The sequence below is a fragment of the Zingiber officinale genome, unplaced genomic scaffold (genome assembly GCF_018446385.1).
Source record: "Zingiber officinale cultivar Zhangliang unplaced genomic scaffold, Zo_v1.1 ctg127, whole genome shotgun sequence".
Taxonomy (NCBI): domain Eukaryota; kingdom Viridiplantae; phylum Streptophyta; class Magnoliopsida; order Zingiberales; family Zingiberaceae; genus Zingiber; species Zingiber officinale.
Genome location: NW_024589823.1, coordinates 84,511 through 156,253, shown reverse-complemented (window position 1 = coordinate 156,253; position 71,743 = coordinate 84,511). Strand labels below are relative to the sequence as shown.

The 71,743-nt window shown below is 41.2% G+C and overlaps 4 protein-coding genes across 6 annotated transcripts in view; all 4 read right to left on the bottom strand.

The window, feature by feature from the left end:
* LOC122035972 (protein NSP-INTERACTING KINASE 1-like) overlaps positions 1–2,748 on the bottom strand; it is a 3,195-nt gene extending 447 nt beyond the window's left edge. Inside the window, exons 1-10 of the mRNA XM_042595132.1 lie at positions 2,436–2,748; positions 2,216–2,348; positions 2,022–2,093; positions 1,770–1,913; positions 1,594–1,665; positions 1,464–1,523; positions 1,233–1,333; positions 1,018–1,167; positions 575–913; positions 58–425 (exon numbers count right to left, since the gene is read on the bottom strand). Coding sequence (XP_042451066.1) covers positions 58–425; positions 575–913; positions 1,018–1,167; positions 1,233–1,333; positions 1,464–1,523; positions 1,594–1,665; positions 1,770–1,913; positions 2,022–2,093; positions 2,216–2,348; positions 2,436–2,547 — 1,551 coding nt within the window. The 5' untranslated portion in view covers positions 2,548–2,748. The remainder of the gene's footprint in view (positions 1–57; positions 426–574; positions 914–1,017; positions 1,168–1,232; positions 1,334–1,463; positions 1,524–1,593; positions 1,666–1,769; positions 1,914–2,021; positions 2,094–2,215; positions 2,349–2,435) is intronic.
* A 23,651-nt stretch (positions 2,749–26,399) lies between these two features.
* On the bottom strand, positions 26,400–36,366 carry LOC122035970 (outer envelope protein 80, chloroplastic-like). The gene is made up of 16 exons (XM_042595128.1): positions 35,781–36,366; positions 35,337–35,430; positions 34,182–34,264; positions 33,957–34,054; positions 33,777–33,846; positions 32,753–32,846; positions 28,969–29,050; positions 28,836–28,871; positions 28,474–28,627; positions 28,251–28,394; positions 27,890–27,960; positions 27,693–27,771; positions 27,471–27,586; positions 27,003–27,150; positions 26,807–26,876; positions 26,400–26,629 (listed from the first exon to the last, which is right to left on the bottom strand). The coding sequence occupies exons 1-16, from the start codon at positions 36,270–36,272 to the stop codon at positions 26,475–26,477; spliced, it is 1,986 nt and encodes a 661-aa protein (XP_042451062.1). The 5' UTR covers positions 36,273–36,366; the 3' UTR covers positions 26,400–26,474.
* A 316-nt stretch (positions 36,367–36,682) lies between these two features.
* LOC122035971 (protein FLUORESCENT IN BLUE LIGHT, chloroplastic-like) lies at positions 36,683–41,618 on the bottom strand. 3 transcript variants are annotated; one of them, XM_042595129.1, is made up of 5 exons: positions 41,463–41,618; positions 40,580–40,791; positions 39,060–39,252; positions 38,032–38,352; positions 36,683–37,045 (listed from the first exon to the last, which is right to left on the bottom strand). In XM_042595129.1, the coding sequence occupies exons 1-5, from the start codon at positions 41,551–41,553 to the stop codon at positions 36,843–36,845; spliced, it is 1,020 nt and encodes a 339-aa protein (XP_042451063.1). In that variant the 5' UTR covers positions 41,554–41,618; the 3' UTR covers positions 36,683–36,842. The 3 variants fall into 3 exon arrangements, with proteins under 3 accessions (XP_042451063.1, XP_042451064.1, XP_042451065.1); XM_042595130.1 differs by having other exon boundaries at positions 39,060–39,249; XM_042595131.1 differs by lacking the exon at positions 41,463–41,618 and having other exon boundaries at positions 39,060–39,249; positions 40,572–40,711.
* A 1,119-nt stretch (positions 41,619–42,737) lies between these two features.
* Positions 42,738–47,492, bottom strand: LOC122035976 (protein-tyrosine-phosphatase IBR5-like). The gene is made up of 5 exons (XM_042595138.1): positions 47,074–47,492; positions 44,484–44,583; positions 43,620–43,677; positions 43,436–43,542; positions 42,738–43,253 (listed from the first exon to the last, which is right to left on the bottom strand). The coding sequence occupies exons 1-5, from the start codon at positions 47,308–47,310 to the stop codon at positions 42,943–42,945; spliced, it is 813 nt and encodes a 270-aa protein (XP_042451072.1). The 5' UTR covers positions 47,311–47,492; the 3' UTR covers positions 42,738–42,942.
* Between the last annotated feature and the right edge of the window lie 24,251 nt (positions 47,493–71,743).

Genomic DNA, 71,743 nt, shown 5'->3' with positions numbered 1-71,743 from the left:
GGTTTAGGAAAGAAATTTTAGTTGCATGATAAGAGCAAGTCATTTATGCATGCATACCCAATCTAGCATGGTGCTCTTTTTCCCAAATTCTAGAGCTCTCGAGCCGGTGATCAGCTCGAGAAGCAGAATGCCAAATCCAAAGACATCAGTTTTCTCCGAAGATTGTCCGGTAGAGAGGTACTCCGGAGCAATATGCCCCACGGTTCCCCGCACAGCTGTTGTTACGTGTGTGTCCCTGTGATCTAGCAGTTTAGCGAGTCCAAAGTCTCCTACAACTGCTTCACAGTCATCGTCGAGTAATATGTTTGCAGCCTTCACGTCTCTGTGAATGATCTTTGGATCACACTGTTCGTGCAAGTACATTAAACCCCTTGCAGCTCCCAAAGCTATCCTTTTCCTGGTACTCCAGTCTAGAGCTGGCCTTGCTACACAAGTTAGAAAAGAAGAGGAATGAAAGCTGTCAGTGTTTTCCTAGCTAGGAAATGGGAATTAAATGGCCAAATGGAAAATAAAACACATTGGTATTTTCTGATTTCTGAAAGAACATTCGAGAATATATATACATAATAGTTACCTTTGAGCCGAGAAGCAACACTTCCATTTGACATGTAAGGATACACTAGTAGCTTTTCAGTAGCAGTCATGCAGAATCCACAAAGCCTAATGAGGTGTCTGTGAATTGCTAGGCTGATCATTTCCACTTCAGTTTTAAATTGTATCTCTCCACCTGCCGCATTACCGTCATTGAGCCTTTTAACAGCGACTAAAGTTCTGTCTTGTAGCTTCCCTTTGTAGACATTTCCAAAGCCACCTTTGCCAAGTAAGTTTTTGCTGCTGAAACCATTTGTTGCTATTTGAAGCTCCCTGAACTGAAACCTTTTCAAATTGCCAAGGCAGATTACTTTGTGTTGATCTGAGCAAATGAGTTAGTAGTCGTCACTACGTACAATTAGATTATCAATATAATTAATGGTGTTAAAATTAGGGATGATACAGTTATCTATTTCAAAATATTACCATTTGCATCGAAGAATACTTGTTGGCTACGCCTTTTATTGCACCAAATAAGTAGACCAAGTGCAAGACTAATGAAACAGATGCATGCGAGACCGTAAGCTACTGGGCGAATTATTGTATGTCTTTTCAGCTTTTGTATAGTTTGATCACCTTCAAGAGTAAGAAAATTGTTCAGGCGAGATTACATGGCATAGATTTGCAAAACAAGATAGTACCGGGAGAATCATTATTTATGTTGAAGGACATAGGTATAGGAATTGCCCCATAGCATTCTTTCTCATCGCCAGTTGGACAAATTAGGGCATTTCCGACGACACTGCAAGTGAAGTAAAATATTGCAAGATCTTACTCAAGTAGCGATAAAGCTCTAACATAGTAAGTCATCTTCTCCTTGAACATTAATTATATAAAATCTTAAGCTTACATTAAGGCAATTAAGGACTTACTTAAATGTTCTTCCAGGAAATCTTGGCACAGGACCACTCAAATTATTGTATGACAGATCCCTAAAGTATGAACACCATTAAAAATACTTTGCTTACATGCTGACATTATTTGTGAAATTAATCAACTTACATGAAATCAAGTTGAGTTATATTCAACAATGACCCGGGCAATTCCCCAGAAAGACTGTTATTGTTCAGCCTCCTGCTCATGCATCAGATCCAATGAAAAGGAAGATGAGTGCCCACAATGATCTAAACTCATGCTAATTTTTCAAATTTCTGTTGTTTTTAGCTCTTCAGACTCACAGGTACTTGAGGCCTTTCAGATTCCCCAATGATGAAGGTATTTCACCATATAATTTGTTGTTAGAGAGATCAAGTGTGTGAAGCTTGGAAAGCTTCCCAATCTCCGAAGGTATTGTTCCTGAGATTTTGTTGTTTTGCAGCAGCCTGCACATGCATAGGAACATTACTCGAGAAATCAAAGTAGGAGGAAAAAAAAAGAAGAATTTTGCATATATTTGATCAGTTGTAAGTTGTAACCATATCAAAACATACACAATTTCTAGATTTGTCAAGTTTCCAATGCTCGCGGAAAGTGCACCAGATAGATTCTGGCTTGGAGTGCCTCTGCAGGAAACATCATAATAAATGCTTAAAAGTTTAGAACACAAAGAACAAGCTATAAACTTCATATATGCATTGAGAAATAAGAAAGAAATGCAAAAAGTAAAATAAATCATGATGCTTACAGCCCAATCACCAAGTTTTGAGATGAGCAAGTAATCATGGTCCAGCTGCACGGATCAACAGAGGTCTGGTCCCAGTTCTCCAGAACTTTATGAGGATCCTCTATAGAAGCTTTGAATCCCATCAGAGCTTGCACTACAAGCAGAAACCAAATAAATACATCGAGAATAGGAGAAAGAAGAAGCTTTAAGCAAATTAAATCATTTGTGCTTGTTCTTTTACCTTCAAAGTTAACACCTTCAGGGGATAACACAGCAGTTGAGGTTACCCAGGACCAGTGGAAGTGCACCCAAAAAACCAAAAACTTGTAGTTTTTCCCTTCCATTGATCTCATAGGCTAAGAACAGGTGCACTAGAACAAATAGAGAGTGGAGTTTCAAGGTTTGCAGGAACAGCTTAAAAGGTTCTAGGACAGGGAATCATTGGTGGGTTTACTTTCCTTTCCTTTGCTTTCCATTGGTAGGCTTCTCTTTTGAAATGCCTCGCTATAATGTGTAACAATAAGCTATCATGAAGACTTGAAAGCAGGTGGCAGAACAAACATATCTACCTCTTGGTTTTGGTAAAAAGAGGAGGGAAGCTAAAGAAATAGAGAAATATACGCGCAGAAAGAAGAATTATTTTTTCAGAAGAATCAAGCCAAAAGTTTGGTGGGTCACATGGAGCAAGTGGTTAGGTTTGGGGGAAATTCTCTTCCAAAGATTAAAGAATAAGAACATTAGAATTTTTAGGGATTCGTTGTGTAGAAGCATTAGTGAACATAAAAGTAATCTGATATAGACATACAAGGGGGAGATTATTAAGACACATTTAACCAAGTAAATAAGGGCTTCGATGCGAGACAGTTTGAAACTTTGAAGAAATGGAGGCTTCACTGGAATATATGAATACATAAATACATGTATATTCCACTGAAGTGTGACCACGAAGAAGGCAAATGGAAATCCTTCTCTCATTTGCACCCATTTTTTTTTTTCTTCCATGCATACGGAGATAAATAATGGCACATCGATTTCACAGTCCATAAGGGGTCCATGGAGCAAGAAAGCTTGGAACTTTTACTAAAGCAGGAAAAAATCCATCACGAAGAATCAGATATTAATTAATGTGAAGAGTGAAAGTAATGAGGAAACATGAATTTATTAATTGGCACATTGGTAGCACAAGAATCCAACATGCCAAGGGCTTTGGCCATTCATAAAAGTCAGGAATGGGCATGGAAGAGAGAGCTGATCCAATGAGCAAGTGGCAGTGTTGAGATGCGTGTTTGGAGCATATCTTTGTTATGTTGTGCCTTTTAAATGGCAGTCAGTGCTGTTACGAGTACTACCACAGACATAGGGAGTAGCACTGGCAATCAGCTGCCTGCAACTGCAAGGATGTGAAGCATCAGCTCGAGCTTTTCCATGTCCATTGATTTTAGAAATGAATGCTTCGAGCTGCTGTTTTGGCTTGCTTTGCTTCTCAGTTCTCCCTCTGTTTGTTTCAGTTCAGTTTATCATCTTAAGGACAGAAGCTAGAGGCCGAGGGTGAAGTCGTCAGCAATAAATATACAGATTGAGAAGGGTTGGGAATAAGCTTCAAAAGCAAAGACTGCCATCGCTGCCTTATTTGTTACACAAAACATTTGATTGTAGATTCTAGTTTGCTCGTGAAATTTGTGCGCAGAGCTTTATATCCAACACTGGGTTTTGAAAGAATAAGATCCTCTTCACCCTTCAACAGGTGGCGATTCCTTCTCTACTTCACTAAGACCTGGAAGCAAAAGCAAACAACACACCTTGTCCTTTGCAAAAGGAATCATGATCACCATTCCATAATATTTATATATATACTCAAAGAAGAGTATGAACTTTCTGGACAAGTGTTCCGCTATGAAAATTTGATAAAACATTTATCCACGAGGCTTGTGCCTCAAAAATTGAACTTAAAACACAAAAAAATCTGATTAGCGTTCATTTTTATTTTTGTTTTTGTTCCCACTTTAAAATTATTATTATTATATCTCTACTTAGTCGCCTCGTGTGTCTCTCTCTAATTGTCCTCCACTCCACTGCCTCGTATCCCACTTTCTCAATACGCATTGACCGCGCCTATACTTGAGTGCGGTCCGGACAATACGCATCAAGCTTAATTAAGCTAGGTAGTAATAAAATTAAATAGAGAGCTTGTCTTGAAAAAAAAAAAATTTGAGCTCATTTAAGATATTTATATGATATTTGATTATATATATATATATAATAATAATAATAATAATAAAATAAACGAATCTCATAATAAACATATTCACGAGTCTCTTAACGAACACGTTCGTGAGCCTCTAAACGAATATATTCGTAAGCTCACGAACCAAATATTATTAAGCTCGATCTCGACTCGATAATGTTTTCAAATTCAAAATTAGGCTTGAGCTCAACTTGTTAACTTAATAGAACAAACTCGAATAAATTTTTTTTCGAGCTAAGACCTAAATAGTTCGCGAGCGACTTAACTTATTTACACCCCTAAGAAAGTGATTAGGAATTAAATAAAGAAGTTGTTCTTAAATTCCTAATTCCATGGGACTTTTTATAGCCTTTCGAAGAAAATTACCTTTGGTTAGAGGTGTCTCCAAGGTGATCCAGGGCGCCTTCAAATGAATAAACATTTATCCAAACCTCAACGACCATATAATGGTCACTGTAACAGTCGCTTGTCGAATCTGGCGGCGCAAGACGCCTCCAGCATGCTTGAGGCGCCTTCCTAGGAGGCACCTCCAACCCTTATGGAGGCACCTCCAAGTATTAATGCAGAGTGCACCAGAATCAAATATGAGTTTTGATATTGTCAAAGGTTCAAGTTAAGTCTTGTTGTAATCTAACAAGTTGGTTGAGTGTGCAGGCTGTTTACTCAACCAGAAAAACCCTAGTCGCGACTAGGCAGGAAAGACTTAGCAAATTTTGGAAGCCAGGTGGAAAGACCAAGTGGGTTGAGAGGATTCAACATTTGGCAGGGAAGCTCGATAGGTTTGGGGGACCAAAGATCCAGGGAAAGTCCTGGGTAACCGATCCAATGCTAAGTGACAAAGTTCAAGCAAATCTGGAGGACCAAGGTTTGACAGGTAGGTTGAGGTAAGCAACTGGAGGAGTGACAGTAAGGTTGTGTTCCGAAAGGGAACAAACCTTAGATCACTGATCCAACTGAAGAAATTGAGATGATTTCCAAATTGAGATCAAGACAATGTTACTGTTAATTATTATTCATGCATCTTACTATATTATTGTGCTAACATTTATTTTGCAGGAATGTATTTTTGGTTAACTCTGTTTTGTAGGTTCGACCTGTTTGGTCGACTGAACCCAGGGATCGGTCGACCGAACCAAGTTGATTTAGATAATAAATCAGACTAGAGCAGAACAGGGCAAAGTCCAGTCAAAACCTGATCGGTCGACCGAACAATGATGACATGGCAGACAACAGACTCGACCCAAAGCAAAGAAGGAATTCAGGCTGATCGATCAATTGAACATGGAGATCGATCGATCGAACGATCACTACATTAATGAAGCATTAAGTGTGAATCTCGGTGAACAAGAAAATTCACTGTTCGATCGACCGAACAAGGTGATGAGTCGACCGAACAAGGTGATCGGTCAACCGAACCATTAAATGTCATCAATGTCCGAAGATCAAATCTCAACAAAGAAGGAAGGGAGCAGGTTCGGTCGACCGAACCCAAGGATCGGTCGACCGAACCCAAGGATCGGTCGACCGAATGTTGGCGATTCTTATAAAAAGGAGCTTGAGGTCCAAGGCTTAGCAACGAATCAATTCACCAGTTCATCACTGTGCAAAGTTGATCGTGCTGCTACTCTGCTACTCGTCTTCAAGCAAGCTGCTTCGTCGTTGAAGTGCGGACCGAGCTTCGTCTTCCACTTTTGTCGGTATATTTATTTAAGTTTGCTTTGTACTTAAATTGAAAAGAAGATAGTAGTTTGTTACTATCTTCTACTTGCATTTGTAAGCATTGCTTCTTTCTGAAGATTTCGGAAAGAAGAATCATAGTGAATTATCCAATGGTGCGGTCAAGAATCGCGGGTCTTGGAGTAGGAGTCGACATAGACTTCAAACTAAATAACCACCTGAGTCGTCCGTTTTAATTTTCACTGCTCACTTTGATTGGTTTTACGATACGAAAAGAAAATTTTTTAAAGAGCGATATTCACCCCTCCCCCCCTCTATCACTTTCTATCGATCCTTCACCAAGAGAGTCTTTCAGCCCTCTCCTTTGCTCTCCACGTGGGTGATACTCCGGCAGTCCGAAATTGAGCTCACCCAAATCTAATTCCGACCTTCTCCTCGAATAGGCTTCCTCTCCAATTTCTTATCCCTCGAATACGTCGCACGTGTCTTTCTCGTCTGATTGGTATCATGGTGGCAATAATGCTTGTGAGGTTCAAAAGATTTCATCTTGCTCGAATCACTTGACTTAGTGCTTCGTTGGTTAACTATTTGTTTTAATTCCTTTGCATACTGCTGGCAATCTCGAATGAAGTGAGTACTTGGTTGATGATAAGCATAATATTGAGTCACCTCGGAGGATTGTTGGCCAGATTTGAGAATAGTTGGGGCCACCTCCACAGATTGCACCACTTTTTCTCCTCTTTGATTGAATTCTCGACTCCGCATAGGTGGAGGAGTTCTTCGATTTCGATGAGTGGACACAGGAGTCGAGGTCGATGTTGATGCCAATGTCTCCTTTCTTTTTGCTGACTGGGTCAACTTGAATATACTTTAGTTCTCAAACTTATACCCTTCGAAATTTGTGGGAGGCTTTTTTTACTAAGGATTTGTAAAAATCTCCATCAATCAGGCCTTGAGAGAAGGCACTAACCTGCACTTTTGGGATAATCAAGAGAACATCCATGAGTACTCGATTAAACCAATGTAAGTATTCCTTCATGGGCTATTTGAATTTCTGCCTGACAGTGAACAAATCATATGGTGTTTTTTGGTATCTCTGACTTATTGCAACGTGTTGCATAAATACGACTTTAAATTCTTCAAAGGTCTGAATTGAAGAATCGGGAAGTCAACTAAACCACCTCTAGGCCGAACCTGAGAGCGTGGTTAAGAAAATCCGACATTTGACACCATCCATATATTGGTGTAATAAGGAAGCGTTCTCAAACTTGCATATATGATCTACAAGATTTATAGTATCATTATACTCCTCAATCTACAATAATCAAAAGTGTCTTCGTAATTTGTCCTAAAGAATGTCTTTTGAGAATGGAAGACCTCGAGGAGCTTTGGAAATGCTAAATTTAAAACTAGTTCCCCTTGGAAAGCCTTAATGAAAGGTTTCGCTAGAAGATTATATAGAGCGTTCTCTAACCATAGACTTACCAACTAGTAGAGGAGAAGTAGTTCATGGTATTCCCGTCGGCCAAGGTACCTTTTAATGTGTTGGCATCACTTCAAATGATTGGGGTAGTGGTTCAGTTGAAGGATTGCCTATTGGGGGATGAGAGGGTTGCTCCTTTAACACTGCATGCATCGCCGAGGCCACCAATTTGTCAAAATCCTCTGTCGCCATGGCTATGACATTAAGGTGACGTTTGGTTTAGGGGTTTGGGAATGAGAGAATGGAATTATTCTCAAACCTTGTGTTTGGTTAATGGAAATGGAATCAAAATTTTAGAATGAAATCCAAAAACATGGGTATTGATGAAACTCACCTCTTCCCTTGAGTTTTGATAGGAATGAGAATGAAAATTAATTTTTGAACAAAAATATCCTTAATATATTTATTCAATTTTTCTTTCATTTCACTTTCTCTCTCCTTATTTTCTCTCATCATACTTTTTTTCTCCTTATTCTCTCATCATACTTTCTCTCTCAACATACTTTCTCTCTCCTCATTCTCTACCATTTTCTCCCTGTACTCTCACCCATCACATACTCTCTCTCCTTATTTTCTCTCTCTTCATTCTCTTCCATCACACTATCTCTCCCATTACACACTCTTTTCTCATTTTTTTCCTCATACTTTCTCTCTCATTATACTTTCTCTCTCCTCATTCTCTCTTACCATATTCTCTCTCTTTATTTTCTCTCATCAGACTTTTACTTTTTCCATTCTCTCCCATCACACTCTCTCTCCTCATTTTCTCTTATCACACTTTCCGTCTCTTCATTTTTCCCATCATACTTTCTCTCTCATCATTTTCTCTTATCACACTTTCCCTCTCTTCATTTTTTCCCATCACACTTTCTCTCTCATCATACTTTTTCTCTCCTCAATCTCTCTTATCACACTCTCTCTCCTTATTTTCTCTCACCAGACTTTTTCGGTCTTCATTTTTTTCTCAGCATACTTTCTCTCTCATCATTCTCTCTCATTATATTTTCTTTCATATTCAACTTTCTCTCACATCTAATTTTTTCTCTTATTTTCCTCTAAGGGTAAAAAAAAATTTAGGTTCATTCCGATTGAAAATATTCAACTAACTAAATATTATTTTTAAGAATGATACCCAAGCTCATATTCATTCTCATTCCATAATACTATGATACCCATTCCATTCTGATTCTTAGGAGTTAACCAAACGCCACCTAAGTCTTTTGACATCATCTATCTTCACACATTGGTTCAAGTCTTAATTTAGTTGTCCCACAGATGACGCCAATTTGATCATGTTCGTGAGCGTCGACAAATGAATCACTAGTGAATTGACTTATTTGCCAATTTAATCACCGATCACCGAATGAAATGAGGATGATGACATGGTTGGGGGTCTATACGAAGATAAATAACAAGAATGTTAGAACGATAGCTAGGGGGTTCCCTAGAGTAGTCACTCTGACGTTCAAGTAAAGATGAAGAAAATGAATATTAGGGTTTCAATGTACACAGTGATGTGTATATGTATGCATACCCTGGAGATTGAAAAGTACTATCTTTTATAGAGGGAATGCAAACATTTTTCTTCCATTCCTATCTTCATGTCTTACTATTTAATTCCTTAAATAATATGAGATTTATTTATGTTGCTACCTTTTTCATAAAATAATCGAGATTGATAGATTTTTTCCTTCTATTCCAATTCTCATGTTATTATTGTTTAATTTCTTAAATAATGTAAGATTTATTGATGTCGCTATTTTTCTTATAAAATAACCAAGATTTGTGTCATAGTTATTCTTTTCCTAAAATGACCCCTTATCTTGCATGACTGAGAAACCGAGACGCTTGAATAGCTATGAAATCGAAAGACCTGAGAGGTTGTAGAGTCAAGAGACCAGAGAAACTATGAAGCTAGGAGACTCAAGTAGCTATGAATTCTGGAAGCCCGAGAGGTTATGGAGCTGGGAGGCCCAAGAGGCTATAGATCAGGGAGGCCTGAGTAGCCAGGAATCAATCTGACCTTAGAACCATCTCAACAAATGCACTAACCTTCTATTCATGTGATGTCTTTCTAATCATTCCCCGGATATATATATATATATATATATATATATATATATATATATATATATATATATATATATATATATATATATATATGATCCTGTTCGAGTGCTGAGACAATGGTCGCTGAGGACGTGGCGCTCCTTGCTGGCTTCACGAAAGCTCCGAGATGGCGTAGACAAGCACAAAACCGAGCCGGGAAGGGGTTCCCGGCGACGGCCCTCCGACGCTCAAGTCAGTTCCCAACGACAAGAAATCGAAGCAGAGTAACGAGAACTGTAGCTACAGTGGTGAATAGCGCATACCTCCGTTGAAGTCTGGGGGTCCTTATATAGGGCTCCCTGAAGGTGCGTGCATGCTTACCAAGACGTGCGCGTTTTTCAAAACATACCTGTAATGAGTGTGTCAGAAAAGCGTGTCTGACGTCATACCTTAACAGAGCAGGCATATCCCTGACGTGATAGTGGAGGCTTCCACCGTACAATTCTCTACCTGACCATGTCGCCAACCATGTCGCTTGTCGGTGACACCTGCCCGAGAAAGACATCCCCTCCTGCTCATCTAGCCGTCTACAAGACTGAAGGGGGAGGGGGTGTCACGCCCCGGAGGAGTCCCTGTCCGAAGAAATTTCGGCAGCATCTCCCCTGTACGGCGGACAATCTGAAGCATTACTACATCACCATATACCTCAGCCACATGCGGCTGGAATAGATAACAATATAGAAATAACACAAACATATAATTAATATACACAGCCTACCTGGCTGGACATAAATAAATAAAAACAACCACACAGTTAACAACAACCCACACGACTGGAAACATGCACAGCGGAAGACACAAAATAATACGAACGTAAAACTAACAATGACACTAACAAAAATACTTACAACCACCAGACTAGACTCCAAAATCCATATCGAAGCATACAATACCAAGTTCACAAAACCAAAACATAAATTGCGTTAGCAACCAAAACCAGAAAAAGAAACTATCCTCGAGTGTGTCGTGGGACTGGTAGCTGGGACTCTCCAAGCATCCATGAATCATCTACTGCTACCTGGCGAAAGAAAACCATTTTTACGGGGTGGTGAGTATTGGAACTCAGCGGGTAAGGAAAGAGATAGTGCATGAACATAACTTATAACTAGAAAGTGAGCCAAGAGTATACAGTCTCATAAAAGAAATAGCAGATACTACAATAGAACCAAAATAAGCACTCATACCTGAAATCATATCCTAGGCTAGGTATAGTGGGACAGAACTAGTACTAATCTGCTACAGTACTACTCATAACTACAGAGACAACAAGCAAGGTATACACAAGCAATAACAGCGTATGTACACTACAGCAGTAAATAAGCAATAACAGCATATATAAACAATAGCAGCCCAAGCAAATATAATAACAGCGTATGCATGGATGGTCACTCCCGCCCACCTCTCTGTACCATGACCCATGTATGGTCGAGAGGCCGGGTCAGTGACAGACTGTACACCACTACATAGTAGCTAACTAGCTACATCTGCGACGGGGTCCCTGCTGCTCGTACTCCAGCTACCATTCGCACGAATGGCCGAGTGCGGCACGACAGGACAAGCGACATCAACTCCAGCTACCACTCCCTTGAGTGGCCGAGGATGCGGCATGCATGCAATGACATGATGCAAACAATGCAACAGTCATCATATATATATAAGCAGAAACATGTATGCTACATGAAGCCAGCATGCTCAGTATAGTACATAATAAACAACAGTCAAGCATACAAATATGGTATCTAATATCTGCTACTTATCATGGACAACAACTAGAGACTGTATAGATATGGAACGAATTTCTCAAAGATTGCGTGGAAGTATCAAGCGCAGGAAAGTAAGAGTGAAGTCAAGGTAAACAGTCCTTATCCAAAATAATTCATGCACTAAGGTCAAAGTACTAAAAGGAAACAAAGCAAGAAGTACTCGCCTTTACTTGTCGATCGTGTTAGGCTGTCTCCACTTCGGAACACTTGGCTCGTAGCAGTGTCCTGCAACAAATCATATGATTACAACCAAAACCCCTCATACCTCAACTTGTTACCTAAACCCAATTCAAGCAGAAAACACTAATTGATCCAAACCAACCTAGAAAACCAATACTGAATCCATCCATCTGAATCTAAATCATCATGGAGAACTAGACTTCTAGTAAGAGGAATCACAACTAATCAATTCAATTCAGTCATTCCATAACGACAGGAGAGTAAAGCCTCTTTGTCAAAGCCTAACACCCCATCGCTCTGTTCAAACCTTCAAACCTAGGAGGAAGAAGAAAACATCATCCAAACTAGCCGTATCTACTAAGAACTTGAACCAAAATTCTGAAATCCCATAAGTAGAAAAGAACAGTACTGTCAAGAGATTCTGTCCAGAAAACTTGATTCGAATAGAGCAACATTTCGATCAAACCTCATTCTATCCACATCTAAGAACCCGATCCAAAACTCTCAAGAAAAACCAAATCGAAGCAGGAACATCAAAGAAAGAAATGGAATCACCTCACGTTCAACCAATCAACATCACACTGAAACCATGCAATCCACAAAGAAAACCTGATTAACCTTCTCGCGATAAAACAGAAAATCAAGCACACTTTATGTTCGACCTATCGAGTCCCAACAACTTAATGCCAATATGTTAGTACTACAAGTAACCCTGGACTTAAGCCATCTATCAAGTATATCAAATTATTCCAAGGTAATGCGGTCAAAACCAACCGCTAACAAGCATTGTTATATCAACAATGTCCCAACACTACTTAGGAGTATCATTACAATAACATATATCTCTAATCTCATTTTGTGTTGTTTGAAGTTTGCAAATCTTTTTCCTTCCTAAAGTATTTCTGTATAAGTCTATATCAATTCATTCACCCGTCTTCAGTAAGAATAAAGTTACCTTAGACTTTAACATGTAGGCAGGTGCAAATCGTAATTGGCTGACTACCAAGCACCAGAAATGATGATTTCCATGTATTATCAATGCAATGAATAAGCAATATGTATAGATACTGGGACATTTGATGCAAAGCACCAAACATTATAAATATTTGGGGGAGTTGACAGATCCATAGGATGGCATTATTGACAAGAATTTTGAGTTCCTAAACGCAATTAGAAAACAAATTTTATAACCCAAAATTATGCAAGAAGAGAGATCCCATGAGATTGTAATCCCTAATCTCTAGCAGTGTTACTAGATCTAACTAATGACTGACAGAACTCCGGTCATACATGGTATAAGCAACTAGTCAAGTATTAATAAATATGAATGATAGCAGTATACAAACATACCTCCTATAGCTTGGAGAAGTCCTGCCGTTGCCTGGTCCCAATAACCCGAAAGTCACAACGAGGGATCAACTTAAAAAGGGAAAAAAAACAATCGGAACACCGAAAATCATAAATCGAAACAAGATCAAAATCCCAAAGTCCGCTCGGCTGCACCCCCACACTGCTGAGGGAATGACCGAGCCGAGTGTGTCAGAAAAGCGTGCCAGACGCTATACCTTAACAGACCGGACATATCCCTGATGTGACAATGGAGGCTTCCACCGTACGATTCTCTACCTGACCATGCCGCTTGTCAATGACACCTGCCTCGAGGAAGACATCCCCTCCTGCTCATCTAGTCGTCTACAAGACTGAGTGGGGGGTCTGCTCGACCCCTAGTGCTTCATCCTGCTCTCGCCTCGCCACGCGTAGCTGAGCCGTGCCCCCCGTCCGGCTGAGCGGGGACTCTGCTCGGCCCCTGAGCGTCAGAAACCCAGCACTGAGCTGGGTTGTTGCATCGTCGCCCGGGCAGTACACCGGCCGCTCGACCGAGCCCGGGATGTTAACCGTGCTGACTCTGACCCCCACGCGTCATTGGCTCCTCTACCATCCGGGTCCCACTTTACCCCTGGATCACATGCCTCCCCTTCAAGTCTAGTCGAAGGAGGCTGTAAGTCCGACTGACTAGACAACTTAGTTTAGTGCTCTGTCGGCCGCTCGGCAGTGATGATGAAGTGATTCAGGTGGGCTTGGCGATCCGCTCGGGCGAACTTTCGCTAGCCGCTCGGCGAGGAGCGCGCCAGTACTTGTTAATCTTATCGCTCCATGTCCAGGTCTGCTTGTGGTCAAAGCTGTCGTCATAGAAATCTCCTCGGAATTCATGCAAATCCACGTCATTAAAATCGAGCACGCGACCACGTCGAGTAATGGCCTCCATTAAATGATGCCCTGTAACCTGGCGCCACGTGGCGCCACCGCCGTCATCGTACGGCGGGGGTGTCAGCTCCGATGGGACATGCAGCGGTTTGAATTTCACGGCCGGATGTAAGCCTCGATCCCTATGGCCTAGATCGGACGGCTCCGGCTGGCCGAGCTCAATTTCTATAAAACCCCGAGGCCGACTTCTGTTCCATTGTTGCTGCCTTCGTGCTTTGGCGACTTCTTTCGTGCCAGTGCTCCAGCGACTCGTTCCTTTGGCGTTTTGGCGAACTCTCGGCACACTTCTCCTTTGCGTTTCACTTTCTTGTAAGCTTCTTCGTTGCTCTACCTTGTCGTAGCATTCCTTCGTGCTTTGGCTTTCCTTCCTGTGCGCTATTTCTACCCCTATCGGCCTTTTCCCGTTGATCCTTTGACGAAACCACCGAGCTTTTCATTTTCCGGTCATGGCCAGTTCCTCTTACCCTTCTCCTAGCCTTTGGTACCACAACATGGAGAGTCGATTCGACTCGAGTGACGCCGCCAGCCTGATAGGTGCTTTCAATCTTTCCCCTGACCATGAGATAGTTTTAGCCGAGCCGTCCGATCGGCCTCACAACCCACCGGGCGACACTGTCACCTTTTTTCGAGATCAATTCGTAGCTGACCTTAGATTTCCTATTCACCCTTTCATAATAGAAGTCTGCAACTACTTCCGCATTCCGCTCGCCCAACTCGTTCCGAACTCCTTTCGGCTGCTATGCGGCGTAGTTGTGCTTTTCCGAGTGCACAGCATTCCCCTAAGGCCTCAAGTTTTCCATTATTTTTATTATCCGAAACAATCCGAGATAGGTACCTTTTTGTTTCAGTCTCGGATCGGCCTTGTCTTTTTTGATAAAATGTTCTCTTCCAATAAGCATTGGAAGGATTACTTTTTCTATCTGCGTCTCCCCGACCGATCTCCCTTTCGGACCAAGTGGCAGACCACCCTACCACTTGCACCCGACCTAAAGAAATATAGGTCCGAGCCGACCTACCTCAACGCAGCTAACCTGTTGGTCGGGCTGAAGCTGGATATCCATAAGTTGCTCCCCGAAAGAATAATGTATATGTTCGGCTTAAGTCCGACCCGAACGAGGCTTCCGGGCGGCCCTAGTAAGAAATAATTTTCTCTCTTTTTCTTTGGGTCTAACTGATTTCTTTTCTCTTTCTTGCAGCTACCACCATGATGAAGTTGGTGGTGCTCGGCATGATGAAACGCAAGGTTGCTGAGATAGAGGCAGCTGCAACGCAGGAGGCGGAGAGACTCGGCATCGCTCTCGTCGGCTCTCATGAAGGCGAGAGCGAATAGGCGCAGACGGCGGGCGATGCATCTGCCACTCATACCGCTACTACCGATGCAGTAAGAGAGATCGCTCCGTCAGGTACTCAACCGACCATTCAGGCCGAGGAAGCACGGGTCTTCTGGTGATGAACTTCCATTGGCTGGACTCAAACGACGCCGAACGGGCACACCCACCCGCTCGGCCACCTCAGCCGTGCGTGTGTCCGAGCAGACGGGCGTTCCCCCTCCGTTGGCTCCTGCGATGGTGGAAGCACTATCTTCCGACCGGACTCCTTCTCAAGGCGATTGGCCTTCTGACCCCATCGCTGTCCAACTCCTTAGCTCACTCCCTCCCGCTCAGCGGAAAATCAGGCGATCTCTTATCCGCTCCGATCCGATCGGCCAGTCCTTTGCCCCTTTAGCCTCTGCTCAATCTACCCCGGGCGGGCGCAGGATTATCAAGATCATACTCCATCTATCGACGGAAGAAAATCTACAGGCAACCGATCGACAGGCGAGCCCCGAACACCAAATAACCATCCGGGGACCCTTGGCGAAGGTCTAGGAGGACGCTCGGGCGCATGTTGCTCTAATGCCCCCTGGGCTGCTCGGCAACAGTCACATACAACAGGCCACCGGGGTAACTCTGATAATAACCTTCACTTTTTCAATTCCGTTCGGCACTAATTTTCCCCTCTGATCTTGTTGCAGTATTGGGTGGAAAGTATTGCAGTGAGCAACCGCTTGACGCTCCTAGAAGAGGAGTTCAAGAAGCTCAAGGTTTCTGGTGGTGCTCCCCCTCAAGGCCCCTCTTATGCCGAGTTGAAGGCGGACCTTGACAAGACCAAAAAATTGTTGGAGGCCGAGCAGCACAAATCTTTTGGCCTGCAAACCATGGTGGATCGGCTCAAGACCGAGGTTAAGACGTATGACAAAAAGATTGAGCATGCCAACACCAATAATAACACGGCTATCTCCGATCCGGAGATAAAAAACACTGAGGCCTAGGCCCTTGCGCGGGGGTCCAGGAGTTGGCGGACCTGCTGACCGCTGAACAGACTGCCCGCTCGGCAGAGGCGACTGCCCTGTGAGAGAAGTTAAAGAACCTTCAGGACGCGCTGGAGGCCTCCCGAGCTGTGTTCAAAGAATATTAAGAGGCCGAGCCGACCCGCGCCACCGTCCTGCGGTAAAACTATATTCGCTCGACAGAGTTTATTGAGATAGCGAGCGCTCAGCTCGTTCGTGCGTTTGAGTTGGCCGTCACTGCCATGGTCAATTATTTGAAGACAGAGGGTCGTCTCCCTGAAGACTTCACCATTCCTGTCCATGACCACGCCGGGCTTCTTACCACGATCTCGGATGAGGTCTTTAATTATCTAGAGTGAAGTCGTTGATATGAACTTGCCGTTCGACCTATTTTGATATATGTATTCGCCGTTCGGCTTATTTTGATTAATGAACTCTTTCTGGGTCTTCCATTGCTTGTTCTCTAGCTGTGTATATCCGAGCGGATTACCTGTTCCCTCTATCGCTACTAAATTCGTCAGGACCTCGTTTTTTGATCTTTGAGCTGTTGCTTGGCAATCGAGTTTAGGATCGCCTCCTTTCCCAAGAACCCATGTTAGATTGAAACGGTGTGAAGGCGGAGCTTTATAGTCGCCGCTCCGACCTGGGGGTTTAACGTCGCCGCTCGACGATATTCAGGCCGGGTATTTATAGTCGTTGGTTCGGCTCTGGCGTTTAACGTCGCCGCTCGATGGTCTTCAGGCCGGGTGTTTATAGCCGCCGGTTCGGCTCTGGCGTTTAACATCGCCGCTCGACGGTCTTCAAGCCGGGTGTTTATAGTCGTCGGTTCGGCTCTAGTGTTTAACGTCGCCGCTCGACGGTCCTCAAATCGGGTGTTTATAGCTGCCGGTTCGGTTTTGGCGTTTAATGTCGCCGCCCGACTGTCTTCAAGCCAGGTGTTTATAGCCGCCGGTTCGGCTCTAGCGTTTAACGTCGTCGCTCGACGGTCTTCAAACCAGGTGTTTATAGCCATCGGTTCGACTCTGGCGTTTAACGTCGCCGCTCGACGGTCTTCAGGCCAGGTGTATATAGTCGTCGGTTCGGCTCTGGCATTTAACGTCGCCGCTCGACGGTCTTCAGGCCGGGTGTTTATAGCCGCCGGATCGACTCTGGCGTTTAACGTCGCCGCTCGACGGTCTTCAAGCCGGGTGTTTATAGCCGCCGGTTCGGCTCTGACGTTTAACGTCGCCACTCGACGATCTTACGAGTTGCCCAGCCGTTCAGCAATGATCTTGCAATCCTTTGATTTTCGATTTTAACCCTGTAGTCAAAAAGGCGTAGGGCAAAGAATAGATACACAACACTAAATACATCGGCGCACCTTTCACCCAGCTCGGTACAGCTGGAGATGGTTCGCACTCTATGGGTGTTCCAATCGCCGTCCATCTTCATCTTCCAAATAGTAAGTTCCCGAGCGGAGCTTCTCCACGACCTTGAACGGTCCAACCCACGAAGACTCTAGCTTGCCAACATCACCGACCGATTTCACCTTTCTCCATACTAGGTCGCCGACCTGAAAGGATCGAGGGATTACCCGCCGGTTGTAGCTTTGCCTCATACTTTGTCGATAGGCCGTCAGCCGAGCGGCCGCCTTGACGCGCGTCTCATCCACCAAGTCAAGCTCCAATTGTCTCCACTCGGCGTTGTCCACGTCGTACTACTGCACCCGGTCAGATTCTATTCCGACTTCGACGAGAACGACTACCTCGCCCCCATATACCAAGTGGAAAGGCGTGACACCCGTCCCCTCCTTTGGCATCATTCGGATTGCCCACAATACGCCTGGAAGCGCGTCCACCCAGTTGCCTCCGACGTTGTTAAGTCGAATTCGGAGAATCTGTAGGATCTTCCGATTGGCTACTTCGGCTTGCCTATTGGTCTGGGGGTAAGCCACTAAGGTGAATGTTTGCTGGATGTCGTATCCTTCGCACCACTCTCTGAATTGCCAACCGACAAACTATCTTCCATTGTCTGAGATGAGCCGGCGCGGGATGCCGAACCGACAAATAAGGTGTTGCTAGATGAACTTCTTGATCATCTGTTCGGTGATCCTGGCCAGCGGCTCGGCCTCTACCCACTTGGAGAAGTAATCAACGGCAACGAGTAAAAACCCCCGTTAACCAGTTATCAAGGGGAAGGGCCCCACTATGTCCAGGCCCCACTAGTCGAACGAGCAGGATACCGCAGACGCCTTCATTTCTTTCGTCAAGCGGTGTGAGAGATTGTGGTACCTTTGACAGGACAGACAAGTGGATACGATCCGAGCGGCGTCCTCCTGAAGGGTCGACCAAAAGTATCCGGCCAGCAAAATCTTCCTTGCTAGTGAACGCCCACCCGAGTGTCCACCACATGAGCCTTGGTGTACCTCCTGCAGTATGTAGTCAATATCTTTCGGCCGACGCACTTGAGAAGTGGTCGGGAGAAAGTTTTCTTATACAGCTGATCTTCGATTAATGTGAATCTGCCCGCTCGCCTTCTCAGCAGTTGAGCCTCTTACCGATCATAAGGCATAGCTCATGCTCGCAGAAACTCTATCAGCGTTGTTCTCTAGTCGCTAGGAAAGGTGTGTCCATCCATTCGATCGATATGGGCCACGAGGGACACTTGGTCGATCGGCTGCTGGATGATGATCGGCGATATGGAGCTGGCTAGTTTCACCAGTTCGTCCGCCGCTTGATTCTCCGCTCGGGGAACCTTCTTTATGACCACCTCCTGGAAATTGACTTTCAACTTTTCGAGAGCCTCGACGTAGAGCCTGAGCCGAGCGCTATTGATCTCGAACGTTCTGGAGAGTTGCTGGGCAGCTAACTGTGAGTCCGTATGAATCAGAACTTTGATGGCGCCCACGTGCCAAGCGACTTGCAGCCCCGCTATGAGAGTCTCGTACTCGGCCTCATTGTTGGTTGCTCGGTAGTCCAGCCAAACAGACAACTGCATCCGCTCTTCTTTGGGAGAGATCAGTAGTACTCCCACCCCACTCCCTTGCCGGGTGGAAGACCCATCCACATACACCTTCCAGGTGACTTCGGGCTCGCGGTCTTGCACCTCGGTGATGAAGTCAGCTAGAGATTGTGCCTTTATGGTTGCCCGGGGCTGATATTGAATATCAAACTCACTGAGCTCCGTGGTCCACTTGATCAGCCACTCTGATGCTTCTGGATTGAGGAGGACTCTGCTCAACGGGCTGTTGGTCATTACTATGATGGTATGTGCAAGAAAATACGGACGAAGTCTCCGAGCGGCAAGGACCAGTGCAAAAGCCAGTTTCTCGAGACCGGTGTAGCGGGATTCAGCATCTTTTAATATATGGCCCAAGAAGTATGCAGGCTGTTCCTCGCTATCCGACCTTACTAGGGCCTAGTCGACAGTGTTATCGGTCGAGGACAGGTAAATTTTGAGGGGTTCACCAGCTATTGGCTTGGCTAGCACTGGTAAGGAGTTGAGATAGGCTTTGAGCTCCTCAAACGCCCGATCGCACTTCTCGTCCCACTGGAACTTCGTGGCTCGACGTAGGATCTTGAAAAATGGTAGGCTCCGGTCAGCAGACTTTGAAATGAACCTTGATAAAGCTGTTATCCGGCCGATAAGACGCTGTGCTTCCCTTAGGCTTCTTGGTGGTAACATATCTTGTAGCGCTTTCACCTTGCTGGGATTAACCTCAATGCCCCGCTCAATCACAATGTATTCTAGGAAACGTCCGCTTTTGGCACCAAACAGACATTTCTGGGGGTTGAGCTTGATTCTGTACATCTGTAGCGTATGGCAGGTCTCCTCTATATCTGCACAAAGATCGGCAGCCCGGAGTGATTTAATCAATATATCGTCTACATATACCTCTATATTGCACTCGATCTGCCGCCTGAATACTTTGTTCATAAGACGCTGGTAAGTGACCCCAGCATTCTTCAAGCCGAACGGCATCACGTTGTAGCAGTAGGTGTCATCCGCCGTAATGAAGCTAACCTTCTCTTGGTCCTCGCGGGCGAGCGGCACCTGGTGGTATCCATGGTATGCATCCAACATGCATATTAGCTCGCACCTGGCGGTTGAATCTACCATCTGATCGATTCTAGGCAGAGGATAAAAGTCCTTTGGGCATGCTTTGTTCAGGTCTTGAAAGTCGATGCAGACTCTCCATTTGTTGTTCGGCTTGGAAACGAGCACTACGTTCGCGAGCCAGCTCGTGAATTACACCTCGCGTATGTGGACGACCTCCAGGAGCTTCTCAACCTCCACTCAGATTATTTGATTCTGTTCGGCATTGAAGTCTCTCTTCCGTTGCTTCACTAGTCGGGCGTCGGGTCGGACGTGGAGCTCGTGCTGAGCTACGTTTGTGGAAATGTCGGGTAGTTCGTGCGTTGACCATGCGAAGACATCGTGGTTTTGTTGGAGGCATTTGATGAGCTCTTTCCTTTGTTCCCCCTCCAAGTTAGATGCTATGAAGGTGGTGGCCTCCGGTCGGCAAGGATAAATCTGTACTTCCTCATTTTCCTCATAAACTAAAGTAGGAGGTTTCTCGATTATAGCGTTTACCTCGATCCGGGGTGTCTTCCGTGCAGATCTGGCTTCCGAGCGGACCATTTCCACGTAGCAGCGCCGAGCTGCTAACTGATATCCTCGGACCTCTCCTACCTGGTCCTCGACGGGAAATTTTATTTTCTGACAAAAAGTAGAGGCGACTACCCTAAACTCGTTGAGGGCGGGGCACCCCAGGATCACGTTGTAGGCGGAGGGGGGTGTCTACCACGATAAAATTAGTGTACCGCGTCCTCTGGAGCGACTCTTCTCCCAGTGATATGGCTAGTCGGGTTTGTCCGACCGGCAGAACCTCGTTTCTTGTGAAATCGTACAGTGGGGTTGTCATGGGCAACAGCTCGACTCTGTCAATTTAGAGTTGGTCAAATGCCTTCTTGAAGATGATGTTGACCGAGCTGCCTGTGTCAATAAATATGTGGTGAATAGTATAATTGGATATTATCGCTTTGATGGTGAGAGCGTCGTCGTGCGACACTTCGACTCCCTCGAGGTCCCTCGGACCAAAGCTAATCTCGGGTCTGTTCGTCTTCTCTTCGCTGCAGCCCACAGCGTGGATCCTTAGCTGCCGAGCATGCGACTTCTGGGTTCGATTAGAATCTCCACCGGTGGGGCCCTCCTGCTATGATATTGATCTCCCCCCAGCGGCGTTGCTTCTGTTTTCTTCCTCCTGTGCGGATGGTCTAGCTCGCTCGTGAGAGGTCCGAGGCTGATCACCGTGATGTGGCCACTCGGATGATCACCTAACTTCTCGTCACCCGGCGTCCTGGTGCCGATGTCGCTGGTTGGGCGAGGGCGATCGACGGTGATAGTTTCTTGGTGTCGGCGGAACAACTGGGGCAAACCCTCAACAATCGCGGGTGTTGTGACTAGCCGACTGGTGTAGAGAACAAAACATGAGAGTCCATACCTTTCCCTTTGCCTTCGGGCGTTCGGATGTCACATGTTGAACGGCGTGTGGTCTAGCTTCTTGATATGGCCTCATCCCCTCGGCTTGAGGCCCTCTAGGTGGTTGGCTGACCGGCTACCTCCGCTCGGTTGACGCTGGTGGTTTAGTAGGCATCTCTTTCCTTCTAGCCGTCTAGGCCTCCTCCACGTTAATGTACTTGCTTGCCATTTTTAGCATATGGTCGTAATCGCGAGGCGGCTTCCGGATGAGCGAACGGAAGAAATCCCCATCGGCCAGTCCTTGGGTAAAGACGTGCATCATGCTCTCGGATGAAATTGTCGGCCATGGCTGCCTGGTTGAATCGTTGAACGTAAGCCCAGAGAGTCTCTCTGGGCCCCTACTTCATGGAGATTAGGCTGATGCTCGTCTTCTGATAGCGTATGCTGCTTGCGAAGTGGTGGAGGAACACCGTTCGGAAGTCCTTAAAACTCCGAATCGATCCGTCCGGCAACCTCCGGAACCATCGTTGCTCCGAGCCGGATAGGGTAGTGAGGAAGACTCGGCACTTAACTCCGTCAGTGTATTGATGGAGAATAGCAGTGTTATCGAACTTACTGAGATGGTCGTCTAGGTCAGTCGCACCACTGTATTCTCCAATTGCTAGGGGGCATAGTGCATTGGGAGCGGATCCTACAAAATCGCCTCTGAGAACTGGCGATTGATCCGCTCGGGAGAAGCATCGATCCGAGGCGCCTTGCCTTTCTTGACGTCCCGAGCGAAAGCCTCATTGGATGATCCTTGGTTGGCCTAGGCGAGCTCGGAGGGAGTATGGAATAGAGCTCGATGGAATGGAATCGGGGCGAGTGGCGCCTCTCCTGGCGTGCCGGTCTACCCCTTATTTTGCGCCCAGGTAGAAAACTGCTCCGGTCGATCTTCCAATGCCGCTCGGCCACCGGATGCCGAGGTGGCCTGCTGCGCAAGCCGGTCGACTTGTGCCTTCTGTTGCTGCTCCACTAATTTTGCCACTTGCGCATGGACGAGCGCGTCGAGTTCTTCTGGAGAGAGTGTCACGGTGTGTGAGCGTCTAGCTTCCTCCATCTTCTTAGCTCGAATTCAGGTGCGTTCCCATAGACTGCGTCAATTTGATCCTGTCCGAGTGCTGAGATGATGGTCGCTGAGGACGCGGCGCTCCCTGCTGGCTTCACGTAAGCTCCGGGATGGCGTAGACCTCCGTAGAGAACCTGCAAGGACAAAACCGAGCCAGGAAGGGGTTCCCGGTGATGGCCCTCCGACACTCAAGTCAGTTCCTGGCGGCGAGAAATAGAAGCAGAGTAACGAGAACTGTAGCTACAGTGGTGAATAGCGCATACCTCCGTTGAAGTCTGGGGGTCCTTATATAGGGCTCCCTGAAGGTGCGTGCACGCTTACCAAGATGTGCGCGCTTCTCAAAGTATACCTGTAATGAGTGTGTCAGAAAAGCGTGTCTAACGTCATACCTTAACAGACCGGGCATATCCCTGACATGATAGTGGAGGCTTCCACCGTACAATTCTCTGCCTGACCATGTCGCCAACCATGCCGCTTGTCGGTGACACCTGCCCCGAGGAAGACATTCCGTCCTGCTCATCTAGCCGTCTACAAGACTGAGCGGGGGGTTCGCTCGGCTGCGCCCCCACACTGCTGAGGGAATGACCGAGCCGAATGGGAGGCTCGCTCGTCCCCTAGTGCTTCATCCTGCTCTCGCCTCGCCACGCGTAGTCGAGTCGTGTCCCCCGTCCGGCCGAGCGGGGACTCCGCTCGGCCCCTGAGCGTCGGAAACCCAGCGCTGAGCTGGGCAGTTGCATCGCCGCCCGGGCAGTACACCGGCCGCTCGACCGAGCCCGGGATGTTGACCGTGCTGACTCTGACCCCCACGCGTCATTGGCTCCCCTACCATCCGGGTCCTACTTTACCCCTGGATCAATATATATAATCATTTCTTTCCTCTATCTTTCGCCATAAAAACCACTACATACTATATCTATTATCGTCTTTCTTACACTAAACTCTTTATTTGTTTCAAAATGTCTCAAGATTCTAATCAACTAGCATAGAAAATATTCTCAAAGACACAACCGGTCATACAATATCATATTCGGTGAAGCATTATTCATGTTGGTAGTGCACAATCAACTTAGAATGACTAAATTCATGCAAAATTATTATGGGAGTACACAAAAAAAAGAAGGTTAATTAATAGAGAACATGTAGCTGGACACATTCACCTTATCAATGATTATTTCTTTGCTGAGCTGGTGTATACTGATGACATGTTCCGACGACAATTCCAATCAATGAGAAAAGAGTTATTTTTGTGCATAGTCATTGATTTGAAAAATCATCCTAGTGAATATTTTAAATGGAGGGAAGATGCATCGAGGAGAAAAGGCATGACACAACTTTAGAAATGCATAGCGGCTATCCGTCAACTGACTTATAGAGGTTCTGCTGGCCAATTGGACAAGTACTTGTGGATAGGTGAAACAACTACCCTCGAATGCTTATCCAACTTTTGCCAATGTGTAATACAAATATATGGAAGTGAGTACTTAAGAAAACTCAATGCAATTGACATCACTCATTTGCTTAAAATGCATGAATAAAGACAGTTTCCCTGGGATGTTAGGAAGTCTTGATTGTATGCATTGAGCCTAGAAAAATTATTCGGTCTTGTGGAGGGCACAGTACACATGAGACGATCATGGTTATCCAACAATTGTGTGTGAGGCTATTGCATTTGCCAATTTATGGATATGGCATGCCTTTTTTTGGAGTTGATAGGTCTTGCAATGATATCAATGTGTTTAATGAATCACCTATTTTTAATGACGTTTTGAAAGAAAATGCATTGGAGATTAATTTTATCGTGAACAGTACACTATACAAAAGGGTAATATCTAACATATGGTATATATCGGGAATGGACGACTTTAGTCAAGAGTTTTTCCTGCCCTCAGGATCCGAAAATAATAAAATTTAATTAAGGAAAGACAATAGGTTGCAAGAAAAGATATTGACTGAACATTTGTAGTGCTCTAAGCTCGTTGGACAATTATAAAAGGTCCAAGACGACATTGGTTTATGGATAAATATATATAAAAAAATCATGTATACATGCATTATTTTACACAACATGATTGAAGAGGACAAACGTCATGCAATATCGATTTGGGATCACTAAGAACATGATACTATCACAACGAATCATGACTCAATCATCGAATTTACTAAATACATTTGAAAAAATTCTGAGTTACGTAATATTCAAGTGCATCATCAACTTCATCACAATTTAGTTGAATACATCTAGAAAACATGTCACGATGCGTGAATGATTAATTTATCACCTATGAAATATTTACTTACTTCAATTTTGAATTCGTGTTTATTTCTTTTAAAATGTATACATCTTATATTGTACTATGTTTAAATAAAATATTAATATTAAAATAATTATATTGAATAATTGTTAAAATATATAGATAAATATTAAGTAAAAAATATTTATGAATAAATGGTAGATTAATATATTAAATTGAAGAATTGGAAAATATAATTAATTTTATTTAAATATAAAATTTGATGTAAATTAATAAAATGATTGTGGGATCATAAATATTTAGTTGGTGAGATATTAATTGTGAAATTTGAGATATTTGGAGTGAGATATTTTATAGATAGGACCTTATGGCTCCTTTTTCTACTCTCTCGGGCTTCTTCTCTGTAAGTCTTCCTCTATCGTATGAACGAATGGATCCGAGATTGTAACATAGGTTAGAGTTGGGCCGACTTCTCCGGTGTAGCTCCTTCGACGTCCAAATTAGTAATTGATCGAAAAAGAGTAGAAAAGAAAGGACTCGAAGAAAAAAGAGTTATCTATGCTAAACTAAATTAATTGATTTGATTTAAATAAATTAGAGCTAAATCAAATTAGACAGTTTTAAGTTTAGTTTAATTCACATGATTTAAAATTTTCAAAGTTAAATTAGATGATTTGACTTAATTCAATTATATTATTACTCTATATAATTTAGTAGTCATTGCTTCCCTATATTTTTAGATGAAAGCAATTACAGCCCTCTTTGGCCACCATCTTAATCAATCCTTCACTTCTAAAAATAATATAATATATAAATTTTGAAAATAAAAAATATTTAATTTATTTTTTGCTAAAGAACAAATAGAAGATAAACCTGTTCTTATTTTTAATATTGTTATTTATATTAATTTATATTCAATTCTTCGCTAACCAATCTGACCCATCAATATTTTCTATAGTGACACTCATAACACTATTCAAACAGCCCACTTTTCCAAACCCGCTATTCATGAGAGAAAACCATCACCTAAAATACATCAGCTTGACCTGAGACCCGCACTTAAAAACCTAACCAGCACCATAACCTTTGGCTGTAGATATAACTGCAGATTTTCTGCTTGTTTCATTATATTTAACTTGTATATTATTCAATTTCATAAAAATAGATATAATTATCCAGAATTAGAAAAGACAATTATTTCCATATTTATATTTACTCTAATTGCTTAATAAATGTCTTTTCATTATTTATCCTTATTTAATTTTATTATTATTTAACCCTCGTTATTTTTTAAAATTTGAACAGATGGAAATTATTTTGATGTTTTCTTTGACAACTACAAAAAGTACTTGACTATATAATCGAACAAAATTGAGGTTAATGAATGTTATGGTCAGCAAAGAAATAATCTAATTCCGATAGCCAACTCCAAAGTGAAACCTCCTCGCTTTTTTGTCATTAAAAGCATACTCCAAGCGTAGAGGGCCAAGAGGAGAGTCCACTCGAATACCAACACCATAGCCACAGCCACTACCTGGCTTCCCCCTTGCACCAGCTGGATCACCTGTCAAAGTTAGCCACACTATATTTTGTTTACATCATCATTGAACATATATTCATGTAGCCGACTACAATACTTGGAAGAACAATCCCAGCATATTGATGATAATGATGAAGCCGCCGCCAGCATATGTATATGGTTTCTAGAAAGAAAATAATAATTACTCAGAAACCAGCTTACCAGGCACTGTAGGGCCTGAGCCAAGATCACTTCCATAGTCTGCAAACAGCACACCTTCTAGAGGTCCATACTGCATAAATACGAAGATAACAATAAGTTAGAAAAGTTTCTACATTGACATCAAATTTATATACTCCACCATAGTAATCCAAGAAGGATTAAATGAAATTTAAAAACTTTAGGACTAGAAATTTACCATGCCACAGGAGATTTCTCCACTGCCGACTGCATATGAACGGCCAGAGCCCACTGCCCCTTCTTCATAACCTCTGACATTGTTAGTCCCGCCGATAGCAAATGCTTCGTGGGGTGAAAAGTTCCCAAAAACATGGCCTCCAGAGACACTGATTAACAAAGCAGGTTAGGGAAATTAAATCATTTAAGAATTGTTTTGTGCAACTAGTAAGCCTAAATATAAAATATGCTTACTTTACAGACAAAAAAAATGCATTATATCAATTTAGTTGGCATATGATTGCTCTTCCTTTTTTCTAAAGAAACAACAAAGAAAAGAACTAATAAATTGATAACTCATATATCTTGGTCTTTCCGTTGGTTCAAGATTTTAAATCATCCAAGTGATGACAATTCAGTAGCTAATAATTAAGAACCTTGCAGATATAAAATAAATTTTAGTGCGACCATGTCAACATTCGTGTCATACCTAAGCATAAATCTTACAGGACCAAGTTCAAAGCCCTGTCTGGCACGACTGCTAATCCTGTTGAAACACAACCACTCAGGAAATAGTGGAAGTCCTTGTTCCATGTTTGCCACAAACTGCAAAAAAATAAAATAAAATAAAATAGTGCAGCACTAACTGAAGGAAGGTAAAAAAAAAACTGATTTGAGACTAACAAATTTGAAGCCTAAGAGTAAGGCTAACCATTGAGGAGCTACGATCACCAGAATCAGTATAGACACTTTCCAATTTTGCAATTAGCATTTCATCATAGGCATTGCCACTAAAGTGAAAAATTCCAAAAGACAAGAAAATCATTATCGTTATCAATATGGATGACAGTATATTCAGTGAAAAAAGGGGTCAAATGTCCGCCAATATGTGAATGAAGATCACGATACCTCGCAGTTAATGGACTGTTGTAGAAATCTCTAATGATGGGTTCACCATGATCATCACGAGCACCAGCACGCTAACACAGACAAGAAATAAAAGAATAAATAAGAGAAACAAGGGACTGAAGAATAGAAAGAACCAAATGCGGTAGGATAAAAAAAAGGATGCAATAAGATAAAGGAGAGAACTAAAAGATGTAACTTGGACAAGTACTATAAAGTATAAACCAGACTACCAGAGGAGTTGGTAGTTATTGGCCATACCTCACACCAATACATATCCCATGATACGTACAAACGTGTATAGTTAGTGTACCAAATGGAAGTACTGACATCAAAATGAATAGGGAGCTCTAAAACAACACACCTGATAAATTAGACCAGCTGTCCCACTCCACTTTGGCCTAAAAGGTTGGCTATATTCAACTCCTGCAGTAATTCGCCCAATTGTTAGGCCACCATGATCAAATTGGTTATTACCATGAACCAGTGTTCCTGGGGTTCGCGAATTCTAGCATGAAAGAAGAACAAGATATTGAAAATGATAAAATGATCTACAAATAAACTTTTATATCATACAGATAAAAAACCTGAATCATGATCATCCTAGATGTTCTTTTATTATCTCCCTGAATCCATGGATCAGTATAATTTATGCGAAATATTGAGTCAATTTGTCCTCTTTCCAAGGAAAGATTGAGTTTTTGGTTCCTCCCAAACACATTCCTGTGAGAATATGCAAAGCTGCAAGAAGACACAAAAGCAAGAACAAGTAGATCAAGCCAATAGTTAAAAAAAAACATGAACTGAATGTTGATAGCCCAAAAAAGACATCACACATTTAGGAACCAATAAAGTTGACATAAATTTGCTACAATTTCAAGACTACTACTTTCTCTGGAACTATTTGCACATACTGGAAAATGAGAAAAAAAACAAGGAACAAAAGTACCTTCCAATCAGACCCGAAAGTGGTCCACTTGTTATCCTGTATATAGAACCAAATAATGATTCAGGAAGGAAGGTTTCTCCATAGAATGATAAGTAAATGGAAAACAATAGCAATGTTCCTCTACATCACTTACCCACTCGAAATTCCACCTCCAGCAGAGAAGCCACCACTAGGCCGTTCTACGAGATTCATAACTAAATCAACCTTGTGTGGATCTAGTTTCAAGTTAAGTTGGATTAGTATAGGGGGAAAAGACAGAAAAAGCTTGTACCTTTTGTTCTATATTTGACACTTTTTTTTTGCAGTAAGAATATAAATGCATCAACACATGTTTATTTCATAAGTACATATTTACATAAACATTAGCTTCATAAGCTTTTTTGGCATTGAAACTAAATGAATGTTGTTGGTGATATACAAGATAAATGTTTTGATAATATTATTGATAGGTGAGAACATAATTATTTAAGGTGTGAGGCACCCAAAAGCGCATAAGTGCTATGAGCATGAGGCGCTAGGCACAAGGTGAAGCACACATCTTCGAAGTAAAGCGCTTTAGGTATAAATTTATACAATTCAAACATATATAGGAAATTTGACTAACAAAATTATAATCCAAAAACTATTAAACAATAATGTAAATATAAAAAAATTCACTAACATTCAAATATTGAAATAGTTTATCTTCATAATCAAAATCAAACTTTAAATTAAAGAAAAAACAAACTTCAAATATTGAAGAGTCATGAAGAGAGATAAGTTTGCAAGGTAGGTTGATGTTCATTTCTAGCAGAAAGGAAGAGTCACGCAAGAAAAATGTCTCACTCATACAACCTAATTAAAGGTTGATGCTCATTTTCTAAGAGAGAGGAAGAATCACACAAGAAGAATGTGTCCTAATTAAAGGTTGATGTTCATTTTCTAGAGGAGAAGAGTCAAAAAAAAAAAAAATATGTCGCATGCATGCAACCTAATTAATTTAAAAGGTAATTAAAGGTATGGGTTAGGTTTTAATTTTTTTTTTCACTTCAATAAGGCCAGAGAAGTTGCAACTTAAGCACGCCTTAACCTCTCAAAAGGCGCGCTTAAGTGCGCTTCTTTCAAGTATTGCGCCTGCACTACCTAGGTACAAATGGCGCACCTGGCTACGCGCCAGGCGCGCGCTTTTCACAACTATGGGTGAGAAAAATGTGTTATTGATGAGGCATTATATAAGGATAAAATTAAAGGTTGAATTGTAGAGTTGCAGTGAAAACTACAAGAACTACAAATTTTATATTCAGTAGTTAGTAGATAACCATGGGAGTAGAGGAAGCGGTTCAAGAAACACAAATTGATGCTTGAAGAGAATAGAGTTAAGATTGATGAAGCACTGAATAGCAAGTGAGGGGAGCAGGAGCCAATGTTGGATATCCATCTGACACCTATCGAGTACCTCCCGTCTAATTATGGATGGGGATCAAGTAAGAGATTCAATGAAACTAGCTCTAGCACAATGAAAGATATTACCCATCATAACTTTACGATAGTATGTTAATTGTGTTGTTCAATCCTCTGTCCTCTTCTCTTGATAGGTAAGCTACTGTTAACGTGTCTTATTCTAGAGTCTATTATATTATTAGTGGAACTTTCTATCTTCTAATGGCAATGAACATTTATTCTTCTATGTATTAGGTGGTATTTGATTTAGAGGTTTGGGAATGAGGGAATGGATTCATTCCCAAACCTTGTGTTTGGTTGATGGGAATGGAATCAAGATTTTGGAATGAAATCCAAAAACTTGGATATAGATGAAACTCACCCCCTCTCTTGGATTTTGATGGAATGGGAATGAAAATTAAGTTTTAAACGAAATACCTTTAATATATTTGTTCAATTTTTCTTGCATTTCACTGTCTTTCTTGTTCTCTCTCATCATACTTTCTCTCTCCTCATTCTATCATCACAATTTCTCTCTTAACATATTTTCTCTCTCCTCATTCTCTCTCATCACACATTCTCTACCATTTTCTCTCTGTATTCTCTCTCATCACACACTCTCTCTCATTATTTTCTCTCTCTTCATTCTCTCCTCATTTTTTCATCATACTTTCTCTCTCCTCAATCTCTCTTACCATACTCTCTCTCCATATTTTCTCTCATCACACTTTCTCTCTCTTCATTTTCTTCCATCACACTCTCTCCTCATTTTCTCTCATCACACTTTCCCTCTCTTCATTTTTTTCCCATCACACTTTCTCTCTCATCACATTTTCTCATCATACTTTCTCTCCTCAATCTCTCATCACACTTTCTTTCTCTTCATTTTTTCCCATCACTTTTTCTCTCTCAACGTATTTTCTCTCTCATCATACTTTTCTCTTCTTAATCACTCTTATCATGGTCTCTCTCCTCATTTTTTTTCTCATCACACTTTCTCTCTCTTCATTTTTCTCATCATACTTTCCTCTCATCATTCTCTCTCATCATATGTTTCTCTCACATTCAACTTTCTCTTCCATCTAATTTTTTCTCTTATTTTCCTTTAAGGATAAAAAAGAAAATTTAGGTTCATTCCGATTAAAAATATTCAACTAACCAAACATTATTTTTAAGAATGATACCCAAGCTTATACCCATTCCCATTCCACAATATTATGATACTCATTCCCATTCCGATTCCTAGGAGAGAACCAAACGCCACCTCAATATACTATACAAGGAAGAATCAGCTGGCATGACTTGAGGCATTGCTGTAACCAGAATATTTTGATGCAGAAAAAACTATGTGAACCATATGCTCCCTATAATTGTTTCCAATCTTATGCTTATCATCAAGATAAAGACGAGATGAGTCATTCACTAGCATGGAGTAACCAGAATGCAATGGCTGTATATTCTTCTATTTGAAACAAGCCTTGCATCATAATTTTTGGTGCATTTTTATGCAATATAACTTGTCATACCTTTGAGGCATAGTATAATCAATTCATTTAGCCCAAATCATTGAGTTCGACCAAAGGATCAACTGAAACAAGATCCTTGTGCAAATTGATATTTGTGTAGGTGATTGCTACTATCTTTGAACAATTAGGTGTAAATCACATAGATTGTAAAATGGAAATTTAGAATAAACATATGCTCAAAGATGACAAATAAATTTTATAATAGATAAGTAAATAAAGACTCAAGACATGAAAAGTAACAGGAGACCAAAGAAAACCTTATTTAACCAAATTTAGGTTACTTAAAAGGTCTGAATATTAGCCTTAAAACAAGTTCAATAGAGATAAGATTCATGTAGAAATCCCAAGTAGGTAAGACCCACATTATCTTTGTTTCTTGTTGAATTCGAAACTGATTACACTCAATGGTCCACGTAAAGCATGAAAAACATTGCTACAAAAACAAAAAAGCTAGAAAATACAGAGCAAGAAATAGTACTGAAGGCTAACACAGAAGGAAAAAGTAATAATTAAAATATTTCTCACTCCTAAAAGCCCATTTACCAGCTATGAATTGTCTAGAAAAAAAAAACAATCAAAGAAAATAGTATATGTAAGCATGGTTTAAAATTTTGAGTCTTGGTTTATGACCAGAATAATACTGTTTGGATATCATATTGATTTTGATAGTTTTTAAATATAAAATATATTAATTAAAATATTTTTTAAAATAAAATTTTTAACTTAAATATTAAAAAAAGAAAAAAAGAGGATCACGACGACCTCCGCAACTGTGAGGCCACCACGGGATCACGACAGCCTTGTGAAGGTCGTTGCAGGGTGACCCACGGAGGTTGCCGCAGTATCGCAGCAACCAGCGATGTCGAGGCAGGTGGAATGGAAAATGCCCGTACCGTCCGGCACAGTATGAAATTTTAAACCATGCATGTAAGTGTCATAAGAATTAAAAAAAAACAAAAATGTGTGAAGCACCTGCAGCGGGTTGCGGGATGATTGTGACATCTTCCATTATTCCCATTGTCAATATTGTCTCGACATCTCTTTTTCCCTGTAGTCTACTGTAAACCTGTTTTAAGAATGTTGAACAGAAATAAAGAAACACTCAAGAAAATAGCAGGAACATAAAACAAAAAGCCTTACAAAGACTACTCATGTGGTAGCAGACATTTTAAAGCACATTAACTACTTTCTTATCATGTTAGCAATCAGGAATTTCTGCGAGATGGTTGATCTTTTAACAACCTAGAAGTAGTAAATTTACTTTTACAAGAAAATAGAATACTTCATAATTTTGTTATTAACATATAACAATATCTCAAAGTTGCATTGATCTTGAGTAAGCATCTCCTGAAACATTGAGTAGTGAGAATTGCAGGGCATTTTAATCCCAAGGGGAAAACCTAGTCACATCAGATTAAACACGAACCTTGTTAAGTTTCACCATAAGAGCAGAGAAATTATTATGCAAGGGTGTGATACTTGAGCAAATGGAAGCAATCACTGTTAATTGCCTCCTATTAGCAGGGTCGCAATTAAGAGTCCTCTTAAATGCTGAGACATGAAAAACACATGACTTTATGCGGCTCAACCAAGGGTATCCACTTGATTTTAACAGAAGAGAAAGATTTCTGTTGCCAAATCACAAAATAAAGAAATCAGGATATATTTTGATGCAGGGCCAATTTTCTACAATAAGAGTATAAAAAGTCAAAAATCAATGCTTAAAACATTTTCAAAATATTGGAATTTTAGCTTAGAATTCATGTAGACTGTAGCTCTATGCAAGGTATATGAAAAATATGTTAGCGGTTACCTCATGCTATCAGAAAGGCTCTTGTCAAGTATTAAACTACAATATTTTTCATGACTTGCAATCTATAAACAATACAATTTATGAAGAATACAAGCACAAACAATATAACACTAAATAGAACACATGAAGTTTTAAGCTTATATGATTTAAAAATAAAAACATAAATATGGTTCATGTCTTCACCTGTCCTTTCTTCGTTGTTAGTTGTTGTAGTATAGTATCCTGTTTCGTCTTCCCATTAGTTGGTTCACCTCTGGATTAATCATCATAAAAATAAATAAACAATTGCAGGGGCTAACAGCAAGTAGGTTAAGTGATCTATATTGTTTTCAGTTCTAAACACACTAAAATATAGGTTCTTACGTTTTTCTGTCAAGAAATCTAATGATGATGTTATTGACCTCAGCTTCAGAAATTTCTAATCTAATTATCCCTCCTGAAAGGATCTCAGCATATGATACCTAAGGGCACGGTGTGGAAGTTAAGAATTTGTCTTGAACTATAACAAAGCACTTTCATAAGCTGTGTATATGAAATTAAACATCCTTATAAAAAGAATTTATCAAGCAAGCTGGCACCGTCACTAACCAAGCCGGTTAACCCACGATCTTGATACCACCCATTGATTGATTTTATCACCTGATCTAAATGCCTTATGTTGACTATTTTTCCTGCATAACTTGACAACAAAAATGCTATTAGAACCAAATAACAATGAAAATGCCATGTTAGAAGCACAAAAAATTCTGTCACACCAAACAAATACCATACACTAAACAAAAAAGTACTACACACATAATACATCATATATTACGAGGTCACAACTAAAAGCAAACTGATGTAACAATAAAAAAAAATACACCTGAATTTCACTTTAAAATGGTTTAAAGCAAATAATAACAAATTTTGCAAACAAGAAATGAGCAAATGAAAGTTTTCTTTAATAAACAGAAAGTGAAGACAACCACTTACCAGTATAACAAAAGTTTGTAGGTAAACTTCCGACAAGAATAGAAACTGGAATGATCCACTATACTCTATGATCCTGAGTATCAGGCAATTAGGAAGCAAGATGTAAAAAGTGAATGTAGCATAGATGAGAATCCTATCACTAATGGGAGTTTAGTTGACGAGGTGAAATCAAAATTATTACCATCCGAAAGAAATCAAAAGAAGATCCAATAAATGATAGAAAAAGAAGTTAAGATGACATGACGGCTTTCACAAACAATAATAGATTTGATTGCTAGATAAATTAAATCAATTAAAGTTAAGAGTGTAAGGGTAGTGCAGACTAAATAAAACTTTCATTAACCTAACTAAAAGTGATTGAAGAGATTTGAACCAGTGATATAGTTTTCCATAGGGTTGGCCGAAACTAAATAGTTGGAACCAACACATTGTTATTGTACTTCTCAAGAGAAAGGTGGAAGTTCAAAACTAGCTAGAGAAAGTACTGAACATCCCACTAATTGCTTTTTGCAACAAATTTACATAGAAACAAAAAGATCAATCTCATATAACTAGTTAGTAGCTAACCTAAATATTAATCACCATCAAAGCCACATGTGAATAACCACCTAGCAATGAAAGTAGCTAACTCAGTTAATAATCATCTTTAAACGAAAATAAGCAGACTGTTTAGATTAATCTTTCTCTGCATCCTGTCAAAGCAGAGTAATAACTTTTAAAAATGGCAAATTGCTCTCCTTGAAGAAGAATTAAACTGCATGAAGAAATTACCATATCCATCACGAAAAGCATCTTCCATAAACTTTGAAGGAAGAACATTTGCTCCCTCACAAATTAAACCTCGAAATTCCTGATTAGGCTCTACCTGTTAAAAAATGTTGTTTAGACTTATTAACCATTGAGTATAACAATGGACAAAGATTAATCTCAGACAAAATCAATTTCAAATAGTGGTCAAGTTAATAGTATGGAGTACTATTGTGAATAAGTTAACTTTTGAAAAACCGAAAAGAAAATAATGGTACTCAATTTTGATTTAAGTAAATTATAAGAAAACATATGAGTATCTGTTTGAAACAAAGGAATATTAGCAGCTAAGAAACTTAGTGAAATTCCGAACAGCCCACATATATATAGACACATTCATACGCAGTTCATAAGTGGAGCGTTGTCAGTTCACCAGTAACCAAGCAAAACCGTCAAATTTGCATCTACCTGAAATTCCAGCCGAATTCCATCCCGAGTGTCAAAAGCAACGGGCGTGCACAATGAGAATAACCCTGTTTGGATGATTCTGTGGACGTCTTCTTGAACCTCCCTCACTGTGAGCGCCGAGTTGGGTCTGCAAGACTTGAGTGCTCCAGCAGCGAAGGCCTCCAGATCAGCCCGTTCCAGCGTCTCCCCATCTTTGTTCCGTATCAGAACCTCGCTGATGAGCACCCGTTCCTCGTCCTCCCTCCCATGGCGTCGGGGATTTGGCTCCCCCTCGGTCCGCGCCATGGCGATCGGAGGAAGTGGCCATCGTTGCGGAAGCGAGGTGAGGAAGTTGTTCACCGCCTCTTTGGCCCGGTCGAGGTGGAAAGAGAGCGACTGGCAAGCGAAGGGGAAGGAAGAGAGGAGAAAGAAAGGCAAAGGAGCAGAACGGGTGGGAGGCTGGGGGATCTTGATGGAGGAGGAGACGAACCGAACTCCTTCGTTTCTCTCCATTGCGGGGGCGAGATAGGCCAGAGACAGGAAGCTAAAACCTAACCTTCGACGTTGTCCCCGCACAGTGATTGCAGTGCGCAGCTGACGGACTATCTTAAAAAGAATGAACAATACGGTTCAAATAGACCGGACTCAGAAATACGGCTGCTAAGCACGTGTTTATACAAGGGGAATGTCTCAAAATACTCCTCCAAGTTTATCATCATTTACGTGCCGGTTGTGTACACCGACTGAATCACCACAAAATACTTTCTCATGTTATCATCATTAATCGGCCATGGTCTACACAGGATCATGGACAAAATACTCCCTAAGTAATCATCATGCACCATGGACAAAGCTAAGGATGATGTGAGGAAGATAATGCTCAAGACACCAATGTCTTGGACCAGCAAACTTGTGAACTGATATTGCAAACGAAATATCATTAACTAGATAATACCACCACACTGTAATCAAAACTGCAAGTGTTCTCACAATCCCCAAGACAAAAACAATCATCTGAATTCCCATCTAGAACTCTACAAGAAGCAGAAAAAGATAGGGGAAGCAAATTATAATTGATGGTTCTCAATCGCTCTCCAATCTTGCAATGTACTTGTCGTAGAACTTCCCTGCTTGTTCCAGTTCTCCCAACTCTGTAAAACAATCAGCTATGGCACCATAAGCTTCAGTGACGCCAGAGTTCTCTCCTGATTTTTCAGAAATATTCAAAACCATCTTGTGATATTTGATGGCTTCTCGGTATTTCCCTTGCCTCTGGAGCGATGCACCTGAAACGAATTGACCAAGAGAAGGCATTATTAGTGTCAAAAAAAATAATGGGTGCTCCTTAGTTTCAATTCACACGAACACAGATATTATTGAGATAGTGCCAGCTTCAACAGGAATGTACTTTTCTAATTAAACAAGTAGAGGTTGTATAAATCCAACTAGGGTTCTACACTTAACAAAACCAGTGACCATGGATTTGAATCATTATTTTTTTTTCTCATTACTACACATCAAGAATTTTGAATTAGAATCCAGAATCATGTCATTTTGCTATTCTGATCCGTCTCCACTTCCGTTTCTTGCTACCTGCTTCACAATTTCCAGCTACTTGTTCCTACAAATTTGCTGATTTCATACCCTTACGCTCAATTAGTCTAGCCTACCAATGAGCAACCATCCCCATGCCATCTTCGACACCAAGTAAAAAAACAAGTGATTCTAGGGGATAAAACCTGACACAGTAAGCAATCTGAAAGTCCATATGGTTCATCTAGCTGCCTGATTAATGAGATTTGCAAGTAGAAAGTCTGTAGTGGTGGATAAGATCATAGCATGACAGCAGTGAAGCTGAGAAATGTGCTAACACAAGATAAAATGTGGAACTATGTTAGAGAAGAATTCATCACAAAAGAGGATTTTTTTCCCCTGCTATTATTTTTGAAATAAGGATGAAACTTATATGATAAACATTAGGTAATAAAGGGCTAGACTCAAGTGACAAGAGTATAACAGAAAAAACATTTTGCTGTTATTCCTGGGTGTCCAATTTTCTTCATTCAAGTCTAGGTTTTGGTATAAATATCCAGTAACCCTCTCATTTCCAATGCCTAGAATTAGAAAACCAAAGTAAAATTGACAATCTCAAGTCTTGCCAATCCCAAGAATTCCAAAACTATACAACTTTCATTTTTTTCACCATCATAGTCCTCATATTGATCCTATTCTACTTCCAAATTCTGAGTGATTCAAAGAAAAACAAACCTACCTAATCCTCGTGCTGCCTTCTTTGCCTCAACATGATCACCCAATATCTCTGCAAGCTCCAGAGCAGACTTAAACTCTGAAAACGCTTTTTCTAGATTTTGATTCCGCAGATAGTTTTTCCCAGTTCTCAAGCTTGTAAGAAGATGTTCCTTTCTGGGATCAATAACCACTTCTGATTCTGCCACCCTACTACCAACTGGTGCATAGCTCAAATTTGGAGCATAAGACTCAATCTTTGCTTGTCTTCTTAGTGCAGCATTGATCTGGCGAAGCTGATCATTCAACCTCTTCAGCTCGCCTCTTCTTTGACGTGCAAGCAATCCTACAAAAAAAAACCTGGTTAGTCTATCCAACAAGAGAACTAGCAAGAAGAAAGACAACTTTGGTAATTCTAGGGTGCTCCAAAATTATATAAAAAGAGTGATTGAAATTATCTGTCAATATCTTATCAGCTAAGGAATCGATTTACAAGATCCATGTGAAGTCAAAAAGGAAAGACCGACATTAATGTGGAGTAAAAAAGGAAAAAACTGGTATCCATGTGTAACAAGAAATTCATGTAAAAAGACAAAGGAAAGACTGGCATCCATCAGACATGAGGACGACATAATTATATATTTTTAGATAATATGATGTACCACATGTTTACAATTACTAATGAATATATAGTAGCATCTGTCAAGGTATAACAATAACACAGTGTACCACAATTACTAATGAATATATAGTTGCATCTATCAAAGTATAACATTAACACATTACCTTTTTTTGTATTTAGATGATACAACACCACATGTTTACAGTTACTTATGAATATATAGTAGCATCTGTCAAGGTGTAACAGTAATGCATTACCTTTTTTGCCATCAAGCACACATGTTCTATAGAAATACACTAGTCTTCAGGACAGATCTTGCACTAAGATTTAATTTAGTTTACCATTTCATTATGTTTATGATAGAATAACAAAGAGAAAATTTTCTGGGCTAACAAGAAAACTTAAAACTACAATAAATGCAGAGAACTCACCCCCAACAGTTGCTCCAATCATGGCTATTGCAAACAGTAGAGGCATATTAAAAAACGAGTTATCAGCTTCACATGTTTCTGCCAGAACTTTAGAGGGCAAAATGAGCAACCAGGTATGCAGAATTGCTAATACTTTAGCTAAGCTTCTTTTTGAAGGAAGTGATTTTCCAAAGCTGAATGGGGTTGTTTTCTGCTTCAGATTTAATGATATGCAACATCAGTATGCTGTGTGAAGATGTTTCTAAAACAAAAAAAACTACAGGATGCAAATATATATGACAACCAAAATGATATGCACCCCAAAATTAAGATTTTCTGCACAAATGATATATTTCACATGCAACATCAGTATGCTTTCTTAAGGTATTTCTCAAACAATTTTTCCAAAATGTGAAGCAAAATAATATACATTCCCCAAAGACGAGAAATATAATAGAAACATTATTGTTCTGTAACACGATCACATTTCATCACTATTGTTGAAGATTGTCACAAGTTCTTGATGTGATCAGAGGCAAAGCAAGATCAACTTGGTTTCTTTTCTGAACTTTAAGTGTTGAACATACCTAAACTGTTCACTTCACAACCCCAAAATTGTTTCTTCCTTTTCTATGGGAATCTAAAAGCAACTAAACATGATTGGTGGCATGAAGTCATGGTTGCAAAGTATTACATTAATTTAAAGTTTAAGAACATGGAAATAGGAGCAGTGAACTAAAAGAAGCACTAATACAAAAAAGAAGACTTAATTCTGCAACGTGTGAATTATTAGAATGAGGCATACACACAACATTTTAGTTTTTAGCCAACCTATAAGAAATATATGCATTTTTAATTGCAGGATCATACAACATTCACTTTTTTCTCCAAGAGTTTGTCATCCATCGAGCATTACTAGAAGTGTAAATACAGATAGTTTTAAGAATCTTACACAAGCATAATAGCAAATTTGATCCACATGATGAAATTAAGAAAGGAATAGAATAAGTATTCTTATGGAATAAAATAGAGTAAGAGTAAAAAAGAAATATGTATTCCCTAGTTTGCTTCATGGAATAACAGTTCATACTCTTCTGGCTTTAATACAAGGAATAGCTAAGAGGGATTAGGAGGGAATGGCAATTCTAGTGGAATACTTATTCTAGGTTCATTTTGCAACCAAGTGAAAGAATAGCAATTCCTGTGAACAAAACATGCAGAAGATATATGTAAAGTCATTCTCTTAAATAGGCAGTTGTTATCATCACTTCCTCAATGAAAATATAGCAATATATCACTTGCGACATTTGTATACCAAAATTTATTCTCTAGCATTGAAACACACTGAACGTATGAGTGCTTGACTGCTTAAGTACAATACACAGACATATCTCTTATGAGTCACTTTTTTGTTCACTATAGTTATTTAATTATTTCAAGCTCAGTTCTAGAACACTAATTAATAGAGGTACTTTGATATGCAAGAAACAGAATAAATGCTAAGTTCTGACAGTGAATATAATTAGGACTCACCAGCATACCTGATGATCAGACAAGCAAGCACTGATAAGATTCTGCAACCCTGACAATATTCCCTCCAAATTGCAAATTTCTTCTGAGATGGGCCTTTGAACACATGTTTTCAAATTTATTGAACCACTGCTCAGTGGTATTCTATATTTTCCATAAAAAATATGAAACCTGGTAGGAAGAACTTGCAACCTCAACTCTACAGATGACAACACCATCCTTTCTGCAAAATAATTACTACAGAATTTAACACTAATAACCTGTGAAGTAAACGGAGTAAACAATAAATCTAAAAGAAAACCAAGGATGAGTGCTCTTTATCCTCTTTTTTTCTTACATTATCCTGTCTTGCGTACTCTTCTTTGTGTGCACAAATGATAACTATATTCCATTCTTATCTATGAACCGTTTGGGATTCTTCAAATTACCTCCTTTCCAATGAGGAACAATCCTAATCCTTGTCTTTTGACTTTTTTTTGACAATATATGCACATGGAAGCAATCCCCCATAACGGTGGTCCCTAGCAACAAGTACCTTCAATATGTAAACTCTAGAACTAAACATGGATGAAGCCTGTATACGCTTTAAGTTTTCGTAAAAATAAATTTCTTGTCAAAAAATTAATCTTTTTGTGGAGGGTCGTGTAAGGCATACTAAGAAGATAGCCCTTAAAAGAAAAATTGATAGTTTTATGACAGAAGTGCGGCGAAAAAGATTATCTAATTTCATCCCTTTATTGCATTCACTATAAGGCACCAAATCCCCTAAAATTGATTCTCAAGAAACATCTATTGTATAGGAGCAGCAACTGCATAGTTTGACCCAACTCAACTACTTGCAATAGAGACGCGGATTGTTCAAGAAAAGAGAACGATATTGGAAGAGCGCCAAACCGGTATGGGTCCTTCCAGTAACGGACTGGAAACATTCTCCGGACTTCTTCGCCGTCGGCGGCGAGGAGAGGCAGTGGAGAAGCACCGGCATAGTGACCTCTGCGGATAGGGATTCGGATTTCGGACAGGTAGGGATCGCAGCAAGATAAGATAGCACTTTTTCGGATTGTAAGTTCACAATTTGGATATCCAACTATTAGCGGGTCGAACTCATTTCGTTGTTGGATGCCAGTGTGGGTTAAATTCTGCATTTCCAACCAGCGATAGAAAATATATAAAATAAATAAATAACGAAGAAAATGGATTGAAAATTTGGTGAAAAAAGAGGACATATATTTTTGTTTATAGACATTTTGTTACTATGTATGGATATGAGAATCTTTAGATAAGGATTTTAAATAAGAGCTGGTATTTGAGTTAGCATTGATAGATAATAACCCATTAAATTGATCCAAATAATAAAACCAACTTAATGATTATTAATTTTGTTTTGAGCTATTATTTTCATCATTTAATCAAACGTTACTTTAATTTCAAAATCATTTTTTTTATGTATATATAAATTATTATTATTAAAGCTAAATGTTAATAAATCACCAATCCTTACTCAAAAACGGCCTACATTTAACTAGTTTACCTTAAATATAAAATTAATACTTTTCAATCTAAATTTTGCTATAAAATTATTGCTTTTAATTAATATATATTTATTTCTCAGTTTACAATTTCACATTAAAAATGAAATTAAATTAAGCTTTTTAATTCATTATCAAATCAAACCTAAACAGTTTGTTTAACTTTAGTTTACAAAAGTTCTCATTTTATTTCTAAACTTTCTTTAAAAAATTAAGATAGAAAAGCAATGGCCATTTTTAATTATCTATATAGTAAAAAAAGAATATCTCTTTTAAAAAAATTGTTAAAAAATATAATTTAATATCCAGAATACTCAAATCATTTTAAGGACAACTGTAACCAAAATTACTAGTGGAACTTGAACTAACATTGTACACCACCTTGACCTTGCAACTTTTTTAACTCAAAATCATTTTTAAAGTGAAGGAAGGATATTTTAAATATTAAATTTAAATATTATTTTAATATTTCTTAAAAATACTTTTTAAAAAATAAATAATTAAAAAAGTTTTTTATTTTAAAAAATATAAAAAACATATAAGTCATGCCTCAAAAACAAATAAAAAGATAATGGCCAGCCAACGCCTTCAACACATCTTGAAAAGAGAGGCAGCATCTAGAACACCAGGCCAAAGCCCAAAGGGAGATCATCAAACGATGATAATTTTTCCTCGTGTGGCACAACATGGAATGAACAGATTATTTTTATGCTGTTTTAGTTGGCTAACACAAAAATGTTTTTTTTTAAAAAGCGTTTCCATTTTGTATTATCAAAGATATGCTAAGCAATTGACATCAACCATCTTATGCACACAAGATGGACCTCAGACAAACCGGTCGTTCTTCAAGTGCTGTCCATGGGGGCTTCACTCCCAGTTGGCGGTGACACACCAAAAGCACTGCTTTCCATCATTCTTAGTTCCACTTTCGCTTCTGCCTCAAAAATGAAATCGCCACTGGTGGTGTTCTGGCTGGCTTGCTGGAAGATCGATGCGATCGGCTGGTTGAATATTGGAGCTGCGGGTGTATTGGATGATGGGGGGAATCCGAACCCGAAGGATGGAATTGATTCAGATGCAAGTACCGGTTGCACAGTTGCAACTTCACTGGATCCAAAGATAGTGTGCTCATACTCCACCAACTGCTGATAGACAGCTGAAAGAAACCATCACAGGGAAAGACGCAAACATCCTAATCAAAATCCAATGGAAGTAATGTATTCCACAAGAACAGCATAACATAAAACACTTCCTCAAGAGTAACAGAAGGAAATGAGTTGAAATCAATTTCAAGCTTCTGCAAGTTACATCCTTATATCTATGATGAACAAAGAGAACCTGGGGAATATTCCACTACTGGTCGGCGTTCTTTAACCCACTGAGAACTTTGCACAAGTCTCCATCCATTGGATTTCATCAAATAGGCTATCACAATTGCCGGAGACCTACCAAAACAAATCAACCATCCAGTGAGTGCATCGAATTTTATTGTGAGCTCAATGTGAAATTCAGTGTGATCTACCTATTTTTTCCCAGCATACAGTGAACAAGCACACGAGCTTTCTCCTTCTCGCATTGCTCTAAAAAAGTGAATGTATTAATAAAATAAATGATCGAAGGAGAAAACAACAAAGGTCAAAATTAAATCTGGAATATAGAAAAAATGAAGTTATGAAATGAGAGTCCATCACGATCTATGCCACGGATGAAAAAAGTACTTTAAACAGCAAATGGAGATGAAAGATAATTTGCTCATGTAAACCACTCGGCTACAAAGGTTATGGTTTCAAAATTGCAAACTGCAATACAGCAAGATGTATCTGGAGGAAAATTTCTGAGCCTAATTTAAATATTTTTTCTATGAATATATCCTGGGGCCTTGGTTACTAACAAAACGTAACAGTATCCTCAGATACATAGCTCTGTGTAAAATACATCCCTAAATCAAAGCCTCTTATTTCCTTTAGATACAGACATCAAAATGCATCAATTAAAGTTTAATCAATCTTGGAGTATCCTGGAGGGAAGAAAGAACTATGCTTGCATTGGCAAGTGAGCAATAAGACTTGCTTTCAAAGTTCTTTCAGAGGTTGAGAACCCAAAATATTCAAATCTAGCACGGTAAATCTTTGAATTTCTTGTGTTTGAATAAAGAAATTCCTATTCAAGAAGAAATTTAAGCAGGAATGACCATCACTTCACTTTCAGTATCAGAACCTTTTTTTAAGTAAAATAGTGAACTATATTCTAAAACAACACAACCTCAATATTAAATATTCTTTAATAGTTTAAAGTGATGAATAGCACAAAAAGGTATATTACTCAAGAAATACTAACCTATTAATGCATGCACCCCAGAAAAACAGAGAAGTTTATGCAATCATACCTAAAAATTCAATTGCTTCATCGAATTGTAGGATTTTGTCATCTTTGAGGCAGTGATAAGTAAAGGAATTCTTATATAGATTCTGACAGGCAGGTACAGTCTGTAAGGTCATGCCAAAAATTAACAGGTAATGATCATATTCAAAAGAAAGATAGCTCACTTCATATAAAGCAAAAAATAAATACAAAAACTCAGTATAGCTGAACTAGAAAGAAAATGATCCAAAATAATGAATATTAATCCAACTATGGTCCTTGTTGATATAAGGTTAAGGGGAACAAATAAACAACTTCCACCACGTTGCTCCCACATGGAGGGCAGAGAAGATGCAATCCTCACAGATCAAAAAGAAGCAGACACACACGATTCCATCATGAATTATGAAGAGGCCTCATACAAAACGCAGATGATCATGAAGAATTCACTACTCTCTAAAGAAGAAAGGGAAGGTGCTACAATGCACAGATCAGACACAATGACAAATCAAATGGTCAGCTCCACATAGTAGAGAGAATACATAATGAATAGGCAACATATTGCAATTTGATTGTTTTTCCTTTACTGTTCCAAGGATGTAAAATGGACCTCTAATATGAAGTACAAGGCATGGAAATTCACAAAAATATGTTGAGGCGTGAATATCTTTCTACTCTTTTTACCTTTGCAACATGCAGAGACCTAAGGACAACAACATTCGGGAGACCAACCTTGTCAATTATCAAAAGACTCGCACAATTGTCCTGTACCACGACACCTATGGACAAGATCCCAAAGACAAGCACCTAGCATATATCTAGAAAATAGTGAGTAGTAATTGATTCAATTTATTATTTGCAATGAGTTTCCTTCAGTTATATGCCTATCACATGGAATATATGCCACACTAACATAGTTTGTTGCAGATACAAATCCTTAATATCATATCGGTACCAAAACATATCTTCACCATAATTTTTATTTTGGTATCTATAATTCTATATGCTCGCAAGAAACCAATAATTTCCCAAATCAAATACTCATCTATAGGTTTATGACTATAAGGACTATGAGGAAAATGCAACTAGGATAAATGTTCACAAGAAGATAGAAATTTATGATGCAGCATTTACTCCATGTGCAGAAGTAATGTCTATTAGAACTCTTAATTTTTGTGAGGGCAATATTGATTGGAGATTGTATCATATACTCTTTTAAAAAAACACACTCTTGCATCATGATGTCCAGAGAAACATTACATGTAAATACTTCATAAACGTGTTAGCAAAAATACAAGTGAGAAAGGTAACAACAAGCATGATTTGATGAATTTCACTTAATTTATTGTTACTATGGGAACAAGAAAAGGAATCCAAACATACTTAATATTTACAGCATAATCAAAGTAAGATAGCATGGATGATATCATTATTGGAAATGACAAGGAGTATATCAATTGATTAGAGTCTCGACTCACTTCCTCACACATATATTTCAGGTGAAATATCAGGGCAAGTAAATATATTGGGTGCTAAGATGGCTAGATCATTATCACATTATGTTGCTATCCTAGAAAATCTGTTGATCTAGTCAAAAAAGTTAAGATGAAAATTTGCTGAAAACTCCTGCTGATTGAAACTGCCAGCTAGTTGCGCAAAAGTTCATTTTTTTCCATTTGCCATGTTATTATGTTTAATATCAATATGTTAAGTAGGTATATGCATGTTCCTAGTGTGGATAAAACTATAATGCGTACAGGATTTTCTGAGATCTTAGGATTTTCATGGACAATATTTTTTTTTTGTTTGACAAAATAGTTTAAAGGTAGAATATTATTTGGATGATGATTGGATATGGTCTTTAGACATCATTCTATCAATGTCTAGAGCATAGTAGTGAACCTTTGTCATATAGTAGTTTGTTACTTGTCAACATAGCGCGAGTAATGAATGTGCACGCCAGTGATGAAACAAAATACAGAATTATGACCCAAGATGTTTGTGATCTACTGTGATTAAAATGATTTGTTGCTGAGATACAATTTTTTTCATAAACACACTTGCTATTTTATCGTGATAATAAGGTTTCTATAGAGATTGTTAAAATCTAGTTTTCAATGCCATAACTGAGCATATTGAGCTTGATTACCACTTTAACAAAGGGAAACTATAAAGCTCATAGTTAATGTTCAAAAAGGACAAAGCAATAGGTTCTACTTCTACCTTATCCAAGAGATTAGAATATACTTATGTCGTTATAATGTAGAAGACCCATTTCACTATAACATTAAACATATATATAAGCGACGACTAGTAACCCTATTTTTCTTTTTTCACCAAACCATAAACTGGATGATATTTTGTACTTAATGTACAGTTCGTCATTCTTAGATCAAGTTCTGCAACTAACATCATTAGACTATAGAAGTTAATGCTAAAGGCAAGATTTGAACTGCTTGCGAATTAGTTTCCTTTCTTGTTGCATCTCTTCTCTCAATTTTAGTATGGATGTGGTCAAAACAGAAACGAGAGCACCGGATTTACATCAAACTAACATCAAAGGCAACTCCAGATCGTTTTAACAAACAAATAAATCGCGAGGAAAAGAAACTCACGTTGAGGATGTGGGTGATGCCTAAGGCTTTGAGGATCTCCCCACGGGAGGCGTTGTCGTAGCTACCGAGGTAGAGGAAATCCTTAAGGATCTCGGATGGGAAGGCGCTGCCTTGCTGGATGGTGCGCTCGTAGGCTGCGGGGACCCGGTGGCCACAGATATTGCATACCTCGCCCTCCTCGTATTTGTGGTAATGCCCACAGACTTCGCAGGGGTTCTCCCTCTCCCTCTTCCTCATCAGGCGGGGATCCAAGAACAAGAAGACCGTATCAACGAGATCTCAGAAGATGAGGAAGAAAAGCACGATGGTGTTGAATCGAGAAGGAAAAGGATCGATCCTGTTGTGCCGAAGATGGAGTAAGGAGATTTCTGTTTCATCTCCTTGTTTTTTTTTTTCTACCGCAGGTCGAGTGGACGACGGTACGGTAAATCCAATATGAATTTTCTTTTTATTTTTTTTATTTATTCTCATATAATATCGCGCCAACCCGATACAAATAAAGGGACCAGAGAGGGAATATAAATGAAAAAAATGATTAAATGTCTAATTAAATTTAAGTGTCTCTTATTTCCTAAGATAAAGAACAGACCATTTCACATGCTCCTCCCATTGAATTCTTTAACCGTCGAGACTATGTTCACTTTCAGTTCCCTTAAACACATGATTGATAAAAGTATGATAAATATTTATAAAACCTAAATAACAATGACTCATGATATAAAAAAAGAGTCTGAATTTTTTAGATCACTTTTTACAAGGATGTTTTATTGATGTGGATTGATGGGATGAATGATCTCCACCTATTTATAAATGATGATTATTCATTTCATCAATCTATGCTAAGGGATCATCCCCTGGGCCGTAAAAAACGGTCTAAAAAATATGTCCTCATAAAAAAATCAATAACATGTAATAAAGAATTTTAAATTTTTTAAAATATATTAATGTTCTGACTATTATTTAAAATATGAATCTGGAATTCAGTACCTGACTCCTGCATAATTAAAATTTAGAATAAACAAATTACTTAACTGGTAAGCGTCCATATAGTAAAATACTTGGATGAATCTCAAATCTAAGCCTCAGTGCCTAAACCAAAATTATAATAACTAGGCCTTTACTTGGAGCTCGGGAAAAACAGCCCATGTTGGCCCGTTATGATTGCACTTTGAAAGTTGCTTATTTCAAGCTAGCAACTGAAGCTTGGCAAATTTTTTTTTATCGGGTGTGTTAATCTAGGTATCACTAATGTTGTAGTAAATCTGACTAATTTTAGTAGTGACCGTCTAGCTCCCATAAAAGTTTTGCCTCGAACGCTAAAGTAAATTAAAAAATTATAGATGAATCTTAGCGAACGATCTAATATCACGAGTGGTTCGATCACGATGAACATTTGATATACCTTGTGAGAAAATCAAATTCTTATAATATAGAAGCTCAACTTATTTCTTACTATCGCACAGTGTCCATGGTACTTGGTATCTTTTTTATCGTAGTAAAAAGTAATTATCCTCGCTCCGAAGACTTTGGCGGTCCTCCAGGATTATCTCATGTGAGTTGGAAAGGAAATAAATCACGAAGGCTTCGCCTCACATCTTCTAATGAAGCTTAGCATCTCTAATACGAATTATCAGAGACTCATTTTTAGCAACACTAACATAGTTTTATTCTTCCAAAATTGATAGGCAAAAATTGCTAGAGAGGAGGGTGGGATAAAAAATCCCAGTTAATTTAATTTGCCCCGGGGCTACAATGCAACAATTAGCCCTTCCAAGGGCTCGGGTCGTGCTTGGCTGATGCAAGGTTCATGACATGCCTATGATCAAAGATAGAAATTCTGCGAACATACATCAGAATAATCACACACGCATGAAAAAAAAATAAGACACACACAGCTAGCTCTGAATATGAGCATACAATTCAAGGGGAAATAAATTATGTATATAGAAGAGCAAGAGTTCAGAGTATTTGCTACTCGTGCAGGAAGTAAATCTTTGTAAAGGAAAAGAATACTGACCACTTCATTTATTTCGTACTCAGACAGGCAATGCTTTAGATGACGAGAAACACCAGCTTCATTCTTGACAAGTACAACACCTATTGTATTTTCTTTAACCTTTAAAGTTTCCGTAAGTTGGCTTAAAGTGTTGAATACTAGACCACCACCATTGAGCCTCATGTGCTAATGAAAAGATATGACAAGGCAATGAAAAGGATTAGCTATGTGATGACAGAACCACCATTGAGCCTCATGTGCTACCGATAAACAATTTTGAACTATGAGTTGGAGTAAGTGTTCTTAATTAGTAACTGCAAGTGATAAGTGGAGAAGACTGTGATACGAAAATTCAGTTGGAGATGATGTGTTGCAGGCCAATAGAGGGAATTTTAAACTTTGACAGGCTAGCAACTGCTAACTTGGGCTAAGCATTTTGGGCCAATGACATATGTCAATTGATGTCAGAGTTGTTCTCTGCTGATAACATAATGACAGATAGTTTTTTACAGTATAAAGAAATTGATTAGAGGTTTAGGTTTGTCTGTAGAGAAGATTGATTGTTGTATAAACAACTGCATAATCTTTTGGATTAAAGACAGCAAACTGAGTGAATACAAAATCTGTACTCACTCTCGTTATAAGAATCATACTTGCATACCAAGGAAGAAGAAGAAAAATATTACTTGAAAAGTGATGTATTACTTTCCTTTAACTGCTAGACTTCAACGCTTATATGCATCTAGCGTTACAGCTTGTTACATGACGTGACATCATGAACATGAACATGAAGGAAGAATTATGTGTCATCCTTGTGATTCCCCTGCATGAAAACATCTTGATAATATATTTTCCTCATTTGCAATGGAACCACGAAATATGAGATTGGGACTTTCTGCAGATGAATTTCAGTCATTTGGTCAGTCGGGATAGCAATATTCATCTTGGCCAGTTATATTAATATCATACAATTTACCACCATGGATGTATATAAAAGATGAATTTATGTTCCTTACTGTGCTTATTCCTGGTCCAACTAATCCCAAAGACAAGATAGATATTTTTTTACAACCGCTAATTATCGAATTAAATGTGTAAAATACCGAAAATGGGTGGAGCACCATAACGAAATTTTTCAGAATTTTTAAAAATTTTCTGGAAATTTTTCGGAGACCGTATGGCTTGGGTTACGGGGATAAAAATTGGGCTCCGGAAAGGCCTGTTTAAGGTATCTAAGTTAAGCGAGGAAAAGTTGAATTTATTTATTTATTTATTATTCTTTCTTTGTTTTCGTCGTTCTTCTCTCTTTTCTTCCTCGCCGAACCGAAGCCCTAACCGACGACGGTTTCTCCCCCTTCCTCGCGATTAAAGTCGTGCCCGATTTCTTTTCTTCTCTTCTCTTCCACTTCATCACCGAAGCTCTCCAACCCGATCATCCTCCTTCTTCCTCCCCGAGCCCTAGCCGTTTCTCCCTGACGCCTCCTTTGCCCGATTGCCTCTGCCGATCCCCCATCTCTTCCTCTATTCCGGCCGGGCAGTGGCGAAAGTTTCCCTTTCTTCACGCCGTTGTGCCCTATCATCGCCACCGACCACTACGGACCCACGGTTGCTTGTCACCAGCCTTAAATCGACACTGTTAGTTCGTGCCCTCTTCCCCGATCACTACCGACCTCACGCCTCAGCGTCGGTTGCTGATCACCAGAGAGGACCGAGTCACCTCTAGTCCTAGTCTCGCCCTCTTCTGATTTTCTTGCGTCGTGCCCTAGATTTCCTCTTGCTGTCAGATCCGAACAAAATAGCAGTGAGGTGAGCAGCGTATCCTTGTTGATTTCTTGGATTTCAATCTTGATCAGATCAATTAATTCCTGGTGGTGTATCTGGTTTTCAGCGGCTGCCCCTATTCCGACAACAACTACCTGTTGTGGACCAACAGAAGAGACTTTGGTGTTGAGGTAAGATATTTAATTAGGTTGGATTAGGTATGAGTTGGATTGTGTAATTATTTGTACATGTGTAATTGGAATTAGGTTTATGTTATTGTGTTGATTAGGGTTTTGCCTTAATTTAGTGTAAAAGATTTTATATAACTATTTATAGGAATGTAACTAAATAAAATATATATTTATTGGTGACACAAGACTTTGACGTGCGACGAGTATCTCGATGTCGGATTTGGACCGGATTCGATCTATATTGGAGGCGGGTACTTTTACTTATCTTTTTAGATTTGTCATTTGATATGCATAGTAATGTTTTTAACAAATACTAATTATTATGTTTCTTATCTGCATCGATTGGTCACTACCCGATACCTATTACATGCTTGTTTTGTTACTTGTTATGCACTTCATGTTAGTACCTACCTGATTATACATGCTTATAGGGGTAGTGACATAATCATGCTTCATTATGTTCAGGACCTAGGTTTTTATACCTTATCTGATCTATGTACGTAGACCTTTGATTTGATTCTTTGTCCTATGGTACACATTATGTAGATGTAGATAGGTTCAGGATATTGTCATGCTTAGTGTCATGCATCATCTCACATGATTGCATGCTGCGCGATAGTCGACTCCATTATTATTGAGCACATCGCCAATTTCATGGATCTGCACACACAACCACTCATGGGTTAGTGGTATATCAGGCAGGGTGTGTGGCAGTTTTGCTCTGTCAGTGCTCCGCTGGTCCACTCATGGGTAGCGTGACGCGGAGTGGTAGAATGTCAAGGATCCCTCCTCTGGATTGTCTCAGGGAGATGAGAGCATTGCGCTCCCCCACTTATGATTTAGGGTAGGAGGATAGGTGTACTCTGACAGCATTCCGTCCACTCAATCACTCATCAGGAGCAGTGACGGCAGAGTGCACGGTTGTCACAGCCCTACCACTCGGTCTCACCATTGTGTGTGAGATGGCTGACTGGAGAGTAGGGGTGACCAGGACATGTCATTGACATCATACGCATTGATGCATTTATTGCTTGTGTTTGCTGCACTTGTATGTTGCATATTGGATAGATGTATTTGTTTGACATGCATACAGGATTCCTATACTTCTCGGTTGATTATCTATACACCAGGTCCTGGTTAGTACATTTTCTCCTATTTATTTCAATTGTATTTATCATTATTATATCAGGAGACTGTATGCGTGATTAGTGCTAGTTGTTATTTTCTTACTATGCATGTCAATATTACCCACTAAGGAGTTGACTCACCCCGTGGATGTTTACTATTTTCAGGTTGAGATTGTCTGGAGGAGTTCCAGTCGCTAGTCCCCTGCAGATCGCGAGAATGTATTTTATCTTTTGGGTTTTCTTATTGTACTTTTTAGACTTGTTCTAGTTTTGACACTTGGATATTGTGTTATCTTTATTGTCGATAAGTTTTATTTGGATGTATTTTTGCTGCATGCCTGCCTGGATGGCAGAAGAGGTGAGTTCGTTGTGAGGTGAGTTCGTTGTGATTTGTGTTTTATGAGTGTAGTGGAGTAGGATATCGGTTTTTAGCTTTATGAGTGTAGTTGAGTAGGATGTTTGACTTGGTTTTCTATTCGTTGCATTTGTTTAGTTTTACTATTAAACTGTGTAGTGATTGCTTGTTTATATATATATATATATATATATATATATATATATATATATTGTTCCGACCGTGTTGGCCGAGGTATTTGGATGGATGTAGAAAGTTTCAGATTGTCACCCGTACAAGGGAGATGCTGCCGAAATTTCTTCTGGCAGGGACTCTCCCGGGGCGTGACAATTTATTTGGTATCAGAGCCAAGTTTCGGATACTTGGTTTTCGTATTTTGGTTTTGCGTGTTAATCTGATACCAATTTATTTGGTATCAGAGCTAAGTTGGCGATACTTGTTTTTTTTTCTATGTGTTAGATTTTTGAGATTTATCTGATACCAATTTATTTGGTATCAGAGCAGGTTACGATACCTGCTTTTGGTGTTTTGAATTTTAGGGTTAGCCCAAGTTTGCCAGTAAACTCAGGTACTTATTTTCAGATTTGTACGGGTTTCCGTCGATTTTCTCGTCCGGAATTTTGAGGTAAAAAAATGTGGGGACTGGACAGCGACGGAATATCTCCAGACAGCAAATAGGTAACAAGGTAATTTTATAATTTTTGTTACTTGTAGTAATATCTGTGATATAACTTGACAGATGATCCTGTCTGGAAGCTGAGAAGACGAACCTGCCGGTGTGACGTGTCTGGAGGGTTGACCACATCCTCTTGACCCGGTGGATGATCTGTCCACTGCGTTGACCAAGTCGTCTGAAGTCCTCCTCCGGTCAACTGTACCTGTATCCAGCGACTGGATTCCCCCGGTCTCTGGTACCTCGGTGCTCGAGGCGAATCCCACAGACATATAAGTAACCGCATAATAGTATAGCAATAAAATGAATAGATACCGAGTACGAGAACTTACCCTGGCCCAGGGGGGCGCCCTCGGATGAATGAGCGAGCTGGTAGTGGTGCTGATCGAGTCATCGTGTGACGACATAGGATCTAGTGCAGCAAGGGTCCCATGAGACGGCTCGCAGACGGGATATGATAGCGGCTCGTAGGTCGGCACACGGCACGCAGGCCGGATAATACCAATAACTCATCGGCTCAATGGCCGGCACACAACATACAAGGCATCACACAAATCATGAAGGCCGTGAGTCGACCGGTGGCTATCGCCGGAGGTGGCACCGGAAGGTGGCAGTGCCGACTAAAAGTGTCGGCGGTGGCTGCTAGACTAGGCAGCGGCGGCTTGAAGCGGCGTCAAGGATGGTGGCGGCTAGCAAGGGCGACAACGCTCACAGGGGTATAGACACTTGTGGCAGCGAGCAAGACCGGCGTCGGAGGCGGCGAAGGTACCCTCTGTGCACACCTATACCTCGATGGCCGGACACAAGGAAACCAACGCCGGAGGGGGCTTCCGGGGGGGGGAGGCAGCGCCTCTGCTCCAGTGGTTAGCGGCAGATGAAGGGGGATACGGCGAGCCTTCCTCGAGGCGGCGGCGGGTCTTTGCCAGCGGCGGCCTGGGTCGAAGAGGAGAGGAGAGGAGCGATCGGCGACCAACGCTGACGAGGAGAGGGCGGCTAGCGGGCTGCGTGAGGTGCTAGGAGGAGTCAAAGTCGGTCCAGTGGCGGCGGCGGCGAGGAAGCCCAGCTTCTCTTCCTGTTGGCGGCGTTGGGGTGCAGACCGGATGAAAGGAGGGGGAGTAGAGAGGCGGTCGGCGGCAGGCGCCGGCAAGGAGGGAGGAAGAAGCTCTTCCTGGCGGCGGACCCAAAATACGCGAGCAAAAAACCCCCTTTTCACGAACCAGCCCTCTTCCCTTTAAAGCCCTAGCTTGTAAAAAGACCTAAATGCCCCTGTCTTTCCCTCCTAATTTCCTCTCTGCCACTCAACTATATCCGGATCACAAGCCTCCCCTTCAAGTCTAGTCGAAGGAGGCGTGAGTCCGACTGACTGGACAGTCTATTGCAAAGAATTGAACCGCTCTCGATGTCAAAGCTAAATCGCTGAACCAATAATATAATGTCGCTCGAGCGGTCGCTATAATAGTGATGTCGAATGAGATAGCAACGATGCCGAGCGGATCAAGTCGATAATTGATCTGACACTTAGCGACGCAATGTCAGGTGAGATGCCGAGCAAGCTGAGCGACCGAGTGATGTCAAGCGCGTGCCCTAGTTCAAGCGTACGGCCGAATGGACGACCAAGCAGTACCAATCAGATGGCTACGAAGTGCCGACCAAGCGGTGAAAAATGGTGCCAACCGGATGTCAAGAAATCGATCAAGCGCCAAGCAAGACTGAGTGATATCGAGTAGACGCTCGGGCGACGTGGAGCAAAGCGATCGGCGCGATCGAGCAAACGACCAAGTGATACTGATCAGATGGTTCCGAAGATGCTGAACGGACGATCAGAATGATGTCGATCGGACGGATAGATACCGGGCGGACGATGCCGCGCGTGCGAGCGGAATGACGTCGATCGGTCGGATAGATGCCTGGCGGACGATGCCGCGCGTGCAAGCGGAATGATGTCGATCGATCGGATAAATGCCGAGCGGACGATGCCGCGCGTGCGAACGGAATGACGTCGATCGGTCGAATAGATGCCTGGCGGACGATGCCACGCGTGCGAGCGGAATGATGTCGATCGATCGGATAAATGCCGGGTGGACGATGCCACGCGTGCGAGCGGAATGATGTCGATCGATCGGATAAATGCCGGGCGGACGATGCCGCGCGTGCGAGCGGAATGATGTCGATCGATCGGAAGAATAGATACCTGGCCGCGACGACTGCTCAACCCTGAACGGGGGAGATAGATGATCATGAATCTGGTCCGTGACCAGTGAAGGCCGCTCAACCCCGAACGGGGGATATAGATATATGATGTGCTGGTCTGCTGAACTGGTCCAAAACCGGTGATGATCGCTTGAATATAATCCTCTCGGCCGATCGGCTCGGGGGTCTTCGCCATAGAGCCCCTAGCTCGTATATAATCCTCCCGGCTGCTCGGCTCGGGGGTCTTCGCCATCGAGCCGTAGCAGCTACGGGCTCGTATATATAAACCTCCCGGCTGCTCGGCTCGGGGGGTCTTCGCCATCGAGCCCCTGGCTCGTATATATTCCTCCCGGCTGCTCGGCTCGGGGGTCTTCGCCATCGAGCCCCTGGCTCGTATATAATCCTCCTGCCGGCTCGGGGTTCGCCATCGAGCCCCGGCTCGATATATTCCTCCTACCGCTCGGGGTCTTCGCCATCGAGCCCCGGCTCAGATATAATCCTCCCATTGCCGGCTCGGGGTTCATCGAGCCCGTAGCGCCACGCTCAGATATATAAACCTCCTACCGCTTGGCTCGAGGGTTCGCCATCGAGCCCCGGCTCAGATATAATCCTCCCGTTGCCGCTGGGGTTCGCCATCGAGCCCCGGCTCAGATATAATCCTCCCTACCGGCTCGGGGTTCGCCTCGAGCCCTGCTCGGATATAAACCTCCCGGCTGCTCGGCTCGGGGGTCTTCGCCATCGAGCTCGTAGCAGCTACGGGCTCGTATATATAAACCTCCCGGCTGCTCGGCTCGAGGGTCTTCGCCATCGAGCCCCTGGCTCGTATATAAACCTCCCGGCTGCTCGGCTCGGGGGTCTTCGCCATCGAGCCCCTGGCTCGTATATAATCCTCCCGGCTGCTCGGCTCGGTGGTCTTCGTCTTCGAGCCCCTGGCTCGGATATAAACCTCCCGGCCGATCGTCACGGGGGCCTTCGTCTTCGAGCCTGTGGCTCGGATATAAACCTCCCGGCCGATCGACACGGGGGCCTTCGTCTTCGAGCCTGTGGCTCGAATATAAACCTCCCGGCCGATCGACACGGGGGCCTTCGTCTTCGAGCCTGTGGCTTGGATATAAACCTCCCGGTCGATCGGCACGGGGGCCTTGACTCGAAGAACTAATACAGATCATATAACTAACCGAGAACAGATAACGGAAAAACTGACCTAGGTCATGAGTGTTGGAGTGTATACTGAAAGTCTGAGCTTTGTAAACATTCATTATGAATAAAGAATCACATTTGGTCAAATGGTCTACATTTGTTTGTAGTTGTTCATTTAATTTATATTGTAGATAACATAGTATGTGGTGTCACATACAGAAGATGATGTTATCAGTACCTTATAAATTATAAACAGTTGCTCATGACCAGAATGGAAAGGAACAAACCATTAGAAGGTCGTAGTGTAATTAGGTATTAGTTTATCTTGACTATATAATTACACTAGTACACTCAGAGTGTATTGAGTAGGACCATTTGAGGTCGTTCCTTTTATACTGACTTTATAAAGGAACAAAGACCTCAGTTATTATGGAAGTGTGTGCTCTTAATCCTAATATAATAACAAGCACATATATTTGATATTTATTTCTTAATTTATCAATGGGTGAGATTTAGTTCGATGAATCAATAAACCCGATAAGTTGGGAAATTGTATCACTTATAGTGTGTGTTGTTGATTATAGAAGGAAACTGTGTCCTAGAGATACTAGGTTGATAATGTCCCCAAGAGGAGCTCATAAGGATTATCATGTTAAACCCTGCAGGTGGACTTAGTCCGACATGACGATAAGGTTGAGTGGTACTACTCTTGGACTTAGATATTAATTAAATGAGTTGTCAGTAACTCACTTAATTAGTGGACATTCGATATCTTAAACACAGGGAGACTAACACACTCATAATAAGAAGGAGCCCAAAAATGTAATTTGGGATTGGTGCGGTAGTTCAATAATAGTTCTCTAGTGGAATGAATTATTATTGATAAAATTAAGTTGTGTGTTCGGGGCGAACACGGGATGCTTAATTTTATCGGGAGACCAAAACCAATTCCTCCTCTCGGTCCCTATCGTAGCCTCTTATTTGTAGAGTTCTATACCCACCTATACCCACCTTCTATACCCACTCAATAGGGGTCGGCCAAGCTAGCTTGGGAAACAAGCTAGGGCCGGCCTAGGTATATGATTGGGTGGCCGGCCCTTGAACCCAAGCTAGTGGGGGCCGGCCAAATTAAATTAAAAAGGAATTTTAATTTTAATTTTTATTATGTGTAAGAAATAATTTATTAAAGAGAATTAAAATTAAAATATCTCTCTTATAAAAGATCTACAAAAGATTAAAGAAAGATATTAAATCTCTTTCCTTATTTGTAGATTGGTGAGATATTTTATTTTCTCTTTAAAAATTATTCACATGTTATAAAATTAAAATTATAGAAATTTCCTTTTATCAACCATGAAGAGATTTTTAAAGAGAAATTTTATTTTTTAAAATTTCCGGAAACAAATTAGGAAGTTTTAATTGTTGATTAAAACTTGTCTAATTTTTCCTTCATTGATGTGGCCGGCCATTGGAGATTGAATTGGGAAATTTTATTTTATTTTTCTCAATTAAATCATGTCAAGGAAATTAAGGAAATTTTATTATAATTAAATTTCCTAATTTGCCTAGGCCAAGGAATATAAAAGAAGGGGTAGGGGTGCCTTCATGAGATACAACCTCTATTATTTTCTCTCCCTCTTTTCCTTGGTGTTGTGGCCGGCCATCATCTATTCTCCTCTTCCTCTTTGTGGTGGCTGAAACTCTCTATTGCTTGGAGCTCTTGTGGAGGCCGGATACTACTTGGAGAATAAGAAGAAGAAGGAGAGGAAGCTTGCATCTCTTGGAGCTTGGTTGGTGTTTTTCTTCTTCCTTGGTGAAGCTTTCTTGTTTTGGCCGAACCTAGCTAGGAGGAGAAGAAGGTGCTTGGTGGTTTCTCATCTCGGAAGATCGTTGCCCACACAACGTCCGAGGTTAGAAGAGGAATACGGTAGAAGATCAAGAGGTTTTTCTACAAGGTATAACTAGTAATTTTTCTTTCCGCATCATGCTAGTTATTTATGGAAATAATACCAAATACAAGAGGCTTACGTTCTAAAATTTCGAATATGTTTTTCGATGTTGTGTTCTTTTGTTTTTTCTTTTCCTTGTGATTTGATTGTTCTCTTTGGTTAACCTAAAGTTATTTTAGGTAATTAAATATTAGCTTTCTATAAAAGGTTTTGTCTAGTCGGTGGTGGTTGCTCCCATATCCAAGAAAGTCATGTGCCTCGCCACGTCAGTACTGGGAACCAATTATGGAAATTAATATTTAATGGAATTAATAACTTAAGGAGACTTGGGTCGAACGTGTTAAGTTCCGCAGGAGATCCAAGTCAAAACCTAAAAGAACAAATAGATTAAGTTTTGGATCAAACGTGTTAAGTTCCGCAGGCGATCCAAAATTTAATTTAAAAGAACACATGGTAGCTAGGAAAAGATTCAGACCTTTGTACAAAATTTTTGTACAGTGGAACTTATAGGTTTTCCGAGTAGCAACCAACAATGAGGATAGCAGAACTCTCCGGCGTCGTCCATCTTCACGTTCCAGATCAGGCGCGTTCCCACAGACGGCGCCATTTTGATCCTGTCTGGAAGCTGAGAAGACGAACCTGCCGGTGTGACGTGTCTGGAGGGTTGACCGCATCCTCTTGACTCGGTGGATGATCTGTCCGCTGCGTTGACCAAGTCGTCTGAAGTCCTCCTCCGGTCAACTGTACCTGTATCCAGCGACCGGGTTCCCCCGGTCTCTGGTACCTCGGTGCTCGAGGCGAATCCCACAGACATATAAGTAACCGCATAATAGTATAGCAATAAAATGAACATATACCGAGTACGAGAACTTACCCTGGCCCAGGGGGGCGCCCTCGGATGAATGAGCGAGCTGGTAGTGGTGCTGATCGAGTCATCGTGTGACGACATAGGATCTAGTGCAGCAAGGGTCCCATGAGACGGCTCGCAGACGGGATATGATAGCGGCTCGTAGGTCGGCACACGGCACGCAGGCCGGATAATACCAATAACTCATCGGCTCAATGGCCGGCACACAACATACAAGGCATCACACAAATCATGAAGGCCGTGAGTCGACCGGTGGCTATCGCCGGAGGTGGCACCGGAAGGTGGCAGTGCCGACTAAAAGTGTCGGCGGTGGCTGCTAGACTAGGCAGCGGCGGCTTGAAGCGGCGTCAAGGATGGTGGCGGCTAGCAAGGGCGACAACGCTCACAGGGGTATAAACACCTGTGGCAGCGAGCAAGACCGGCGTCGGAGGCGGCGAAGGTACCCTCTGTGCACACCTATACCTCGATGGTCGGACACAAGGAAACCAACGCCGGAGGGGGCTTCCGGCGGGGGGGAGAGGCAGCGCCTCTGCTCCAGTGGTTAGCGGCAGATGAAGGGGGATACGGCGAGCCTTCCTCGAGGCGGCGGCGGGTCTCTGCCAGCGGCGGCCTGGGTCGAAGAGGAGAGGAGAGGAGCGATCGACGACCAACGCTGACGAGGAGAGGGCGGCTAGCGGGCTGCGTGAGGTGCTAGGAGGAGTCAAAGTCGGTCCAGTGGCGGCGGCGGCGAGGAAGCCCAGCTTCTCTTCCTGTTGGCGGCGTTGGGGTGCGGACTGGATGAAAGGAGGGGGAGTAGAGAGGCGGTCGGCAGCCGGCGCCGGCAAGGAGGGAGGAAGAAGCTCTTCCTGGCGGCGGACCCAAAAAACGCGAGCAAAAAACCCCCTTTTCACGAACCAGCCCTCTTCCCTTTAAAGCCCTAGCTTGTAAAAAGACCTAAATGCCCCTATCTTTCCCTCCTAATTTCCTCTCTGCCACTCAACTATATCCGGATCAACAGATATGAGGAGATCTACATGAGTAGCTGTGTGACGTGGTGTTGGACGGCTACGTAAGAGAACTTTGGAATCTCTGGCAACAGACTCGTCAGAGATCCCTACTGGGTTTGAGCCTGTCGGTCAGGGACAGATTCAGGATATTGCAGGTGCGTCGGGCTCTCAGACCCCGATGGCTCCTTTAATGGTACCTACCTCGGCTGCACCCATTGTACTCACCCCTATCGTATTTACGGTACCACCAGGGGTACCACTGGCATACCCGGCACCTGCTCCAGTCGAGCCTACTACGTACCAGGCACCTATGCCCCCAGTACCTATAGTGTACCCGACACCCACACCAGCGGTACCGGTTGCTCCATTTCTGGTACCACCACCTACCGTACCTCCAGCCGCGGCCACCCATCTCAACCCTACAGTACCACCAGTGGTATATGCCCCAGTTTATGCAGCAGCACCGGGAGTACCTCCCCCGATTTATCCAGCGGTACCACCTGTAGCACCAGCTCCAGTGATTCCGCCAGTTCCTGTAGCCGTCCCAACACACCTCACTGATATTGTCGTGGCACGAGCACGGATCCCAGCATTGGCAGAGTCGATGAAGAGTCAATTCACACTCTTCAGAGGGGAGCTTGATCCGAGCGTGGCCCAGACCTGGATAGAGACCATGGAGCGGACATTCTTCTACATGGCTTGCTCCGAGTGGGAGAAAGCAAAGCTGGTTGCTTTCCATCTACGGGATGAGGCCGACACCTGGTGGGTTATGCAGTATTCCATCATAGGCAAGCAGAACATCACTTGGGCCAGATTCAGAGAGGCTTTTGAGAGACGTTACTTTCCACGGGCCTATCAGATGACTCGCCGTCAGGATTTTCTGAATCTGCGGCAGAACAACCGCTCGGTGACTGAGTACAATGCCGAGTTTAATCGGTTGGCCAGATTTTGTCCAGAACTGGATGCTGAGGACAGTTCCCGTATGCAACAGTTTATTCAGGGACTGGATGGACATTTGCAAGTAAATCTTGCCGGCTTTGGGAATTTGTCTTACTTGGAGTCGTTGGACAGAGCTCTTATGATTGAGTCAGCGCAGCAGAGAGCAGATCCGGGCAAGAAAAGGAAATAGACAGATCGGACATCAAAACAGATCCAGCCGACACAGGCTACACAGCAGCAGAGTGGTCACAGTCGCCCAGGTCAGCGTACTTCTGAGGCATCTGGTCGGCCTCAGAAGTCAGGTCAGTCTTCCTCAAGACGTTTCCGATCTCCTCAGCAGAATTGGAAACAACTCTCCAGCGACATTCACTGTTTACGATGTGGGTCTAGAGACCATATCACCTCAACCTGCTCTCTGGGACAGTCAGTTTGCTATTATTACAAATTGTCTGGGCACCAGAGTAGAGATTGTCCGCTGAAGGCTCAGCATATTGCCTCCGGAGTTACTGTTCAGGGAGGACAACACAGTCAGTCAGGGACTCGGTGAGGAGGGCAGAGAGCCCAATCTTCGCGTCGTCAGCGGATGTCTGCCCCCCCTGCAGCTGTTGCATATGGCATGTATGGACAGGAGCACCCCCAGTGCCCTTATTGTTGGTTAGTCCTAGGAAAACGTACCGGTTCCATTGTACAAAATTTTTTTGTACAAGTGTCGAACCTTTCCTTAAATAACCTATTGTGTTCTTTAGAAGTTAAATTAGGAATCGCAGACGAAACTTAACATCATTTATTCCAAATTTAACTTATCTGTTCTTAATGGTTTAGATTTGAATCGCAAGCGAAACTTAACACTATTGATTCAAATCCACCTAAGTTATTAATTCCATTAAATATTAATTTCTAAAATTGGCTTCCAGGACTGCATGACGAGGTACATGACCTTCTTGGATATGGGAGCAACCACCACCGCCTAGACAAAGCCTTTTAAGGAAAGTTAATATTTAATTTCCTTAAATAACTCTAGGTTAACCAAAAAGAACAATCGAATCACAAATTCAAAAAACAAAGAAAACACAAACTCGAAAAATAAATTCGAAAAACTAAATCTAATGCCTCTTGTGTTTGGAATTCATACAAAGAAAAATAACTAACATGATGCGAAAAACAATTGCTAATTATACCTTCTCTTTGTATGCTACGACCTCTTGATCTTCTACCGTATTCCTCTTCTTATCCCGGACGTTGTGTGGGCAACGATCTACCGAGACGAGAACCACCAAACTCCTTCTTCTCCAAGCAAGATTCGGCCACCATCAACTCTCCAAGAGAAGTAGAGGTCTGGCCACCACCACCAAGCTCTAAGGGATGCTAGAAACAAAGCCTCCTTTCTCTCCTTCTTCTCCTAGCTAGAATCGCCACCATCAAAAAGCTCCAAGAGGGGATGAAACCGACCACTAAAGAAGAAGAGAAGAGAAGAGGGAAAACCTCTAGGGCCGGCCACACCAAGGAGGAAAAGAGAGGAAGAAAAAGAATAGAGTTGTCAGCCATGAAAGCACCTCTACCCCCTCTTTTATATTTCTTGGTCTTGGCAAATAAGGAAATTTAAATAAAAATTTCCTTAATTTCTTTGCCATGAAAAGAAAATTTTAATTAATTAAAAATTAATTTCCTTTCTCATATTACATGGTCGGCCACCTACATAATCCTCAACAAGGAAAGTTTTAATCAAAAATTAAAACTTCCTAATTTGTTTCTGGAAATTTTAAAATAAAAATTTCTCTAACAATTTATCCCTTCATGGTGGTTTGTAAAAAGAAAATTTTAAAAACTTTCTTTTAAACATGTGGATGATTTCCAAAAAGAAAAGTTATGACCAAAAACTAAAAGTTCCTTTTAAAACATCTCTCCACAAAAAAAAATATTTTAATTAAAATTCCTCTCCTCTTAATTCCATGTGATCACCTTGGAAATTGACAATATTCTCACGTTGACTTAATTGGCAAGCAAAAACGTGAAAAACTTCTCACGTTGACTTAGTTGGCAAACAAAAACGTGAGTTGCTTAAACAAAGCTTCTCACATTGACTTGGTTGGCAAACAAAACCGTGAGTTGCTATTCTTGTTTAAGCAATCGGCATTTCACAGCAAGCAATTGTTGTTTACGTTGATCACAATAACATGAGGCATCCTTGGATACGCCAATAACATGAACTTGAAGATAGGCTTGAGTGGATACAATACTTTTATATAGAGGCTATAATAGGGACCAAGAGGAGAAATTAATTTTGGTCTCCCGATGAAATTAAGCTTCCCGTGTTCACCCCGAACACCCAACTTAATTTCATCAATAATAATTCATACCATTAAAGAATTATTATTGAACTACCGCACCAATCTCAAATTACGTTTTGGGCTCCTTCTTATTATGAGTGTGTTTGTCTCCCTGTGTTTAAGATATTGAATGTCCATTAATTCAAATGAGTTACTGACAACTCACTTAATTAATATCTAGTTCCAAGAGTAGTACCACTCAACCTTATCGTCATGTCGGACTAAGTCCACCTGCAGGGTTTAACATGACAATCCTTATGAGCTCCTCTTAGGGACATTATCAACCTAGATCACTAGGACACAGTTTCCTTCTATAATCAACAACACACACTATAAGTGATATCATTTCCCAACTTATCGGGTTTATTGATTTATCGAACTAAATCTCAACCATTGATAAATTAAAGAAATAAATATCAAATATATGTGCTTGTTATTATATTAGGATTAAGAGCACACACTTCCATAATAACTGAGGTCTTTATTCCTTTATAAAGTCAGTATAAAAAGAAACGACTTCTAATGGTCCTACTCAATACACTCTAAGTGTACTAGTGTAATTATATAGTTAAGATAAACTAATATCTAATTACACTACGATCTTCCAATGGTTTGTTCCTTTCCATCTTGGTCGTGAGCTACTGTTTATAATTTATAAGGTGCTGATAACATGATCCTCTATGTGTGACACCACACATCATATTATCTACAATATAAATTAATTGAACAACTATATTTATCATAAATGTAGACATTTGACCAATGTGATTCTTATTTCTAGATAAATGTTTATACCAAAAGCTAGGCTTTTAGTATACATCCTAATACTCATAGTACCACAGAGCTCTGTTCTAGGACCATAGTATCTGACTCAGGGGCAGTATCAGCCATAGCCACTGGTTTAGTACCAGTCATCACCCCTGCCATCAGTCCAGTATCAGTCTCAACCTACCTATCAGTCTCTGGCTTAGTACCCGGCATCGTCACAATGGCAGGCTCAGACTCAGACGTAGTAGCCTTTGGCAGCACTACCACCTCCTCCACCACCAGAGACTGGACGTATTCATGCGGTTACCAAAGAGGATGCACAGCGGGCTGACGGATCCATTTTCCACGGTACGATTTCTATTTATACCTTATCCACTGATATGCTGATAGATGCTGATAGCTCGCATTCATTTATATCTCGTACCTTTATACAGGAGATTAGTAGATTACCCACTCTTAGACCACAGTGACTGACCGTCTCTCTACCGTCCGGTGATGCCTAGGACATCACCCAGGAGGTCAGAGGTTGCCCGTTAGACTTTGACAACATGATACTCACGATAGATCTTTTAGTACTGGAAATGGTCGACTTTGATATTATTCTTGGCATGGACTGTTTGTCAGTATATCATGCCACTGTTGATTGCCAGACGAGGGTGGTCGCATTCCGGCCTCCGAACCAACCCTTGTGGGATTTCACTGGCATCAGAGACGACGACATATCGATCATTTCGGTGATTCAGGCTCAGAAATTGATGTCACATGGCTGTTAGGGTCTTTTGTTATCTTTGATCCATACTAAGAAGGTAGTAGTTCTCAACTCTCCGACGTTCCGATAGTCCGAGAGTATCCGGATATATTTCTAGAGGAGCTACCAGGCTTGCCTCCCAGAAGGCAAGTGGAGTTTGTTATTGAGTTGATTCCGAGAACCGCACCAACATCGAAAGCTCCTTATCGTATGGCACCAAAAGAGTTGAACGAACCGAAGGTTCAACTCCAGGAGCTTTTGGACAGGGGATCTATACGCCCTAGTGCTTCTCCGTGGGGTTCTCCGGTATTATTCGTCAAGAAAAAGGATGGTACTATGAGGTTGTGCATAGATTATAGACAGCTGAATGCAGTGACCGTCAGAAATAAGTACCCTTTATCACGGATCGAGGATTTGTTGATCAGCTCAGAGGTACATCAGTGTATTCTAAGATTGATCTGTAATCCGGATATCATCAACTGAGAGTCAGAGAATCTGATATTTAGAAGACTGCATTCCGTACCAGATACGACCATTATAAGTTTTTGGTAATGTCATTTGGGCTTACAAATGCTCCAGTGGTGTTTATGGATTTGATGAACCGCGTCTTCTTGGAGTATCTTGATCAGTTTGTTATCATTTTCATCGATGACATATTGGTTTACTCATGTTCCGAGGAGGAACATGCACAGCATCTTCGCACAGTCTTGGAGACCCTTCGATAACATCAGCTATACGCGAAGTTCAGCAAGTGTGCTTTCTAGCTATCCTCAGTCAGTTTTCTGGGACACGTGTGTAATGACCCGGCCCTCTTGGCCCATTTGGCTACCCTCGGGTCGTCGACCGTCGGCCCTTATGTCGTCGGCCCATTTGACGACCTCTCATGTTGTCGACCGATGACCCTTGGCCGTGCCGTTACTCACTAGGACTTTCCACCCCTGGCCAGTGGATTTTTGCCTCCCCCAGGATTCGAACTCTAAACCTCCAGGCTTAAGTATTAGAGTTTATGAATCCTAGTAACCAAGTGATCTCAATTAGTTAATAGAAATTTCTAAAAGGTTTTTCTAAAAGGTATAACTAGTAATTTTTCTTTCCGCATCATACTAGTTATTTTTGGAAATAATACCAAATACAAGAGGCTTACGTTCTAGTATTTCGAATATATTTTTCGAAGTTGTGTTTTTTTTGTTTTATTTTTCCTTGTGATTTGATTGTTCTTTTCGGTTAACCTAAAGTTATTTTAGGAAATTAAATATTAAATTTCTATAAAAGGTTTTGTCTAGTCGGTGGTGGTTGCTCCCATACCAGGATTGAGATCACTTGGTTACCAGGATTCATAAACTCTAATACTTAAGCCTGGAGGTTTAGAGTTCGAATCCTGGGGGAGGCAAAAATCCACTAACCAGGGGTGGAAAGTCCTAGTGAGTAACGGCACGGCCAAGGGTCGTCGGTCGACGACATTAGAGGTCGCCAAATGGGCCGCCAAATGGGCCAAGAGGGCCTGGTCGTTACAATAAAAAGGCGTCTTTTTATTGTAACGACCCGACCCATTTGGCGGCCCATTTGGCGACCCTCGGGTCGTCGACCGTCGACCGTCGACCGTGTCGTTACTCACTAGGACTTTCCACCCCTGGCCAGTGGATTTTTGCCTCCCCCAGGATTCGAACTCTAAACCTCCAAGCTTAAGTATTAGAGTTTATGAATCCTGGTAACCAAGTGAGATCAAGGGTGGAAAGTCCTAGTGAGTAACGACACGGCCGACGGTCGACGGTCGACGACCCGAGGGTCGCCAAATGGGCCGCCAAATGGGTCGGGTCGTTACAACGTGGTCTCGAGCAGAGGTATTTCAGTAGACCCTCAGAAGATCGAGGCTGTCACCAATTGAGAGTAGCCGAAATCAGGTCAGGAGATCCGCAGTTTTCTGGGACTAGCAGGATATTATAGACGGTTCATCGAGGGTTTCTCCCGGATTGTTATGCCGCTGACACGCCTGACCAGGAAAGGCGTGAAGTTTACTTGGACCGAAGATTACGAGATCAGCTTCCAGGAGCTAAAGTAGAGATTAGTGTCGGCTCCGGTTTTGGTTTTACCCTCCGGAGAGGACGGATTCGTACTCTACACCGACGTGCCTCTTCTGGGTTTGGGCACTGTTCTGATGCAGCACGGCAGGGTAGTCTCTTATACTTCTCGACAGTTGAAGGACCATGAGAAGAACTACCCAGTTCATGATCTAGAGTTAGCCGCTATTATATTTGCTTTGAAGATTTGGCAGCATCATCTGTACGACATTACCTTTGAGATTCTTACGGATCATAAGAATCTCAAATATATTTTCACCCGTAAGGAACTTAATCTTCGACAGAGGAGATAGATGGAGTTCCTGAAGGATTACGATTGTACCATTAGCTACCACCCGGGGAAAGCTAATGTGGTTGCTGATGTACTGAACAGGAAGTCCGGAGGGACTTTGGCTTGCCACCGGGCTTCAGTCACAGACTTGATTTAGGGTTTCTCCGAGTTAGGCCTTGAGGAGCAGGGACAGACAGAGCAGGGTATTCTTGTTACTATGGTTGCTCAGTCATCGATCAGGACGAGGATCCGAGAGGCCCAGGCCGGTGATCAACATTTTCAGTTCATTGGCAGCCAGATAACTTCCGGGCAGTAGACCGAGTTCACACGAGATGAGGAGGGTATTATATACTTCTAAGACAGATTATGCGTACTTTAGTCTTATCCGGTCTTACAGGATCTACTTCAGGAGGCTCATCGCTCTCGATTTACGATCCACCCAGGGGGGACCTGTTGGTTGCTACTCGGAAAAACCAATGGCTCCACTGTACAAAAATTTTGTACGTGATCTGAACATTTCCTAGCTACCATGTGTTCTTTTAAGTTAAACTTGTATCTCCTGCGGAACTTAACGCGTTTGATTCCAAGTTTAACTCATATGTTATTTTAGGTTTAGATTTGGATCTCCTGCGGAACTTAACACGTTTGATCCAAATCACCTAGGTTATAAATTCAATTAAATATTAGTTTCCAAAATTGGCTTCCAGTACTGCATGGCGAGGCACTTGGCTTTCTTGGATATGGGAGCAACCACCACCGACTAGACAAAGCCTTTTAAGGAAAGTTAATATTTAATTTCCTTATATAACTCTAGGTTAACCAAAAGGAACAATCAAATCACAAGGAAAAAAGAAAAAGAACACAACATCGAAATTAAATTCGAAAAACAAGAATCGAATGCATCTTGTATTTGGTATTTATATAAAGAAAAATTAACTAGTATGATGCAGAAATTAAATACTAGTTATACCTCTTCCTTGTATGCTAAAAACCTCGAGATCTTCTGTCATATCCTTCGCCTCCTCTTGGACGTCGTGTGGGCGACGATCCTCCAAGACGAACACCACCCGGAAAGCTTCTCCTCCTTCTCTAGAATTCGGCCACCACCACCACAGAGGAGCAAAAGAGAGTAAAGGGAAGAGAGGGAGAGGGGTCGGCCACTTGATGATCTCCAACAACACAATATCAATTGTTATATTTTTCAAGGCCTCCCCTTCCCCCCTTTTTATATTAGTTTCCCAACGGAAAATTATGGAAAGAGTTTTATAAAAAATTAGACTCATTCCTATTTTCTTTTAATTTTTTCTTTTTCTTTCCTTTTAATTAATCAATCCTAGATTGATTTATTAATTAAACAACTATTTGTTGATGTTTAATTATTTGACCGGCCCCTTGGTTGGGCACCAAGCAAGGTGGCCGGCCACTTATTAAAAGGGAAAGAAAAAAAAATTATAAAATTTTAAAAGAAGAAAACTTCTAATAAAATTTTACAAACTTTTTTTTTTCTAATGTGGATATTAAAAGGAAAGTTTTAAAATTTAAAATCAAGTTTTAAAATTTAAAACATCTCTAATAATATTTCTTTTTAAAAGAAAGTTTTATAAATTTTACAACTCTCTTTTAAAACCTTGTGGCCTAATTTAAATTAGAAAAATTTTATAAATTTTTAAAATCTCTCTTTTTACAAATTGTAAATATCTGAGGAAATTTAAAAATTCAAAACCAACATTCCTAATTTAAATATTGCGGCCGACCCCCTTGCCCAAGGCAAGGGCCGGCCACTTCTAGAGAATATGTGGCCAACCATTGCTTGGTCACCAAGCAATGAACCGAGCCCTTATTGGACACCAAGATAGACTTTTCTTTGGATGGACTTGAGGCTTTATTGAGGCTACAACAGGGACCTAGAGGAGAAATTGGTTTTGGCCTTCCGATGAGCTTGAGTATCCCGTGCTCGCCCCAAACACACAACTCAAGTTCATCGATAATAACCCATTCCACTAGAGAGTTATTACCGCACTACCGCACCAATCCCAAATTACATTATGGGCTCCTTCTTATCATGAGTGTGTTAGTCTCCCTGTGTTTAAGATTATGAATGTCCACTAATTAAGTGAGTTACTGACAACTCATTTAATTAATATCTAGCTCTAAGAGTAGTACCACTCAACTTTATTGTCATGTTGGACTAGGTCCACCTGCAGGGTTTAACATGACAATCCTTATGAGCTCCTCTTAGGGACATTCTCAACCTAGATTACTAGGACATAGATTCCTTCTATAATCAACAACATATACTATAAGTAATATCATTTCCCAACTTATCGGGCATATTGATTTATCGAGCTAAACCTCACCCTTTGATAAGTCAAAGAAATAAATATTAAATATACATGCTTGTTATTATATTAGGATTAAGAGCACACACTTCCACAATAACTAAGGTCTAGGTCTTTTACTAAGTCAGTACAAAAAGAACTTACCTAAATGATCCTACTCAATACACTTAAAGTGTATCAGTGTAATTTATTAGTCAAGATAAACTAATACTTAATTACACTACGTCTATTCTGATGGTTTGTTCCTTTCCATCTTAGTCGTGAGCAACTGTTTATAATTTATAGAGAACCGACAACATGATCTTCTAAGTGTGACTCCACACTCCATGTTATCTACTATATAAATTAATTGAACAATTACATTTAACAAATAAATGTAAACATTTGACCAATGTGATTCTTTATTTCAAAATAAATATGTACAAAAGCTAATCTTTTAAGTATACACTCCAACATGACCCACATGTATCGAGATTTGAGACGTTCCTACTGGTGGAACGGTATGAAGAAAGACATCACGGAATTCGTAGCTAGATGTCTTGTCTGTCAGCAAGTGAAGGTCGAGCACCAGAGACCTGCCGGATTACTTCAACGGATTCCTATTCCTGAGTGGAAATAGGAACACATTACCATGGACTTTGTGGTAGGTTTACCTAGGACACGACGAGTCCATGACGCGATTTGGGTAATCGTTGATCGATTAACCAAATCCGCGCACTTCTTAGCGATCTGGAAGACTGATTCCCTGGATCGATTGGCAGATCTGTATTGCCGGGAGATCATCAGATTACATGGTGTTCCTTTGAGTATTATTTCAGATAGAGACCCCCGGTTCACATCTCGATTCTGGCAGAGTCTGCAGCAGGCCTTGGGCACTCAACTCCGTTTCAGTACAGCTTTCCATCCGCAGACAAATGGACAGTCAGAGCGGACCATTTAGACTCTAGAGGACTTACTGAGGTCTTGTGTATTGGATTTTGGAGGCAGTTGGGAGGACCATTTGCCATTGGTAGAGTTCGCCTACAATAATAGCTTTCATTCGGCTATCCAGATGGCACCGTTTGAAACGTTGTATGGTAGGTCTTGTCGGGCACCCACCCTCTGGGATGAGGTTGGGGAGGCCCAGCTGATGGGACCTCATAGAGCTTAGCAGGAGGCAGAATTGGTCCGTACTATCAGACGGAGGATGTCAGAGGCGCAGGACCGCAGAAGAGTTATGCTGATCGGAGACGGAAACCCCTAGGTTCTCTACAGGTGGCCATGTATTTCTACGAGTTTCACCCACGAAAGGGGTGAAGAGATTTGGCCGCAGAGGTAAGCTAGCTCCGAGGTACATTGGCCCTTTCCAGATCCTAGAGAGGATTGGAGTAGTAGCTTACCAGCTGGCACTACCACCGTCCCTGGCAGACGCCCATGAAGTATTCCACGTATCTATGCTGAGTAGATACATACCTGACCCGACACATGTGTTGATAGATATCTCAGTTTCTGTTCAGCCTGACGTCACTTATGAGGAAGTTCCGGTACGAATCTTGGACCAGAAAAAGCGTCAGCTGCGAAACAAGACTATCTAACTGGTTAAAGTCGGATGGTAACATCATTCAGACGAGGAGGCTACCTAGGAGCTCGAGGATACGATCCGAGCTCGATACCCCCACCTTTTCACTTGAGGTATGTGGTTCAATTTATCGTTCAGCATTTGTACCCTTTACCTGTTGTTAGTATTCGCTGATGGTAGATAACGAAATTTGGGGATGAAATTTTTATTAGTGGGGGAGAATGTAAAATACCAAAAATGGGCGAAGCGCCATAACACAATTTTTCAAATTTTTTGGAAATTTTTTGGAGACTGTATGGTTTGTGTTACGGGGATAAAAACTGGGCTCTGGGAAGGTCTGTTTAAGGTACCTAATTTAAGCGAGGAAAAATTGAATTTATTTATTATTATTTTTTATTCTTTCTTT

Excerpts from the sequence above, each read along its gene's own strand:
- LOC122035971 (XM_042595129.1), bottom strand. The coding sequence starts at position 41,553 with ATGCCGGTGCTTCTCCACTGCCTCTCCTCGCCGCCGACGGCGAAGAAG. Across the intron at positions 40,792-41,462 it reads TACTGGAAGGACCCATACCG|AAAGGATGGTGTTGTCATCT; the intron begins GTTTGGCGCTCT and ends ATTATTTTGCAG. Across the intron at positions 39,253-40,579 it reads CTTGCTTGTCTGATCATCAG|CAGAAAACAACCCCATTCAG; the intron begins GTATGCTGGTGA and ends TTAAATCTGAAG.
- LOC122035976 (XM_042595138.1), bottom strand. The coding sequence starts at position 47,310 with ATGAGGAAGAGGGAGAGGGAGAACCCCTGCGAAGTCTGTGGGCATTAC. Across the intron at positions 43,678-44,483 it reads TGAAGCAATTGAATTTTTAG|AGCAATGCGAGAAGGAGAAA; the intron begins GTATGATTGCAT and ends TCACTTTTTTAG. Across the intron at positions 43,543-43,619 it reads TGTATGCTGGGAAAAAATAG|GTCTCCGGCAATTGTGATAG; the intron begins GTAGATCACACT and ends TTGTTTTGGTAG.
- LOC122035970 (XM_042595128.1), bottom strand. The coding sequence starts at position 36,272 with ATGGAGAGAAACGAAGGAGTTCGGTTCGTCTCCTCCTCCATCAAGATC. Across the intron at positions 29,051-32,752 it reads CATCCCGCAACCCGCTGCAG|ATCCACACAAGGTTGATTTA; the intron begins GTGCTTCACACA and ends ACTTGAAACTAG. Across the intron at positions 26,877-27,002 it reads GAGAAATCTCCTGTGGCATG|TATGGACCTCTAGAAGGTGT; the intron begins GTAAATTTCTAG and ends GTATTTATGCAG.